We start from the raw sequence: 72,089 nt of genomic DNA, 5'->3' as shown, positions 1-72,089 counted from the left end.
TTTAAGAAATTGATCTATGCATGTGTTACAGCTCAATTACAGTAGAAGGTTCTATGTCTTTCACATAATATGTTCCAAGATGTATCCAGGGAGATGTTGGAAATCTGATGCACAAAGTCATGCAGGGACACAGATTTGGGGATCATATAATTTTGAATACATGGTTTTCAAAGTCAATAGTGGCATCCACATTAGAAAGAAAAAGAAAAAAAAAGTATAGAAAGTAGCATGTGGAATTATTTTTGTTTGTGTGTTTGTTTATTTTTGTCCAGAAGTTGGAGTTGTAGTGCTGCTCATTATTTTTGCTCACATGATATGTGTTAGAACTCAGTGACATGGCCACATCTAATTGAGAGAGAGGGTGAGTATGTAAACTAAGTTTTCAGGAAAAAGAAGTTGGTGAGAGTTAGCATTACCTATTATATCTATGTAATTAATTGTGAACATCTTGATAGGCATAAGATGCACAATGTACACACAATTATATCGTTGTGGTTCTCAGTGCATTCCCTTTAGTTGGTACACAAAGTTATCCTCCTACGATCACAACCATTATCTACTTCTCAAAACACCAAACAATCCATTCTTTTCATGAATAGTGATAGTTAAACCACATTTTGATTCGACTCTGAAAACTCATTGTTTCATTTGTATGAATGTTTCTCACTATTGTATCATGAACATGATGGTGAGGTCAAAACACCAAATAAATCAAGATTGGCTCTTCCATAGACCCATCCTTGAATTACCTGGCTGAGAAGTACAAAGCTATTTCATGATGTTTTCCAAGGCACATAGAATACAAATTACATTGTCTTTAATGGTATTACTGAAGTTAATGAATCAGTCTTATTATGGCTTTAATAATGTAACTATCTTATGGTCCTCACTTCATTATCTTAGAGTTTTTCCCCAAAGTCTTCCAAACTCCACTAGTTAAACTGAATGCACACTTTTAACAAGTAACTTTGATATTAATTAAAACTGATATGCTTAATACTTCTCATCACCACTGTAAAACATGCATACATAATACTTAAATTAAAACAAACTAAAATAACACTATTAGTATATAAACACTCTTTTTTTTAAATTTTTTTTTCAACGTTTATTTATTTTTGGGACAGAGAGAGACAGAGCATGAACGGGGGAGGGGCAGAGAGAGGGAGACACAGAATCGGAAACAGGCTCCAGGTTCTGAGCCATCAGCCCAGAGCCTGAGGCGGGGCTCGAACTCACGGACCTTGAGATCGTGACCTGGCTGAAGTCGGACGCTTAACCAACTGCGCCACCCAGGCGCCCCTAAACACTCTTTTCTAAACATTGTGCTATATCATTCAATCCTGGAAAATCTGAAGGAAAGATAAAATTATTATCAATATTTTACTTTATTTTATTTTTAAAATATTTATTTATTTTGAGAGAGGGGGAGAAAGAGAGAGAGAGAGAGAGAGAGAGAGAGAGAGAGAGAACGGCCAGGAGGAGAGGTAGAGAGAGAGAAGAGAGAGACTCTTTTTTTTTTAATTTTTGAGACAGAGAGAGACAGAGAATGAACAGGGGAGGGGCAGAGAGAGGGGAAGACACAGAATCTGAGGTGGGCTCCAGGCTCTGAGCTGTCAGCACAGAGCCGGATGCGGGGCTCGAACTCACGGAGCGTGAGATCATGACCTGAGCCGAAGTTGGACACTCAACCGAGTGAGCCACCCAGGCGCCCCAAAGAGAGACTCTTAAGAAGGCTCAATCTCACAAACCATGAGATCATAACCTGAGCCGAAATCTAGAGTTGGAAGCTTGACTGAGCCATCTAGGTGTCCCTATCAATATTTTAAATATAAGGATATGAAGGAGGGAGGTCAGTAACTTTGCCTCACATCATATATCCATCAAATTCAGAGCAAGGTTGCTTGACAACACATATGAACTTATACTACATATGGTAGCCAAATCAATGGCAGGCTATCTTGACTATTGTAATGTAGCCTCAAATACACGCCTGAGAAATTGTGCTGGACCACATGACATATTGTAAATAAGAGGGGCTCTATCTGAAATGATTTTCTTGATTAGTTTCTCTAACTACAATCGAGATGTAGCTTGCCAACATTTTCACTCTATTTCATGTGGGTTGGGGAGAAACTAACGTGGGAAATGAAGAGCTTATATCAGGACATAAAGGCAACAGATATGGTAACATAAGTAAGGCAGTAAGCTCATTTATTTAAGCAAAACAACTTCCTTTCTGATTTGTCTCCAACTTCTTTCTGCTACTTACTCTGCTAACTGCATGTCACCAGAATAGCACTTAGGTGGTTTGTGGGAAGGAAATTATTTCATGTAAGTGTTACATTCTAAGTTAATTATCCACTAATGTCTGAATAACCTTCATTTGTGAAATTATATTTAAAAATTATCTAGTGACTCTATTATTTTTCTTCTCCCTAGAATTTTCTTTCAACTAGTATGATACTTTTCCTTTGAAGTGAAGCCTGATGTATTAATGTTAAATGTCTTTAAAGACAATTTAACTCACCTTCCATATGTCATTGGGAAGCATGTAACCACCCAGGGGAAGGGGAAAATTATCAATTTCACTGATCTATTACAGAAATACATTGAAAGTTTTACTTTAACAATTATAAAACTTTGCTAAAAAAAAGAATTATGGAACAACAAGAGTCCTTTTCATCTGTAGATCCTTTTCATGGAAAATCTCAAGAGAAAGCTCATAACTGCTGTTTCTATATTCATCTGAAGGGGAGGAAGAGGACAAACAACTGAAGGTGATTTAGCAAGATTTCAAGCAGTAGCACTGGAATGAAATGTTGAAAGCAGAAGGGCTATAATGTCAGGGCACTTGTAAAGAAATATGAGTCTAACTATGTCTTCATTAAACTTCCAGCTTACACTCTTTAAAGGTTGAGTGAAATATTTTGCCGTTGTGTCTATCAGAAATCACGAATTAAATTACTGAACAATTTGGCGGTAGTCTACTTTGTAAAGATGGTATTTCCAAAATTCTACTTATCATACACATTTACATTAACAGTGGCAGATTTCGTGACCAACCCTAAGAGTAATCAAAACATCACATTAAATAGCTATGCTCTGTTACTGGTTACTGACGCTTACAGATTGGGATTCAAAGCAAACCACTAGCTATATGAAAAATTTCAAAGCACTATACAAAGACAGTCCTTTTAGAAATTTAGGGATCAATAAAGGCCAGGACAAAACATGCCCAGCTCTTTCTTGCTCTTCTTCCTATATTCCTTTAGAGTTGTACCTCCATTAACCTACTTACCAAAAAGCTGGGAGTCATTTTAGACTCCTTTGTCTTTCAATATCTGTAATCAATGACTTACTCACCTCTAGCAGATTTAACCTCCTTAACAGCTCTCAAAACCAACTTCATTTATTTATTTAGAACTTTGTTGAGATATAATTCACATACGTTATATGCCATCTCAGTGATGTGCACAACTCAATGGTTTTTAATATATTCAAAAAATTGTGTGGCCATGCCCACGATCGATTTTAGGTCACTTTCATTACACTCAAAAGAACTCCGGTACCCATTTGGCAATCACTCTGCATTTCATCTACACCCAGTCATTATCAATAGCTAATCTATTCTCTGTCTCCCTAGATTTGTATTTTTTGGGCATTTCATAGAAACAAAATTAAATCATAGGATATGTATTCTTTTGTGACTGCTTTCTTTCATTTAGAAAAACGTCTCCGGGTTCTTTTATAGTTTAAAATGTGTCAGTACTTCATTTCTATTCATGGCTAAAATAATATTCCACTGTTGGATATACCAGATTTTATTTACCCATTCATCAGCTAATGAACATTTGGGTATTTCCACTTTTGACTATTATGAATAATGCTGCTATAAATATCCATAGACAATTTTTTTGGTGTGGATATGTGTTTTCATTTCCCTTGAATACATAACTAGAAATTCTACATTTGACATTTGAGGAACTACCAGATTATTTTCCAAAGTGGTTCACCATTTTAATTCCCCACCAGAAATATAGGAGGATGCTAATTTTTCCATACCTTCACTGAAACTTTTTATTGCCTTTTTGACTGTAGCCATCTTATTTGTGAAGTGTTACATCATCACACTTTTGATTTGCATTTCCTCTGGTGATGAGCATCTTTTTTATGTGCTTATTGGCCATTTTCTCTAGAGATATGTCTATTCAGATCCTTGGCTCATTTTTTAACTGCCATGTTTGTCTTTTTATTAATAAGTTGTAAGAATTCTTTAAATATTTTAGATACAAGTCCCTTATTGGATAGATGATATGTACATAGTCCCCCATTTTGTAGGTTGCCTTTCTATTTTCTTGATGTTCTGCTTTGAAGCATAGCAATTTTAAACTAAAAAAAATAATTTTGATGAAGCAAACTTTCTATTGCTGAGCTATTTCAAGTTACTGTCTTAGTTCATGTCCCCATTTTGTCCCCAATACCACTGCACTAATCTTAACACTAATTTCTTTGTTTTCAGTCTCAGTTTCTTCAGATCACTACCGGGTCAATCCTTCCAAAATTCAGGTGGTTAATTATCCCGATTTCTACTGCAGTGCACCTTAAGGAAAAGTATATTTTCTCTCGCACAGAAAATAAAATTCCTGTGCGAAATTACTTCTGGCGGACTCTCTAGCATTTCTTTTTGCTGTGCTCCACCTTTCAACTACCATTCTAGACAGCCCACATCTTTCTGAGCTCAGCAGATGTGAGCCATGGTAGTTGACCGTGACCTCTTCTCCTCCCGCCAACATCCTGATATACATATGCTTGTACCTTCTATAACAGAGGACACAAGTTGGTGCTTTGTGGGCTGTCTCCGGATCACAGAAAATTTCTACAGTAGTATGTGAGACACATTATTTAATTTTAATTAATTTCCTATAATTAAACATACGGAAAGTTGATATAAAAACATAAATTTCTCTTTTCTCTTGAGAAATTAGAAGACCTGGTAAAGAAAGAAAGAAAGAAAGAAAGAAAGAAAGAAAGAGGAAAAAAAAAAAAAACAAGGCCTGCATTTCTGGATGTTTCCAACCAACTGCAGTTGGATGGCCCTTACCTTCTTTAAATAAAACATAGGTTCTTCAACTGCCAATGTCCAAACCATGACCTTTTGAATCCTCCACCATGAGGTCTAGGGCTATTGCAATTTACCAATTCATATCTAGCCATTTTATTCATTTAGATTACCTGACTGGTACCCTGATATAGTTTATGGTGATCTATTTTATATGCTTCTCATATGGAAAAACTAGTTCTTATTACACATTCCTCTTAACTCATAACAACATGGTATTGTGATTAAAAGTGTATGCGGTTTCTGAAACTCAACTATCTGGGTCAAATCCTGGTTCTACCCCGTAAAAGCTCGGTAAACTTTTTATATTATATAAATTTCTGTGCTCTCGCTTCCTCCACAATATAAAGAATACAGCAGTGATAACTATGTCAAAAACTGTGCCTACGTGTCTAGAAATTATGTAATTCATCATGTGTATGGCCCTTGAGCACTATGCAAGTACCTCACAAGTGTATATTTTTATTATACCTCAGCTTTGTCCAAATAGAGTACTTACTTATCTTTGTATTACAGTAAAACAGATAGGAGATCTTCAAAGCTTACTGAATCAGTGTGATAAATGTAAAACAAGTCAATGCTGAAGGAATTTCTTCCCTAATGTAAATTATGACATTAAGGAAAATTACATTAGGAAAATACTTTTTTTATGAGAACTTACACTTAAAGATCAGGAAACTGTTCCTACTTCACTCAGTCTAGTCCCCCCCGCAACCTGAAATTGTTAATTTGTTTGTTTTTACATTACCTGTCTTACAAGGCCAAGCGCATGACTCATTATTTCACTTTGTTTTGTGTTTTATAGGAGATGACCATATTTCTGTGTGTGTTTTCTGGTCCTGTTTGCAAAAAAAAAAAAAAAAAAAAAAAAAAATGGATGCTTTCATTCAACTACATTTGTTTGCCCCAAGTGCTTCATAAGAAGCTGTGACTTCTAGGGGCGCCTGGGTGGCGCAGTCGGTTAAGCGTCCGACTTCAGCCAGGTCACGATCTCGCGGTCCCTGAGTTCGAGCCCCGCGTCGGGCTCTGGGCTGATGGCTCAGAGCCTGGAGCCTGTTTCCGATTCTGTGTCTCCCTCTCTCTCTGCCCCTCCCCCGTTCATGCTCTGTCTCTCTCTGTCCCAAAAATAAATAAACATTGAAAGAAGCTGTGACTTCTTTTCTAGAAGTCAGTGCATAGTCTATTGTTTGATGCAATCCCTCACTCTTCTACCTATATAGTATGTGTTATTTAAAATTGTAACATCCATCCCATAAATTTTACTATATAGTACTATTTACTGATTCTTAGCTCATCACACATCTACATGTATTTACCTCACTAGTTCAAAGTATAGCACTCACAGATAGTCCCCTAAAAGTATAAAAGTAAAAATGGTTTGCAGTGCCAGGGTTTTGCATGGTCACGGATTATATGACTAGTTCAGCCAGCTCTTCCAAAAATGCTTTTGTCAGCATAGCTCTTAATACATACATTGAAAATGTGGATATATTCTAGAATGGATTCGTTAATTTCATTCTTTATAGCAAACATTTGTGGAACAAATTTTCTGCCCACCAAAACACTCCGGAATTCAAAAGATACAACAAGGTACATGAACTCAGCCAGATGAAGAGCTACATACATATAGAAACACAAAAATTACGCAAGTGTTCACTGGATTTATAAAATAAAGTCTATGAAAATACAGGTAGCAAGGATATGAAGAATTACTAGTGAGTTGCAAAGGTTTGATATGATCCATGATAAAAATGAAAGTCCAGGAAGCATATCCCAGGCAAAACACACACACACACACACACACACACACACACACACACACACAGTTTAGTGGTGGTCATTGCTAGTGTGAACAACCATCCTGGTTTGCCCAGGACTGTAAAGTTTCTCAACAATGAAAAGTAGAGTTTCAAAGAATGTGGGAAACATATTTTTACTAGCCTTGTATTATGTGGAACCCAGTTAAGTTGCTGGTTCTTCATACCTTCTGGTGAGTGGCAAAGCCAATACCAAAAAAACCCTTGCTTACAGAATACTTAAAACACTATGTTTAAACCATAATTGAGAGGAAAGCTTTATATTGAGAAATAATTATTTTATTTTGAATTTAAACTTTAGAATTTTAAAATAGAGTTTTTCTTTCTGTACTTCAGCTTTACTCACACACACACACACACACACACACAACACATGGTTACAAATTGGTCTCAACTTTAGTGATATGCAATCATGTAGAGGTATATTTGATGCATCAGAAACTTTTCATGTTTTAAAATATGACGAATTGAATTTATTTGTGATGGGTCTATGGACATTTTCTGCTGTATATTGTAGGATCACCACAAGTTTCATTTTTGTGTCGGACTTATTGGCCGGGAATTAAACTTCCTGTTTTATTCTGACATTGTGTATACTGCAGGTTTGATACTTCAGCATGCAGATTTCATTATCAGGAACTTCATGTTGACGTATAATGTAGCTTTCTAATTTCCTTTAAATGAAACACAATTTATATTCTTCATAATTTGACAAACATGCTGCAAATGAATTTGTTATAACTAGTTTTAAAAGATATAATCACTTCTCAAGGAATAAGTTTTCTTGTAGAGACAGCATTTCAAACTGACTGATTTTTTTCAAACCTCAGTTTTCAGTATCCTTTTTCCCATAATCCCCTTATTCCAAAAATTATAGCTGATACAGTGACATCCATATTTAAAAATAAAATTGTAATGCATACCCATACTGCAGCTTTTCCGTCATCTTCTGCCACCTGCTTTGTGTACTGATCACTCTAACACTCTCTCATCTAAAGACTAACATAAAAATTATATTCTTTTTGGTGCTCAGTCACAGAAGATGAGCCCCAGATTCCATCCAGAACTGTTGCGATGACCCCAACCACGGCGGGGCTGGGGGGGGGGGTAGGGAAGGAAGAGGTTTCCAGTTATCTGTTTAAGAAATGACTGTTTATAAAAAAGATGTGGAATATTAACAAGGCTCTGTCTCATGACGAGTCATATGACTTTTCCACACATATTTGAAAAAACAAAGAAACAAACAAAAAACACGAGGTGGCTTAAATAACTCCCATTAACTACAAAAATATGCCAGATCTGTCCTGGTGATGAATTCTTTTCTTGATAGGAAATGAAGTACAAGGAGAGATGCATTTTCCTCTGCACCATGGAAATGATAAGTATGCATATGTTTATCATCAACAAGTGCACAGAGAAATTACCCTCTTGGCAGAAACCTTAGGTACTTCCCCATCTACACATTTTCTTCTTTTAAACATTTTTGAAAGTTTATTTATTTGTTTTGAGAGAGAGAGAGAGAGCGCACATAGCAAGGGAGAGGCAGAGAGAGGTGGAGAGAGAAAGAAAGCAAGCAGGTTCTCCAGGGCCATTGCAGAGCCCTACGTGGGGCTGGAACCCACCAACCGTGAGATCATGACCGGAGCAAAAGTCAAGAGCCAGCTTAACCGACTGAGCCACCCAGGCTCCCCCTTCATATTTTCAATGAAACTATTGTGTCGTGTGTCATAACTAGTTATAAGGTCACTTACAAGTCATCTGTACCCAGAATTCATGAAAATTTTGGATTCTGTCTAATTTGCTTTCAATTGTACAACTGGAAACGATTCTAGATTGTTGCTAATACATTTCTTCGCTTAACCACTCACATCTCTGTATTTACTGGAATGAACAACAAAGGATGAAGTTACAGCTAAAATTGTGTAGAATTGTGCACAATCCCCGGCTAATCTTCCCTATGCCGAAGTGGGATAAATGACCAGTACTATGTTTACTTTTGTAATAGTAAAAAGGAGCCCAGATATAACGAAAGGAATGCCCAAGTCCCAGCTAAAACACGTACCTCTGACTAGGTGTTTTGTATTTGTTTTTATCCGCACTGCATGTCGCGGCTTTCGGACGTGAGAGGGACTATCAGGAACCATGGAGAGCTTGGTATTTTATCTTTTTTGAGAGCTGTTTAATTAACCTGCGACCTTTTCATAGATGGTGGCGGAAGACACGAGTATCCTGGATCTAGGACAGAGGACTCTATTTCTCATGAAGCAGCAGCAGAGTGTGTAAGCTTCCTGTTTGCAGTGGATCCTTCTGCACCCTTTTCCAAAGCCCCACAGAGATGGCGTGGAGGGAGGCCGGCACAGGTAGATGCTATATCTCCAATGGGGATGTTTCACAGCTGAGCTCAGAAACCCACTCCTGTTTAAAGAACTGCCACAAATCTGTCCAATCCTCATCTCAGAGAAAGAAATTATCTTAATCGTCCTGGTTGGGAACCAAAATCTATCCTCTGGCCCCAAAGAATGACCCAGTTTGTATTTTCCAAGGCTGCTTGTTATGCAAATGGTCTGCAGAAGCTAGTTCGAAGCAAAATCTCATATTGAACCCGCAGAAATGCCATGAGACATTGCCCCTCCTCTGGATGCCATTGCAGCATGATCTTCAAGAAAGCAGCAAACTGTGGATGGGGTTAGATCTTAATGGTGGGACCTGAGTAAAATATGCTGATCATGTAACTGCCATATCATGATAAAGCCCAACTCTCCCTAAATTGTCACAAAAATCGTAAGCTTATCATTTTGCCTTTCTTCCATATGACGAATGGTACCATCTATAGAAACTACCTGAGTTTATCTTGTGCTAAGATCCTCAGAGCCTGCCTAGCTTTGGCAGCAAGAGAGAAATTGTCAAAAGTCTCTTCCTGGCACATAAGAATGAACATGTTCTTTGGTCTTGTTATCTCTGCTTACATGAAAGTCTGTGCTTCCTTCCTGTAGTCAGACCAGGCAGGTTAGTTTGTCATAGAATGTCATTTGTCAGAATGCATTATCTACAATCAGCTGAATTATTTTCTTCGGTCTATTTGTGAGTGGCCCTGGGTAAAAACCTTCAGCACACAATTATGAGAGTGTTATCAGATTAACTCTTTCTTTTAAATATAAAATCAGTAAGTTATATTGCTTCAGGTACGTAGCCCTGGAAGAGAAGGAAGAGAGTATACGACAGTGTTTGAAATGAAGCTCACATGATGTGACTTCAGCAATCCTCTTTTCCCTGCCCAACATTTCCTAGGAAATAAGAGATTCTTTCTGAACACTCTCGTGAGGATGGTGGGATTTTTCCATTCATTTGCTCTGCAATGATAACTTTCTAACTAGGAAAACTTCCTCTTTGCAAGAACATATAACAGTAAGTGCATTAAATGACACAGGACTTAACTTTAAATCTGTTTTACATATTTATTTATTCAAAAGATATTTAATGAGAACTATAATTTAATGAGGGAAAGAGTAATACATGAAACCCACATGGTCTCTGCTCATGAAATTTATCATTTTGGGAAAAGGAGACCCACCCTGATAGACAATTAAGTATAAACTAAATAAACAAGATGTTTTCAGAGATTGATAAGCATAATGAAAAGACAGAGTAGTGTATAGAAAAGGAGAACTAAGGCCACTTCGATTACATGATGAGAGAAGTTCTTTTTGAAATATTTATGCAGAGACCTGAAGAGTAAGTATAAGGGGAGCCTTGGTGGCTCAGTCGATTGAGTGTCCAACTTCCACTCAGGTCATGATCTCACAGTTCATGGGTTTGGGTCCCATGTCAGGCCCTGTGCTGACAGCTCAAAGCCTGGATCCTACTTCAGATTCTGTCTCCTTCTCTCTCTGCCCTCCTCACTCCCCAACTTATACTCCATCTTTCTCTCTCTCTCTCTCTCTCTCTCTCTCTCTCTCTCTCTCTCTCTTTCTCAAAACTAAATAAACTTTTTTTAAAAAGAGTAGTATAAGCATACACTTTGAGCATTATGGTTAATTATAATAACAAAAACCCTAAGGTGGGAAGTTGTTGGTCATCGCAGAGGACAGAAAGCAAGTTAGTATGGCCAATATAGGATGGAAGTCAGTGGTTCACAAAATAAGCACCTCCTCTTTATTTTATCTCCAGATTCTGGTAAAAATAGCTGACCCTATTGTACAAAAGGCTAAAAATGTATCGTGACAGTAACTACTGAGAGGAACAAGGATTCTTGATGTCTAGGAGCTGGCCTGGCACTCACAGCTAGGTCTTTGTGTCCACCTGTTGAACACAGATAATTTCACACAACATCAACATCACACTAAGTCACTCTGTCACCATGGAGAATCAAGACACACACAAGGCCTTTTCATTATCATGTGTGAATACAGATAAGATGTCCAAACATTCCTCCATCCCAGCTACTTTCAGTGACTGCTCCTTCTCTTCATTTACAGCTTTAGCTTTTCCTCCTTGTAGGTAAGATGTTTTAAGATATCAAATTCCAGATTTTTGCTGCTTCCAAATACCAGCTAATCCAGAGCAAAGGTCTAATTCTGTACACTTTACCCCAAGTCATCTCACAAAGCCAAAATCTAATAAGTCCTTTTCAACTCCTTTTACAGAGATGTCCCACAAGTTCTTATGCAATTCATCACACTTGCAACATCATTTAGTCCAAGGGAGAGTCCCAGGATTCACAAAAGAACAAGTCCATCTCTTTCCAACACCCAAGACCAGAGCAAACTGAACACACAAACAGGTGAGTCCAGAATGAAGTCAGCCCCAGGCCCCAGCACACCCTGTCCCCCAACCCACAGGTGTCAAACCTTTTTTTTTTTTTTTCTTTTTGGGATGAGATTTGGGGGCCTAAGAAGATGTTCTCCTTTGGGGACTGGTGGTTGGTGAAGGAGGGATCTTTACATGATGGAAAAGCAAGTGCTGTCCATAACAATGATGATATCTCTTATGAATGCTTTTATCTATTGATCTTCCAATGTGTGAAGAACTTTAGATACTTTTACAGATGCAGAAACTGAGACTCTGATACAATAAAGGCCAAAGGTCACACAACTAGTGAAAGTCTCATTACACTGCCCCTCCATGTGACCTCCAATTCAGGGGGATATTTGATCTGAGTGGAGAGAGGTGGTACTTTCTGATTGGCAAAACTTAAGGCAAAGAAGCCTAGTATAAGGCTTTCCTCCAGGTATGCAGTGATTAATAAACCCAAATTTCAACTGCAGATGTATTCCCAGTGGTATTTGGTGGGAGGGCATCTATACTACTGCACCCATTTCTTATTTCTAATATAAACACAAGAGGATCACAGAGATTTTATTTTCTGGACTATCTCTTTGGTAAGAAATATTTTACACTATTTTTTGCAGCTTGATTTTAAGGACCTAGAAGAAAAGAGAACCATTAAAAGAGCAGTGACTCTTTATTATATTCACTTAATGTTACTATTACTAAGAATTTAACTTATTGTGTCCCAAGCACACTATTAAAGAGACCAAAACAGTCTTCCATATAATGTAAATGCATTACAAAATATCTAAGAGTAAAAAAAAAGTATTGAGAAAAATTAAAGATAATTCTTCCTCGAGGGTAAGTAACATTTCTGAGAACCCCAGTTTAGATATGATTATCAACTTAGCCTACAAGAACATATGAAGAATTGCCTCAAAATTATAGGGAATTGGAAGTTCAGGCTTATTATACAGGGTGCTTGTTAAAATATACTCAAGTAACATGACTTTTATTAGAATTTTGAGATTAAAGAATGATTAAAATGTATTACTTATTTGAAAAAAAGACACAAAGCTATTCAATGATGTAATGCTTGGAAAAACATTGACTTAGTTTCAAAAAAATTTCAACATTACTCTTTACTATTGAGAAAGATTGAACACCCGAAAGAGTCTTATTTGGGAAAGAAAAGCCAATTCAATGAAGATGGATCCAGAATATATAGGTTATAAAAATGATGTGCCCTCTCATATTAGATTTATTTCTCTGAGGAAAGAAAGGGTTCCATCCTCAGATGAGTGGCTGGCCAAAAATTAAGGATGTAAGATAAAATGCAAAAAGACTGTTTTTAGCAATTTCATAAAATGGCCCCAACCAAGGGTTAAGGTAAGATACCTGTAACTGTCAACATTTTTGTCCTATTCAACATGAATAAGAGCATACATAGTTTCAGTTGGCAGAATGTGCTATTTGTGACTTAAATACTATGAATCAAGAGATGCCTGTGTGGCTCAGTCAGTTAAGTGTCCAACTTTGGCTCAGGTCATGATCTCATGGCGTGTGAGTTAGAGCCCCACATCGGGCTCTGTCCTGACAGCTCAGAGCCTGGAGCCTGCTTCATATTCTGTGTCTCCCTCTCTCTCTGCCATTCCCCTGCTCTCTCTCTCTCTCTCTCTCTCTCTTAAAAATAAAATAAACATTATGAATAAGTAAATAAATAAATACTATGAATCAGGAAATTGTATAATTTGGACCAAAATATGATAGAAAAATATGATAGAAATTTTTACTTTAGAAGGAGGGTTTGGTTGAAAACTAATATCTTTGTTTCTTTTTTTTAGAAATAGTCGATTTTGAAAGCCCTAAGCAATGAATTAGGAGGCAGCCTGGAGTCATTTATTCTCATTCCTGAATGAAGGACCTAATAAACAAAATTATCTCCTGCTATATAATTTATCTTCCCAAAAACTGAATAGAAGAGAAAATGTATCAGGAAAAACTAAATATGTCTGATTAAAGACGAAGCTCACACTTGGGAATGTGCCCTCAAATGACCCAGCCAGACATATCATACTTTTTTTTTTTTATTTATTTACTTTTAACCATAATCCATAAGACTATATAAAACCACTCAGTTGTTAATTTCAACTAACTCTCCTCTTCCCTATGAGACTTTTCAGATAAATTTTTGTCAATACCTTTCATTTCTCCAAACTGACTTGTCTTGAAATCCTTGGTCCCTTTGCCCACTTGCGAAAATAAATTAATGAGTAATTAGTTACTGGAAGCACATCTGAGTTTGACTGGACATATACATAGAGAACAGGGTTTGGTTTAGCAGACTGTTGTGGTAATCAAACACAGAAGAAAGAATACATTAAGGTGTGCTTCCAACATACGTGCATATGTGCCAATGTGTGTGCATTTAAATTTTGAGCTGGTGGTGGGCTATTCAGGCAGGACTTCTAGTAAGAAATTGAAGATTTCAGCACTCTTTTCAGAAAATAGGTCAGCTCTCAAAATATGGCCTGATCAGTCACCAGCATGAATATGGAACTTTAATTTCACATCAGAGATGCAATGAAGGATTTTTTCTAAGTACACCTTCAATTCAAAGTTTTGAACATTCCCAAATTTTGAAACTTTGTCTTGTAACAAGACATTGGTTACTTTAGGGATCTAGCACCAAGAGAGTACCAATAAATAAATAAAGTATGATAATTTTATGTATCAATCAGTAGATGTTTATTAAACATCTATTATGTGCTAGGTATTACTTTATACAAAGGACACAGTGTTGGGGCTCCTGGGTGGCTCAGTCGGTTAAGCATCCGACTTCGGCTCAGGTCATGATCTCACGGTCTGTGAGTTTGAGCCCCGTGTCGGGCTCTGTGCTGACCGCTCAGAGCCTGGAGCCTGTTTCAGATTCTGTTTCTCCCTCTCTCTCTGACTGTCCCCCATTCATGTTCTGTCTCTCTCTCTGTCTCAAAAATAAATAAACGTTAAAAAATTTAAAAAAAAAAAAGGCACAATGCTGTGTGGCAAGCAATAATGCAATAGATATACAACAGCAACATGTATCATAAAAATGTGCAGTGAAATAAAGATGGTGAGAACAGAACTGTCTATCCAGAAGGTATGTGTTGTGTTTGGAGAGAGACAGACAGACAGTGAAAGAGAGCTATATCGTAGGAGTAAGGACAGGAGAGTGCATAAGTTAGATGAAGCAGAATGTAAGAAATCATCCCATATCCATATCACAATATTATTTATGCAGACTAAAACTACGTGACCTCAAACAACACTACACATTTTTTCAAGAAAATACATGTATTACATATAAGGTGAATCGACATAACCTTAGTTTCTGATACGGTCGTCGAAAATCTCCACCTCCGGAAAATTTGCATTCTTGTGTAAAGCACTCCCCTTGTACAGTCTGAATCCAGTGCTTGTAACAAACAGAATATGGCACAAGTGGTGAGATGTCCCTTTTGTGATTAGATTATAAAAGACTTCGGCTTCCATCAGGCTGGCATTCTTTATTGCCATGTCAGCTTGCACACTTTGATACAGCAAGCTTCTAGGTTGAAGACCATCCCCTCACCCCCACCCCCACCCCCACCCCAGGAAAGAAGCTGAGCATGGCCTCCAGCCAACAGCCCAGGAGGAACTGAGGCCTTTAGTCCAACAGTCCCTGAGGAGCTGAAATCTGTCACCCACAACATAGGTAACCTTAGGAGAAAATCCTTCCCCAGTCAAGATTTCAGTTGAGCCTGGAGGCCTCATCGGAAATTTTGATTATAAACTTGTAAGAGACTGTGAAACAGCGAACCCACTAATCCCTCGAATTCCTGACCGACAGAAACTCTGAGATAGTAACAATTGGCTGTTTGAAGCCGCTAAGTTTTAGAATAATGTGCTAGGCAGTGAGAGTTACGTAATACAACTTTTACATGTGTATACATACACAAATACACACACGCAAGCACACACATTGGAAGAGAGGCTGCAGGATGGGGGGGGGGAACAAGACTGCACATATGGAATAAAGGGGGGCTTTTTTTTTAAGGTATAAGAGAAGGGAATCAGGGCCAACACACAACAATGAAGTGAAACGCTTGATTAACTTACTACGTCTGCAACTTCCACAAACACAAATTCTGAACTCGTAATACGCTGGGGAGAGAATGCGCGCAATGGGTTGATTGCTCAGGCAGCCGAAACAGAATAGCACAGACTGGATGGCTTGAACAATAGAAATCCATTTTCTCACAACTTTAGAGGCTAGAATCCAAGATGAAATTGCCATCAAGGTTGTTTCTAGTGAGGCCTTTCTTTCTGGTTTGTAGCTCACTGTGTTTTCACTGGGTCCTCACATGTTTCCTCTATGATCTCTTGCAGAAAAAGCCCTCTGATTCTCTTTCACTCTAGACATACTGGATTAGGAACCCACTCTTATGACTTCATTTAACCATAATTCCCTCCTCAAAAGCCCCGTTTCCATTTAATGTCACATTAGGAATCAGAGATTAAACATGTGACTTTGAGGGGGGCCACAGTTCAGTCCCTAACAGTGGTTATTCTGTTTTCCCTTTTTTGAAAATATCCAGTATTACAGAACTTTAATAATGAGTGCTCCTCAGGTAACTAATATGAGTATATTCATAAATATATAATGAGCAAAACATTCAGAATGTAGCAATCTGCATTTGTAGCAACTTAAAAAAATATTATTATTTTATGGGTTTTTCTGGCCCTTGGACTAAGTCAGGTCTTTCATATTTAGCCATGACTCTCAACAACTTTCAAATCTTTTAGTGTGTGATTTTCCACTTTTGGCAACCCATCTCTATAGCCATTTTATTGACTGTTCTTTTTTTCTTTTCCTTTCCTTTCTTTTTTCTTTTTTTTTTTTAATTTTTCTTTTTCTTACCAAAACTGTAAGTGATCTAAAAAACTGTACTTATTTTCTGCTTACACATCAGCTGAAAATCTGAAGTGTTAAGAGCTTTTGTTACATCATAGATCTTGTATTCTTTAATTATGAAATAAATGTTTGGGGGATTTTCAATATTCCAAAAAAGGTAAAGTGTTTTTTGTTTGTTTGTTTGTTTTTACCAGTCTCTAAAAATGCACGTAGAGCATGTGAGTCTATGAATTCAACCTGTGAGTGCTAAATTAAACCTTAATCTGCCCAACACAGATTGTGGGAAAGAGTCTAAGGGGATCCACCCCATGGCCTATAACTGTTAGATGGCATTTTGAAGTTTTCTCACAAAAATGTCATTGAACTTATTTTCCTATCCTTCTTTGTGTGAGAACGTGCCGGTCCTACATTCTGTGCTGCAAAATGTGTGTGTTTTATGCAGTTGATAATATCTTCCTTAATACTTAGTAATATTTGTATTATAATTTATCATAGTTGAACATCCAAGAAAGAGTCCCAAGGCTCATGTTTTAGTTTAAATATGTTCTGATAAATAAAAGTCACTGGTATTGTTCCCTATGTTAACAGAAGCAATTATATTCATTTCTCCGTCCTCTTTTTATAGTCAGGATAGTTCTTAAAACAACAGACCTAACATCCTGAGAGATAACAGTGGCTTTAGACCTAAAAGGAAATAAAATTTTTAAAAATAAGAAAACTCTATTTCCAATTCTAAAATGGAAGTGCTTAGTCTCTTAAAAATAGGGCAATGCATATATGATGTTATTTTAAGGAAAAAGAATCCCGTTCTGAGTCCACACTGAAATGCACATATCCACAATATTCACTGAGTATTTCCAGAATATAAAACTGAAGGTCATATGTAGAAAGAAAGAGTTAGAAAGGCATTTTTACAAAAAAAGGAATGTGTTCGATAATTACTGCCTTGTGTAAGTAATAATCTATGAATTGACTATAAGGAGTGTATAAATATCAATTCAAAATACATTATAATTTAACACAAGCAGTATTATTTAGAACTCACACTGAAAAAAACACCAATAGGTGGTGCTGCTGTGATTGAATTTGATTCAACTTAATGCAAATCTGACCCTAGAGTCTACTATTTTTAGTTTCTTATATACCTCTAACTCGTCTACTTAGTATCTGTTCAATAGTGAACTGGTTATAAAATGTCACTGAGGATAAAATGTTTTTAAGTATTTGGGAGGCATTTTCTATCACCATCACTTAAAAAGATGAGAAATAGGTCAGAGATCATAGCTATAAAAAATAGACTGCTCACGGTGGTACTTATCTGAAAAATGAATATACAAGTGCTTGACTCAAATGGAAGTTATGAATTTTGCATAAAGCCCTTCATCAAGGTTGAATTACATAATGTCTCATTTAATGGCATATCTATGTGACATTCCTTGTCAAGCATTATTTTTCGTTGTCAGACCAAACATTTGATTTGTAAGATATAAAGCGAATTTCACTGACAGTAAAAAAAAAGCATGTTTACAATTTGCAATTAAACATGAATGAAAAGACCACTGAATGCATAATGTATAGCTATAAAGAAAAAAAACTGTGACTTTGGACATGTAATATTTATAGTAAAACACTAAAACTATTCAAGTTATTTTTATTTTATTTTTAAAACATTTAATTATAAAGATTTTAAAACTAAGGTAATGGATATCAGAATTGTTGTGATAAAATTTGATACATGCAATGATTTGTCAGAATAGAGATGACTTCTCGAAATTAAATGTTAGTAACTAACCTTTAATTTGACATTTATATGATAGTTTAAAAATGTATACATTTAAAACTATGCTAGCCCTTTAAAAAAAAATAGCTACCAAGCCAAATCGAGGTGAATATTCAAAAATAACTGTTTTAATTATTTATTCCCTTTTATTTTCTTCTTTGAATAGATTCATACACAGAAATTAAAAATTTCTTTAAGCAGTGAATAATGGGATTTTAAAAGTATAAGTCATCCATTTTTCTCAGCAGGATTTTATCTCCTAGATTTCTCAAATTTGCTTATTCTCTTTATCTTAATCATATTTTAGCTACTCTCTTTTATGATGTCATAGAGCATTGTCTCTTTATGCTGTTAAAAATAAAATTTGTTTAAGAGAACATATAACTTCTATAACAAATCCCCTTAATTAAATAAGTTATTAATGTGACTAACTGAATTGTGTTCCCACCATGTCCTAAACCCAGTACCCTCAGAATGTGGCCTGTTGTAGAGATGAGGTCTTTCTAGACCTATCAAGTTAAAATGAGGTCTTTAGAGTGAGCTCCAATCTCAGAATACTGGTGCTTTTATAAAAAGAGGAGATTTAGAGACAGACACACATACGGGGAGACTTATATGAAGAGATTAGAGAAGATAGCCGTCCAACCAAGGAGAAATGTGTGACACAGAGTCTTTACTCAAATACCATAAGGGACCAGCCCTACCTACTCCTTGATCTTGGACTTCCAGCCTCCAAAACTGTGAGATGATACATTTTTGTTGTTTAGGCCACTCCGTCATAGTACGTTTTCTGCACCTCTAGCAAACTAACACATTGAATTAGTTACCGTCTGTGATATTTACGAAAACTTTGAAACTATCTTGTGGTTCAAGCAAGTTTACAATGTTAGGGAGAATGTTATTTCAACAAGTGAAACTTTTCATCCACTCATATATATTGCAATAAAATATTTTCCTTCTCTTGCGTGTTCTTAATTTTTCTAATTTTATTCCACTGAAAAATAAATATATTAAAACATTACTTATATGTTAATAATATTAAATAGAAGATGATTTGCTAAGAAAATGAAGTATTCTTGGTCCTTAATCTTGCAGATAAATGATGCTTACTCTAAGGAATGTCATAAACAATTTGCAATAGAACATTTAACAACATAGGATATGTATTGAAATCCATACTGAACATTATATATCCTTTACTGATTATATAAGTTTTATCTAATCAACAAATGATTTTATTGAAAAGAAAACCAAATACGGAGGACAACTATTGAGGTATATAAACCTTTTTTTTTTTTTATTCCAATAAAAAGATGACAGGCTTCCACACTCTATTCTCCTGTTATTCTTTCAATATCAATATGTAACCTAAAGAAAACCCCATTTCTTCAAATTTTCTCTGGAACATATATTTCCCGTCAGAACTTTTCATGTATCTGCTTTTATAATAATTCTGGAAGAAAACAAATATATTAATCCCCATTAAGTTATTGATAATTATTTTTTAGTCACTCTTGTTTGGACAGGCAAGACATGAAATATGTGCAGAGGCAGTGAACTGAGAGGAAAGTCAAATGCTTGGGAAGGAAAAGGCAAAAGTTCTCCTAAAGTAGAATAACACTTTTTCTTCGGTATTTTATCTACTTTCAATTCTATCTGGTCCATAACTTTTCTTATAATTTTCTACAATAAAGACAATATCCCAAAACATTCTTTACATTTTTTTAATATCTATGCTTTGAACTAGTTTAGACCAGTTTTTTTCCTCCCACTGTTATCACACTTCACCAACAAAAATAACTGCCATCCCAGCCACACCATGAACACACACATCTGCGCATGCCCACGCATGCCCCATGTAAATAGAACAGAGGCACTTGCCCTTGTCCTAGAGACGGCTGCGAAACACCACTGGAGGTCATGTAAACACATACAAAGCTAGCATTTCAAGTACTATTTATTATAATAATAGCAGAAGCAGTAAGGTATACTAAATGAGCCTTCAGGAAAATGTTGGAAAAATGTAGATATCATCTTCTTTGTTTTATTTTATGAACATATGTTGAAAGGTCCTTATTAAGAAAAATCATAAGGGTGGTAGATAGAAGTCACCCATGGCACAATCTTCAGAATTCAAGCCTGAATACAGTTCTCAGCTGTGGTGATAAACCCTTTAGAGACTTCTAATTCTCACTCTGGAGAGCTCAGTACAAGTCTGGAATTTGTGGAGTCCCTAACGCAAAATCAATGTGAAAAATACTTAGGCGTATATTTCACAGGTTAGGAAAGGTTAGGAAAAATGACTTTTTTTTTTTTTCTGGTGACAGGTATAATTGTATTATAAAGACCATGTAGATAATTTCTTTCTTTAATTCTTGCTCCAATATTTCTTATTTTTAAAAGGTGTTGTTGGGATGCTATAAGAACTACTTTATTGCAATCATTCAATTATATGTTATAATTTAAAACAAAACATTTACAGAACCCATAACATTTACTTTTTATTGTTTAGTATGCAATGTGTCAGATATGAGACGTTGGGAATACTGGTTAAAAACAAAAGAAAACAAAACAACAAAAACCTGAACAACAAAGCCCCTTCCTCAAAGACAGAGTATGATCTATATGGGAATGGGATGAGGCATGGAATGAACAAATCCAAATTAAACATGAAATAGAAATGTCAGAAGCAAGAGTTTTAATGATATTGCCAATGGCAGTTTCAAGGCAAGTTTGTTTCTGAATTAGGATGTCAATATTTCTGGAAACTCCCTAACCAGAGCAGAAAGGAACATCCAAGTAGCATGCTAATTTAAACATTTAATCATGTCAATAACAGCTTAAACAATTTCTACGGTTTAAACGTACTCCCTCCAATGTAATAGTTTTGTTGCCTCTGTTATTTTTTAAATATTATTTCTTTAAGGTAATGTCTTTCACCTGGTTAAATGAAGAACTAAGTCAAATATCTATAGAGTCTTTGTCAAAACAACACAAAAAAAAGCAAACACACGCAACAACTATTCCTGATTTTGTGCTGTCTTGTCACGTTGAACTTGATTTGACCATATTGTCAAAGCTGATCTCCAAGTCAGTTTGTTTTGAAACAGTATCAGAGATTATAGATGGTGATTATTGTGCAGGATATTTATTAAAGGAGCACACTTTAGAGACAACTGTAAGAGTGTGAAGAAAGATAGGACAGGGAAAGAGGTAGGCAAAGCGGTTTTTTCAAGGGTTGTCTATCCTCTTATTGATCCCAGAGATAACCCTAGCCTGTGAATGTATCTTGATCTTTGTATTTCCCAAGGCATGGAGTTATAATTTTATGTCTCATATCAGTGTGTCACTAGCCATGGCTGGTATAAGTTCCCAGACATCTTTGGATTGAGCTGCCCCCATTGGTTAAAGGACAACCCTCCAGAAAAATGTGGAGATGGGGATCTTTTAGCAGAAATTATTCAGGTATGAGGTGATACTGACAGCAGAGATGAGGATAAACAAAGAAAATCAAGATATATTTTATGTGTACATATAATAGTTTTTGCAAATGTGTTACATATAGAGGATGAGGGGAAGTAAAGTATCAACACTGGAAACTATGAAGCTATTGGGGCAGTGGTATTTTTTGTTTTGCTTTGTTTTATTTTCTGTGTTTGTTTTTGTTTTTGTTGTTACTGAAATAAGTTGGGTTAGAACAGATTTGGAGCATAAAATCAAAGCTTCCTATTTAGACATAATAAGTTTTGAAATGTTTTCTAGGCATGCAAATGCAGACATCCAGTGAGGAGTCAGGTATACAATTCTTGAATTTAAGGGAGAAGCCAACTGCAGAGCTATGAGGTAGAAAGTCTTTAGCATATGGATGGATTATAAAACTATGGAAATAGAATAAACTACCTGGGGAAAAGTTCATTAGCAAATTGGACCAGTGCTGATTTCTGAGGCACTGCAATATTTGGAACTCAGGGGCAGGACGGAGGGCAAGGACAGAGACAATAAAATAACAGACCGTAGATCTAGAAAATGATTCTGATGAGTGTGGTGTTGCTGAAGCCAAAAAATTTTTCACAAAAGTTATGAAATGATGCTGAGAGACTGAGTAAACTAAGAACCTAGAAGTATACTTTGCATTTGTCAGATGGATGTTGCTGGAAACCTTGTAAAGAACAATAATCTGGTTAAAAATGGGCAGAAGACATGAACAGACATTTCTTCCAAGGTAACATGCAAATGGTGAACAGACACGTCAAAAGATGTTCAAAATCACTCATTATCAAAATATCAATAAGATAGCACCTCACACCTGTCAAAAAGGCAGGTATATGGTGTATATATGCACCATATGTATATATGATTATATACATGTATGTATGTACATATGTATATTTGTACATATGTATATATATACACATAATGGAATATTATTTAACCATAAAAAGAATGCAATCTTGCCATTTGCAACAACATAGATAGAGCTAGAGAGCATACTATTAAGCAAAAAAAGTTAGTAAAAAAAATGGCATATGATTTCACTCATATGTGGAATTTAAGAAACAAAACAAATGAGCAAAGGAAAAAGAGACAGAGAAAGACTAAAAAATAGACTTTTAACTATAGAGAACAAGCAGATGATTACCAGAGGGTAGGTGGGTGGGAGTATGAGTGAAATAAGGGATGGAGATTAGAGTACACATATTATGATGAAAAAAAAATGATTAAAAAAAAAGAGAGAGAGAACATTTTCAGTTCAGTGGCGTTAAGGAAACCTCACAGTAAATCATTAAGGCAAAGGAAGGGAATAAAGACCCAAAGTGAACACAACTGAAAAAACTTTTCTTTGGAGGGAAGAAGGATGAGGCTGTTTATAAAAGAAGAAAGAAAGGTCATGAAAGATGAGAGATGGTGAAAGTCAATGGAGTGCAGTTATTAGAACAGAAACTATGGGAATATAATTGTATACTGGTGGGCAAGAATGTGTAGATTGATCAAAACTGTCCTTTATTTGGGGGTTTCTTAATTTCAATTTATAATTAGGTATTCACCAAAGTTAAACTGAGTATAAAGTTTACTTATATTCAATTCTATTTTCATTATGTTTTTATGTGCATTTCTTTCTTACAATATTATTTTAATACTTCAGCTTTTTCCTCACTAGCTCAGAAGGCAACTTTAGCACATTTAAATGTTTAACTATACTTTTCTTCGTATTTCAGCTTTATATTAATTTATTATTTATCTCTCTCAATGCTGAAGTTCTATGCTACTGCAGTTTTATGAAACATTAATATCAAATAGTGCAAGTCCCTAGATACTTTCCTGTTTATAAAAATTACATCATTTTCATCTATTTTTTTTCCATGTGAACTTTGCACATTGTCTTTGAAACATACCAAAATCAACTCTGTTGTGGCACTGTTGAACAGTTAGGAGAAAAAGTGAGTCTTGTGTTTTGTTGCATATATACAGCCATACAAAATTTCTGTGGAGATTTTTTCAATTACCCTTCAAACTGTTAAGTGTTCAAAATTTTTATCATATATATATATATATATATATATATATATATATGATATGCAGACAGCCTAAAGATGTCTGTTGAAATATTGCTTGTAATAATAAAGTTTAAGAACCCCATTAGAAATGGTTAAATATATTATTATACATACATATTTACGATGCCATGCTAGCTTTGCATACCCATCTAGTTGCCTACCCGACTGCCAATAGAGTTACTCATTCTTCCCTACTATAGACCTACAATATTAGTGATGTTTTAAGCAACATGGCTGTTCCAGATAAAAGATTGTGATTTGTCAACACTAATTTTTGTGTGTGTGCGTTGTTTGAGTTAGCATTGGAAATTAACTATTGTATGTGTAATGAGACAGAAGAGGGAGTCTGAAAAAGATTTCTGGAAACATTTATTTTCCTTGTTAAAAGCAAAAACAAAAACAAAAACAAAAATAAACATGAGCAGAAACTCTTTGATGCTTGCCTTTGGATATTATTTTTGACGATACAGTGCTTGGATAAGTGGCAGTCCTAAGAAGAAAGTGGACACACATGTAAGAGAGTTTTGCAAGGCAAAAATTCCTGATATCCTGGAGTTCTTTAATTTGCCAACTTTGCAATTACTTCTGGATTTCAATTATATGAGTTAACACATATTCTTATTTTAAACTTGCCTATGGTTTCTCATTCTAGCACTTGAAACAGAAAACATCCCAACTGGGACAAGATTGATAATAAAAATATTTGTAACTTTTGGCATAGTGTGGAACTTAATCAATCAGAATGGATGCAGACAGATATACCCCATGGGGATTCAAAGGTCATGGAATAAAAGTACATAAAACAAGAAATGCATCTCTGTTCATTCTAGCCCTTCAAGCCTGAGAACAAAAAACAAAGGGGTGGCAGAAACCTCCATTGCCTCTAAAAGCTTATGCTAAGATATGGCAAATGTCAACCTTATTCACATTCCATTGGCCAAAGTAGATCAGGAGGCTAACCCTAAAGTCCATGAGGAAGAGAAGGCAGGGAAGAATAAAGACACCAATGGAGGAGAAGGAATGAATAGTTGCAAAATAATAATAATAATAATAATAATAATAATAATATATTCTACTAAATATTAGTAAGATAATGACTGAAATTAATGGAAACATATAAAATAAGTTAAAACCCATGATTTCATAATGCCAATTAAAAATTAAACTGGGGCACCTGGGTGGCTGAGTTGTTAAGCATTGGACTTTGGCTGAGGTCATGATCTCATGGGTAGTGAGTTTAAACCCCATATTGGCCTGCTACTGTCAGTACAAAGTCCACTTCAGATCCTCTGTCCCCTTCTCTCTAGCCCTCCCTTGTTCATTCTCTCTCTCAAAAATGCATAAACTTTTTTAAAAAGCACTTTGCCACCATTAAGGGGTCAACATCATCAAATCAGAATATAATCTTTTGAACCACTATAGAAATAATGGATATAGATGACAACCACAATGGCCACTAACATTACACAAAGAGACAACTGGACATTATGTGCCTCCTGATGGTGGGACAAAACATCACTGTGAAGTATTACATCCCTCCTCCAAATAAATCCAGCTGAATCAGATCAAGCTTTTCGATACAACTACTTACTATTTTAAAGAGAGATAGTAGCATGAGAACATATTAAATGACATTATAGGGGAAAATATCTGTGAAATCCAGAATATACTCAACTCTACAGGACAAATGATCTAGTTCCTTTAGTAACTAGAATGCAAGGAAAGCCAAAAAGATGCTATTAATCCATAGGTTAAGAGACTTCATAGATATACCAACAAAATTCAATGTATTTGTGTATCCAATGTATGCATTTATTCTGATTCAAACAGACCAACATTAAAAAAAAAAAAAGCATTTCGTACAATTAGAAGTTGACTACTGATTGCTTATTTGACTATATTAAACAACTTTTAACTACATTGAAGGTTTAATAATGGTATTTTCATTACATGTTTAAAACTAATGTATAGGTTGTAAACATGTGTCGTGCAATATTTATGGGTAAAGTGATACAATGGCTTAGAATTTTCTTTAAACAAGTTCGGTGAGGGTGGAAAAGAAACAAGGTTGGCCTTGAATTGATGAGTGATGAGTGATGAGTATATGGAGGCTCATTTATAATACTCTCTATTTATGCATATATTTGAATTTCTTACAGTAAAATATTTTTTAAAATAAGTGTCCATGAGACATAAATAAACAGGAAAAGTAGAAAGCAATAAATGACAACAAACCTGTAAGAATGGGAGAATAGAAAGTAAATAATGAAAAACAGACACATTAAGTTTTATATGTGCTGTTGTCAATTGAAATAATTAATTTTAAAACTATTTGTATACTGAAAATAATAAAACTTTCAGTGGTAGTAAAATTTTGGAATTTAAACTAATGAGGTTCAATATGACACTTCATTCTTTAAAAAATTTTTTTTTTCAACGTTTATTTATTTTTGGGACAGAGAGAGACAGAGCATGAACGGGCGAGGGGCAGAGAGAGAGGGAGACACAGAATCGGAAACAGGCTCCAGGCTCTGAGCCATCAGCCCAGAGCCCGATGCGGGGCTGGAACTCACGAACCGCGAGATCGTGACCTGGTTGAAGTCGGACGCTCAACCGACTGCGCCACCCAGGCGCCCCGACACTTCATTCTTTTAGCTAAAAAACTCATAATCATTCACCATACGTTATCTTGGATTTTGCTAACTTCTTCCTCTGGAAATCTAGCTGTCCTTCCAGAAAGACACAAATTACATGTTCTTTCCATGGGACACTGGAGTCACTCTCAACTACAAATATAGAACTAAAGAGAGGTAAAATTCTAGCACTAGCATATTATCCTTATTTAGCTTACCCACACATATATATCATACTAAAATTAGTTATAACACCCTTGATTCTGGGAAGGACTTAGAATGACACAAAGTTGAATTAAACATCACCATTTCCCAAAAATTGTTTCATGTGATTGGGTACTGAGATCTAGATATATTAGGATCTAAGAGTCAACCTCCCACACCATTTCCACACCAAAGTTGATGAAACCAGAAAATGTGGTCTCTAAGTGAAGGCAGTGTCTTCCAGTGTCTAGATGAGATTGAGAAAAATAACAAATTTAGCTTCAGCTACACAAGAGAAGCCAGGAGTATTTGGAATGCAAGCAGTTCTGTTTTGCTCTGAAAAGGAAATCTGAAGTCCAAATTCTTGCATCACACACGTGAAAGAGCAGCAGTTACCAGCATGTCTGGAGGGGTGAAGATGTCTGGAGGGATGAAGATCAATTTGCCAGAATAGAAAAGGGACCATGGAAGCTGCGGAAAAGAGTATGAAAAATAAAACAGTGGTTCCTCCTTTTATTAGTCAACAGGATTAATTTCTTCGAAAAGGAAAGTTAAAGGATGAGTGGAACAGATGTTCTCATAGACCTCTCCATGACAACTTCATGACCTACTTACCAGGTGCATTCATTCCCTGAGGACATTTGTATCTAGTCTTTATAAGTTCGTGAGTGTACTAATGACAATACATAAGAAATTTTCAGCAATAAGTAAAGACTGAAAGAAATTTGCTCGGAATGATTAGCAAAATGGTAGTAATAATAATAATAATAATAATAAAATAAGCTAACTAAAGCATCAAGTTGTTTCACTTACAGATTGGATGAACTCAGTGATATTTCCATTTTGAATAGAAACTATTTTTTTGCAATTTGATATCTTTCCTTAACATGACTTAGGTTACTAAATACTATACTGAGAACAGTTTGCTTAATAAATTATTTTCAGGAGAGATACAAGGGTATACTAATAGTAATAATTATGGAATTTGTATTCAGAATTTCATATAATCACAAAAACATGTTTAACTAAGATAACCTCAAACAAGTAGAAATTTTTTTTTAATTTTTTTAATGTTTATGTATTTTTGAGAGAGAGAGAGTGCGAGCGGCAGAGGAGCAGAGAGAGAGGGGGCCCGAGGATCTGAAGTGGGGCTCCACACTGACAGCAGCAAGCCTGAGGGGGAGCTAGAACTCACAAGCCATGAGATCATGACCTAGGCTAAAGTACACCGCTCAACCAACTGAGCCACCCAGGAGCCCCGAACAGGTAGAAATTCTTAAAGTTTCATAAATTTGGTTAAAGTTTTTGCCAACGTCTGACTTAATTCACAATTCTAACTGGATGTCCAAATATTTTCTTGCCACTCTTTCCGTGTTGGAAATGCATTGCTGTGTTCATAGTACCACAGTACAAATGGAGAGATTCTTGTTTAATGCTGAATTCCATCTTTACTTCCGATATTCTGACAACGGATTCATTTTAAAAAAATGATAAAATAGTAGATTCTGCCTTATATTTCTTGTGCTGCTAGATCATCAATTTCTCACATTTTACTTGTTGAGATGATACTCTTTGCAAGTTAGGAACATGCCAAATGATAATAGTTGAGAATGGCAATGTACTGATTGTGTTTAGAACATTTTTGAGAAAACTATGTAGGCCCAGTTGAGAGGTGGGAAAGTTTGTAAATGAAACCTAACCATTTGAAATAGTTTAGGTACACAATTAATCTTTTTATATCAACACAGTCATATTAAAAATTAGATTCAACAAGGGAAGGGGTCCCTGGGTGGCTCAGTCGATTAAGAAACCAACTTCAGCTCAGGTCATGATCTCACGGTTCATGAGTTCAAGCCCCACATTGGGCTCTGTGCTGAGAGCTCAGAGCCTGGAACCTGCTTTGGATTCTGTGTCTCCCTCTCTCTCTCTGCCCCTCCCCACTCACACTGTATCTCTCCTTGTCTCTCAAAAATAAACAAATGTTAAAAATTATTTTCTTAATTATATTGAACAAAAAGCCCCCAAAGCAAAAGCTAATTACCATGGCTATCTACCTTCTTCCCCCATAAAGAAACCAAATGCGCAACAGTTTGCAGACCAGAACACATCTGTGAGAACTCAAGAGACTAAGTTGAGAAGCTCCTGTACCCTGGCCATTATAAAACCAAGGAGGGAGTCTAGTGAAAGGGTAGGAATATTATCTGCATTTGGCGTATTCATTTCTGCCCCTTTTCTTATGCAGCACAGCAGAGTAACCTGGGGTAGAAACCCTCCATACTGGGCATCCTTCTTCAGGATGGAAACCAAAGAGTTGACTATGTATCTAATGTTCTGGCTTCTCTGGGGGATTGCTCTAGGAAGTGGTTTCTTCCTAGTCAGACACAGAGCATGGACAGAACCCGCGGCAGAGTTTGCAAGTTGTTGAAAACAGGCAAGCACCAGCACATATTAAAGCTATAGTTTTTCAGGCAGAAATTTGGAAAGGAGGGAGATTAGAAAAGGTTTGAGAGGTCCTAGGAGCCCCAGCTGAGCAAAGACTTTCCCTGTACAAAAGCAGGACTCAGAGACCTGAGAGGAGTGGTTATTTTTTGCAATGCCCAAATCCCAGCAAAGAATTGTAAGGTATTCAAAGAAACAGGGTAACATGACCTAATCAAAGGAACAAAATAAAGCCCCAGAAACCAACCCTAAAGAAACACAGATCTATGAGCTTCCTGTAAAAGAATTTAAAATAACTGTCATAAAAATTCCCACTGAGCTAAAAGAGAAAACAAACACACAGCTAAATGAGATCAATGAAACAATGTATGAATAAAATGAGAATATCCAACGAAGAGACGAAACTGTAAAAACAGAAATCACACATAGAAAAGAAGAAATTGCTGCTTTTTGTGACAACATGGATGAACCCTGAAAGCATTACACTAAGTGAAGTCAGGCAGGGAAAGAAAAATAGTCTATGATCTTATTCTATGTGGAATCTAAAAATCTCAAACTCCTAGAAACACAGTAGATTCGTTGTTGCCAGAGGATAGAGGCTGGAGTTGAGGAGCTGTTGAGTCAAAGAGCACAAAATTTCAGTTATAAGATGAGTAAGTTCAGGAAATCTAATGTACAGCATGATGAATATAGTCATCACGTACTATTGAATTTGTATACTTGAAATTTGCTAAGAAAGTATATCTTAAATGTTCACACTATACACACCCAGAAACACTATATGAAATGATGGATATGTTAACTAACCGTATGATTATGTATATACCAATAATATTTCAGATTTGTAAGTAGAAAATTTTCTGGAGATCTGTTCCACAACATTATAACATTGTGAATATACACATATTATATTTTAAAAAGTAGTTTGGGTTGACAAAATTAGATTGTGTCTTTTGCCAAAACAAAAAGAAAAAAATGTTTAAAAATTAAATTTGAGAGGCACCTGGGTAGCTCAGTCAATTAAGCATCTGACTTAGGCTCGGGTCATGATCTTGCGGTTTGTGGGTTCAAGCCCCCCTACACCTCCCCCCCCTCTCAAAATGAATAAAAACATTAAAAAGTTAAATTAAAAAATGTTTATTTTTTAAATCCAACAATTCATTCAATAGTGTGAATTCAGTGAAAAATATAACTGTCATTTATCATAAAGCTACCCACATTCAAATATTGGTTCCACTCCTCACATGTGATCTAGCTCAAATTCCTGAATCTATGAAATCTTCAGTTTGCTTATCTGCAAATCTGTCACGATAAGACCCTCCTGACAGGTTGGTTGAATTGCTGTGTTACCTCCTTTTACTTCCGCTTGACAAATAGTCAGAATTACCATCAGAAACATTCAGTGCTCAACAAATGTTATTGGACTTAGGGAGATTAGTTATTCTGTTGCTCTAGCCTTGTCTTACAATCTCATTATTGGAAGGGGAAGAGATTAGAACTTCCATTTTAAGTGGCTCCTTATTGAAAAATTATCAGGAAGGAACTTTAAAAAGTTCATTACTGAAAAATGAGAAACTCATAAATCAGCATACAAATATGATAGTAGCAAATATTACACGAGAGAGAATTTGGAAGCACTCATTTTGAACTTAAAATATCACAGACTTTCTATTGCCATGAGTTTCAAGATACTGTGCATTTTTATCAGTGTTGAATAATATATACTTGTCAGAAGAAACAATTAATGTCCCCCACCTCCCACCAAGAAGAGTAAATACTTTGATTACTCAATTTCATTTGTTAGAAAAATAAAGCAGTGGAAATATTTTCTCCTACTGAGTCATAGTTCAGCAATTAAGGCATTGTTATTCTTCAAAATAAAATGTAACTTACCACAGTTAGAGAAGTATTATATTCTTAAAGCAATAGAAATGATCTGTCTTGTAAACTCAAGCAAATTTATTTATGTTTATAGAAAATACTTGCTTTGGGAATACTGAGAAAATATAAAAACAAAATAAATTATTGAATGGGAAATTGGTGATATGAATCAACCCTCTACTTTTAAGGATTTGCTAAATAATTTGATCAACACAAAAAGTCCACGGTTTAATGCTTTTATTTAATGTATCAATTTAATTTGTAACAGTATAAAATATATTTTGCAAAAGGTATTTTAAGCACTGAAAATAAAATTAAGTTTCTCAGATAAAAATAATTACTATATTTTAAGCATTCTGTTTTCCTTTTACGTATCATTTAAATAACAAAACTGGAAAACATATCAGAAACTGTCACATGAACAGAAGCCACAAGAGTGGATACTGAGCTAAAAGACATCCAAATTGAAGACACATTTTACAAGTGTTAATGCGTTAAATTCTTCAACAATGAAAGGAATACTTATCATTACAGAGAAAATATAAAACCTGAATATAACTCTGGAATGGAAAATCAATTATAAAACTAAAACCTCTATTTTTGTCGCAGGGTTTGCTAACTCATTTGATTAAAATGTGCGGGTCACAGGTAGAAACCTGTGATGTGCTGGTCATCACCGCCACAGTATCTTTCAAAATCAGAAGACCACAACTCAGAAGAACACATGATAGGAACCAGCGTTTGCCAATAGGGCAACATCAAATATTCTCTGAAAGTTCCTTGAAGTATAAGAAGATGTAGTATGTCTCAGAGCCATCTTCTCTACAGGCCATGGCTGAGTACAAGTTAAAAATCCACTGGTGGGTATGAAAGCCAATGTGACTTAAACGTCCCATGCACCTGAAAGGATACTATGTCATAGAACTACGTTATAGACATAGCTTCCAAAGTTCTATGAGGGATATACCCATTTGCAGGGGTCACCACTCTCAGAAAAATGTAAAACAAGATGCCTCAGCGGGTTTATACTTTTCCAGTTGCAAATGTGGTTTTTAACTTAAGCGACAGTATGGAGTTACATAATTGGCACACATCTTTATCTGTTTCCAGGATTTAGACAGTTAACCAAAGTACAAATGCCCATGCAGCACAAAGGTTTTTGTTAACACTTTATTCTCAGCTATTAAAACCAAGGATGGTCTCTCAATCTTGACTGACACATTTCTGATACAAAGGATGCTTCTAAGTCATTAGAAACAAAAACAGAAACTAAGAGGTTCTAATTACCTATGAGAACATTCAAAAGAAGACAAAAACTGGAAAAATAATCCTTCAATTATAAAGTAATTAGGCATTTATACTATAAATATAGGAAATTATAATATTCACACTCTGTATTCAAAAGGAAGAACTACAGGGGCACCTGGGTGGCTCAGTTAAGCGTTCTACTTCAGCTCTGGGCATGATCTCATGGTTCATGAGTTCGAGCCCCACATCCAGGTCTGTGCTGACAGCTTGGAACCTGAAGCCCCTTTCAGATTCTGTGTCTCCCTCTCTCTGCCCCTGCTCCACGCACACTTGTTTCTCTCTCTCTCAAAAAATAAACATTAAAAAATTTTAAAAAAAAGATAAGAACTAGATTTTCACCATTAAACACAGAAAATCCAAAAACAAACTTTATTAAATATTTCCTATTTTTTATACATTTTTCTATTGATGTTTCATTATAAAAGAATTACAGTTGACCCTTGAAAAATGCAGAGGTTAAGGGTATCGACAACATGTGCAGTTGAACATACATATATAACTTTTAACTCCCCCCAATCTGAACTACTAATAGCCTACTGTTAACAGGAATCTTTACCAATAACATAACAAGTAGATTATTTCATATTGTGTATGTTATATGTATTTTATACTGCATTTTTATAATAAAGTAGGTTAGAGTAAAGAAAATGCTGTTAAGAAAATCGTAAGAGAATATTCATTTACAGTACTCTACTGTATCTATCGAAAAAAGTCCATACATAAGTGGCCCATCCAGTTCAAATACACATTTTTCATGCATCAAGTCTATTGAAAGACTGTAGAATCTAAGATCCACACAAATTATGAGTAATCAATTGCTTTAATTAATCAGTTTATTCTCGATAACTTAATTATTGAGTGAGCACAAAAAGATAGTTTTGTTTCTTAGTATAAAAGATGTTTCTTGGGGCGCCTGGGTGGCGCAGTCGGTTAAGCGTCCGACTTCAGCCAGGTCACGATCTCGCGGTCCGTGAGTTCGAGCCCCGCGTCAGGCTCTGGGCTGATGGCTCAGAGCCTGGAGCCTGTTTCCGATTCTGTGTCTCCCTCTCTCTCTGCCCCTCCCCCGTTCATGCTCTGTCTCTCTGTCCCAAAAATGAATAAACGTTGAAAAAAAAAATGTTTCTTAGTATAAAACATGTAATGATAAAAAAAATTGAAATCTCATTCCTAGGTTTTAAAATTCACATTATAACTGAGATTAGGGACTAAAAATAAACTAATTTTAAAATACCATAAATAGTATATTAATCAAGGTATTTTTAAATGCCATGAGAATAATTCAAAGGAAAGATTACTCACATTCACATCACTCAAAAAAGATTTCATTGACTAGCTGGCATTTGATATCGGCATTGGGAAAAAATGTTACTAATTAGCAAAGACTATTTTTCCCAAAAAAGAAAGCAGAGTAACTTAGGAGACATTAAAGCATTTGGCATGTTCTTGAAACTGTGGTTAGTTATTTGTTAGAAGGTAGAGCAAGAGCATTGGAGACCAGGAGTTGAAACTAAACTAAACTGGGGCATCTGGGTGGCTCAGTTGGTTGAGCGTCCGACTTAAGCTCAGGTCATGATCTCACAGCTCATACGTTCGAGCCCCGCATCGGGCTCTGTGCTGGCAGCTCGGAGCCTGGAGCCTGTGTCAGATTTTATGTCTCCCTCTCTCTCTGACCCTCCCCTGTTCATGCTCTGACTCTCTGTCTCAAAAATAAATAAACGTTAAAAAAAAATTAAAAAAAAAAGAAACTAAACAACTAAAAAATCAGGGAGTGGGCCTGTAGTGGTAACGAAAAGTGAACAATTTTAAGGGGCGCCCAAGGTGTGTGAGATGTGCTCTCTACAAGAATACTGTGCAGAGGCTTCTGCACTCTGTACTACATATAAGGAACCTGGGACCCAAACACGTTAAGGTACTTTTTCAAAGTCAATTTTCATTAAATATTATCACTAAATTTAGACCTTAGCCTGTCTTAGAGATTCAAGCTCTTTCCACCAACCCATTCAATCCACTGAGATGAGTATCCTTGTGAATCATTTCAGTTGCTCAGATTTTTCACGTAAGATTTATGGAGTCACTTATATTTTTTTAAAACTTATTAAAAGTATGATCATGTGATAGGGTACCTTGGTGGCTCAGTCGGTTAAGTGTCCAACTCGGTTTCAGCGCAGGGCATGATCTCATGGTTCATGAGTTCGAGTCCCACATTGGGTTCTGCGCTGAGCATGCAGAGCCTGCTTGGGAGTCTTCTCTCCCTCTCTTGCTGCCCCTGCCGTGCCCCTGTTCTTTCTTTCTCTCAAAATAAATAAACTTTAAAAATAACATTATTAAAAAAATAACAAAATAAAAGTATGATCACTGTGAAAAAGAGCCAAAACTATATAATGATCCTGGAAAGAAGTAACATAATGCTAATGATGTAGCAAAATGTTTACAAAAACTCACTTTAAAATATACTTGTACTGATTTATTGGCATTTCCCTTGTTGGGTGATGGTAATTCCCAAGAAATCTATCTACCCATTCACGTTCATGTTCAATACTTTGTTTATCTTTTTTCTGTGGGGGTGGGGAGTTCATTGATCTTTGTCAGCTCAAGTTAACAAAGTGTGAAATGGACAAAAATATAAATCTACTAGTTTGGAAGTGTCGCTTTTTTTCGTTCTAGTTTCACGTTATTTTCCTTTCTTTTGGGTACATGTGCCCCCAGCATCTCGCAGAGTGTTTTCACATTGAGCATTGAGACGACTGAGATGGCAAAGAAAGTCAGGGCAATTTATTTAATCATTCTCTGGGCACACATGGTAATTTAGAGAGTGTGGAATGTCTGGGGTGCAATACTTTAAGAAAGTGTCCTAACTCAATCAGACTAGCTAAATCTTTCTCCATGAGTTGTTTTTAAATCCCTTCAGGAAACAGTCTCAGTGTGTAGTGTGTTTGAAGCATGCTGTGAGAGGTAAAGTTCCTTTGGCAAAAATTTCTTCTCTCTCTTCTCATTGCCATGTCTCATCAGCATGGGTGAATCTTTATCATGAACAGGGAAAAGGATGAATAATATCCTATTTTAAGACTGCAGGAGCCAGAGAGCATCACTGACATCAGAGAAATATTATTTTTTTCACAACAGCAAACATCGTGGTGCCTTGTACGAGGACCCACATTTCCTATTCAGACAGGTAACAGGTGGACCCGGGATTTAGATTTAAAAATGAGGAAGCCAATCGCAATTTTAATTCACTTTTAGGTACTGATCCTGTTCCGTTCCGGGGACAAATAACTCCAAAAAGATCATGAGGATGGATAGGACATAAACTTGTATCATAGATAAACACTTAGTTTTATCTTTCCAGGTTTTGATCCTGAAATAATTGGTAAGCAAGTGAAATGACTTCAGTTCAACTAAATCGACCTGCCCTATGTGCCATGTGCAGTGTTTATATCTATGGCAAACTATAGCAGCTCTAGGAATTTGAATCAAAAAATCTACTTTGGAAAGGACTTGCATTCAGAGTAACCAAAAACTTCTGAAATGAGTCCCTCTTCATTTTCAGGCTATTTGCTGCTGCACCTGTTCAGATACTGTTCCAACTGGCTTGTGGTTTAACCACTCCCTCAACACTCTTGATTAAGAACATGGCTTTATCAAACAGGTTGGGAAAGTCTCACACCTGTATTTCAGGCTAGATTTTCTTCTTTCAGAGAATCATCTTAAATTTTGTACAGAAAATTTTACTCTCAGTCATTTCTCTGCATCTGTCCCAGAGACAGCTCTATCCTAGGAAATGGTGATATATTCTACCCACCCCAACCTCCATAAAATAAAAAGGCATAAATTACTTTCACCAGACATTTAACCTCCTGTATTTGTCCAAAACTGTGGGAAAGCAATCAATGAATAGGGGTATTTTTGTGAGCTTTATGGTCAGGATCATCTGGAACCCAAAGTCCAACTCTGTCACTTATTGGTTAGGAGACCTTGGTTAAGCTACGGTAGCTTTTTATACCTCGATTTACTTATCTATAAAATGGGTAAAATCATTCACTGTTTACATGGCTTTATGGATTTATGTGAGATTATGTAAACATTCTAACAGAATTCCTAAGTCATAAGAAGCTCTTAATAAATTGAGGTACAAAGCATTCTTTAATTTTAAACTCAGGGAGATTTAATTCTATCCACACCAAACTCAATATTGATCGATAATAAGTGTCTCTTTCTCTTACTATGTTGGGACTTCACAGCAGTAAAACTGTCTTTCTCTCTCTCCCTCCTTAAGTCCTGGTAGTTTATAAATTTTCTAAAATTTTTCATGAATGGTAATTTTATAAATATGCTATATAATATTTAATGTTTTAGGAAATCACATAGCCATATAAAATAAAGTGGGAAAGTGAAATTCTTTTATTTCTGATTGTAACTCTAAAAGTATGAATAATGGTTTACGGAGCCATATAGTAATGTAGAAATAAATGAATGGATGTTTATTAGTACAGCTAATCAAGTTAATGGGCATTTTTCACTCCTGGATGTAAAACTCTCTGACTTGAACTTTTATCCAGATAGACAAGATTATTATATAGGTAATTAGCTATTAGAACTTTTCTATTCCTGTTTAACGGTTATCAGTAGACGTGAAATACACCTTTTCACTATCATCCTATTTCTATCCATTAAGACATCCATGTATTTTCGTACTCAGAAATTTTCCATTGCAATATGTCTTTATAAATTTAGTCAGATATAAAATATATAGAGTATTTGGAGGCAAAATATAATTTCATAACTATATTTGTATATTAATTTTATAAATTGAAAGACCATACTGTATTTTATTCCAAATCTACTAGACCTTCCTAACTAGACCTGATACCAGTACATCAAAGTTTGGAATAAATCAGTGCTATTAGATTCACAATATCTGTGCATATATGCTTTGGCCCATAAGCAGTGACATACATAAGAATATCCCATTTCATACACAATTGCCCTGAAATAACTCAATGTTTCACATCACAACTATACTTTCCGATTTATTTCCATAAATGCAATATGAGGTCTGAATTCAAGCTAGAAACTCATGCCTTAAAGCAACAACAAAAACATATACCAACAAGAGTCATTCATTTTTAGGATTTGTGTGTTTTTAGTTCTTCAGGGTCTGTGCTACATTGAGGGTGGGAGATAAGAATTTAGAGCTAACCAAGAACATCATGCCATTATTTGGGGGAATGGTTAGCATACATATATTTGACTTTTTAACAAAAATAATTTCGTAGGTACGGTATATTTTCTTCTCTAAAAAACTGACAAAACACTTCATCTTCCTGACCATAACAATGGGTAAAAATATACACACATGCCATTCTTGGCTTTTTAGATATTTTTGTATATTGTTTTCTAAGATTATTTCAGGTAGAAAACATATTTCATAATGATAATAATCAACAGTTTAGCAAATTTTTGATAATTTTCTTCCATATACACATTTGTGCCACAAAACCATGAGATATTATTTCTATAAACTTGGGTTTATCCTTTTCAATCTGCTCTTCATGGTGGTTTTTCATTTTTCAGTTTATTTAATTGTAAAATTTTGGCATAATGATACGTATCGTTCTTCTGGGTGAAGTCACCACATTTTTTTATCTATTTTTTCATGTTTTTAATATGAAATTTATTGTCAAATTGGTTTCCATACAACACCCATTGCTCATCCCAACAGGTGCCCTCCTCAATGCCCATCACCCACTTTCCTCTCCCTCCCACCCCCCATCAACCCTCACTTTATTCTTAGTTTTTAAGAGTCTCTTATGGTTTGGCTCCCTCCCTCTCTAACTTTTTTTTTTCTTCCCCTTCCCCACGGTTTTCTGTTAAGTTTCTCAGGATCCACCTAAGAGTGAAAACATATGGTATCTGTCTTTCTCTGCCTAATTTATTTCACTTAGCATAACACTCTTCAGTTCCATCCACGTTGCTACAAAAAGCCATATTTCATTCTTTCTAATTGCCAAGTAGTATTCCATTGTGTATATAAACCACAATTTCTTTATCCATTCATCAGTTGATGGACATTTAGGCTCTTTCCACAATTTGGCTATTGTTGAAAGTGTTGCTATAAACATTGGGGTACAAGTGCCCCTATGAATCAGCACTCCTGTATCCCTTGGGTAAATTCCTAGCAGTGCTATTGCTGGGTCATAGGGTAGATATATTTTTAATTTTTTGAGGAACCTCCACACTGTTTTCCAGAGTGACTGCACCAGTTTGCATTCCCACCAAAAGTGCAAGAAGGTTCCCATTTCTCCACATCCTCGCCAGCATCTATAGTCTCCTGATTTGTTCATTTTTAGCTACTCTGACTGGCGTGAGGTGGTATCTCAGTGTGGTTTTGATTTGTATTTCCCTGATGAAGAGTGACATTGATATAATGTCACTCTTGTCTCCTGTCTCACATTCAGGTCCTTCTTCCATTTTGAGTTTATATTTGTGAATGGTGTAAGAAAGTGATCTAGTTTCATTCTTCTGCATGTTGCTGTCCAGTTCTCCCAGCACCATTTATTAAAGAGACTGTCTTTTTTTCCATCGGATATTCTTTCCTTGTTTTGTCAAAGATTAGTTGGCCATACTTTTGTGGGTCCAATTCTGGAGTCTCTATTCTATTCTATTGGTCTATGTGTCTGTTTTTGTGCCAATACCATGCTGTCTTGATGATTACAGCTTTGTAGTAGAGGCTAAAATCTGGGATTGTGATGCCTCTTGCTTTGGTCTTCTTCAAAATTACTTTGGCTATTCGGGGCCTTTTGTCATTTCATACAAATTTTAGGGTTGCTTGTTCTAGCTTTGAGAAGAATGCTGGTGCAATTTTGATTGGGATTGCTTTTAATGTGTAGATAGCTTTGGGTAGTATTGACATCTTAACAATATTTATTCTTCCAATCCATGAGCACGAAATGTTTTTCCATTTCTTTGTATCTTCTTCAATTTCCTTCATAAGCTTTCTATAGTTTTCAGCATACAGATCTTTTATATCTTTGTTTAGGTTTATTCCTAGGTATTTTAGGATTCTTGGTGCAGTTGTGAATGGGATCAGTTTCTTTATTTGTCTTCCTGTTGCTTCATTATTAGTGTGTAAGAATGCAACTGATTCCTGTACATTGATTTTGTATTCTGTGACTTTGCTGAATTCACGTATCAATTCTAGCAGACTTTTGGTGCAGTCTATCGGGTTTTCAAAGCATAACATCATGTCATCTGCAAAAAGTGAAAACTTGACTTCATCTTTGCCAATTTTGATGCCTTTGAATTCCTTTTGTTGTCTGATTGCTGGTGCTAGAACTTCCAACACTATGTTAAACAACAGCGGTGTGAGTGGATGTCCCTGTCGTGTTCCTGATCTCAGGGGGAAAGCTCTGTCTTTCTCCATTGAGGATGATATTATCTGTGGGTTTTTCATAAACGGCTTTTATGATGTTTAAGTATGTTCCTTCTATCCCGACTTTCTCAAAGGTTTTTATTAAGAAAGGATGCTGAAATTTGTCAAATGTTTTTTCTGCACCAATTGACATGATCATATGGTTCTTATCTTTTCTTGTATTAATGTGATGTATCACACTGATTGATTTTCGAATGTTGAACCAGCCCTGCAGCCCCAGAATGAATCCCACTTGATCACGGCAAATAATTCTTTTTATATGCTGTTGAATTTGATTTTCTAGTATCTTGTTGAGAATTTTTGCATCCATATTCATCATGGATATTGGCCGGTAGTTCTCTTTTTTTGCTGGGTCTCTGTCTGGTTTGGGAATCAAAGTAATGCTGGCTTCATAAAATGAGTCTGGAAGTTTTCCTTCCCTTTCTATTTTTTGGAACAGTTTGAAAAGGATAGGTATTATCTCTGCTTTAAATGTCTGGTAGAATTCCCCAGGGAAGCCATCTGGTCCTGGACTCTTATTTGTTGGGAGATTTTTTTTTTAATTTGTTTTTTAATGTTTCTATTTATTTCTGAGACAGAGAGAGACAGAGCATGAGTGGGGGAGGGGCAGAGGGAGAGGGAGACACAGAATCAGAAGCAGGATCCAGGCTCTGAGCTGTTGTAACAGAGCCCAACACGGGGCTCAAACTCACAAACTGCAAGATAATGACCTGAGCCGAAGTCAGTCATTCAATCAACTAAGCCACCCAGGCGCCCCTTGTTGGGAGACTTTTGATAAATGATTCAATTACTTCACTAGTTATGGGTCTGTTCAAGTTTTCTATTTCTTCCTGTTTGAGTTTTGGAAGTGTGTGGGTGCTTAGGAATTTGTCCATTTCTTCCAGGTTGTCCAGTTTGTGGCATATAATTTTTTGTAGTATTCCCTGATAATTGCTTGTGTTTCTGAGGGATTGGTTGTAATAATCCCGTTTTCATCCATGGTTTTATCTATTTGGTCCTTTCCCTTTTCTTTTTGAGAAGCCTGGCTAGAGGTTTATCAATTTTGTTTAAGTTTTCAAAAAACCAACTCTTGGTTTCATTGATCGGCTCTACAGTTATCTATTTATCTATTTTTAGATTCTGTATTGTTTATTTCTGCTCTGATCTTTATAATTTCTCTTCTTCTGCTGGGTTTGGGGTGTCTTTGCTGTTCTGACTCTATTTCCTTTAGGTGTGCTGTTAGATTTTGTATTTGGGATTTTTCTTGTTTCTTGAGATAGGCCTGGATTGCAATGTATTTTCCTCTCAGGACTGCCTTCGCTGCGTCCCAAAGCGTTTGGATTGTTGTATTTTCATTTTCGTTTGTTTCCATATATTTTTAAATTTCTTCTCTAATTGCCTGGTTGACCCACTCATTCGTTAGTAGGGTGTTCTTTAACCTCCATGCTTTTGGAGGTTTTCCAGACTTTTTCTGTGGTTCATTTCAAGTTTCATAGCATTGTGGTCTGAAAGTGAGCATGGTATGATCTCAATTCTTTTATACTTATGAAGGGCTTTGTTCTGACCGAGTATGTGATCTATCTTGGAGAATGTTCCATATGCACTTGAAAAGAAAGTATGCACTGTTGCTTTGGGATGCAGATTTAGATATATCTGTCAAGTCCATCTGATCCAATGTATCATTTGGGGCCCTTGTGTGTTTGTTGATTCTGTGTCTAGATGATCCATCCACTGTTGTAAGTGGGGTATTAAAGTCCCTTGCAATTACCACATTCTTATCAATAAGGTTGCTTATGTTTGTGATTGTTTTATACATTTGGAGCCTCCCGTATTCGGCGCATAGACATTTATAATTGTTAGCTCTTCCTGATGGATAGACCCTGTAATTATTATATAATGCCCTTCTTCATCTCTTATTACAACCTTTAATTTAAAGTCTAGTTTATCTGATATAAGTATGGCTACTCCAGCTTTCTTTTGACTTCCAATAGCATGATAGATAGTTCTCCATCCCCTCACTTTCAATTTGAAGGTGTCCTCAGGTCTAAAATGAGTCTCTTGTAGACAGCAAATAGATGGGTCTTATTTTTTTATTCATTCAGATACCCTATGTCTTTTGGTTGAAGTACTTAGTCCTTTTACATTCAGTGTTATTATTGAAAGTTATGGGTTTAGAGTCAATGTGATATCTGTAGGTTTCATGCTTGTAGTGATGTCTCTGGTACTTTGTGGTCCTTGCAACATTTCACTCACAGAATCCCCCTTAGGATCTCTTGTAGGGCTGGTTTAGTGGTGATGAATTCCTTCAGCTTTTGTTTGTTTGGGGAGACCTTTATCTCTCCTTCTATTCTGAATGACAAACTTGCTGGATAAAGGATTCTCAGCTGCATATTTTTTTCTGTTCATCACACTGAAGATTTCCTGCCATTCCTTTCTGGCCTGCCAAGTTTCAGTAGATAGATCTGCTACTATTCTTATGTGTCTACCTTTGTAAGTTAGAGTGTGTTTATCCCTAGCTGCTTTCAGAATTTTCTCTTTATCCTTGTATTTTGCCAGTTTCACTATGATATGTCATGCAGAAGATCGATTCAAGTTATGCCTGAAGGGAGTTCTCTGTGCCTCTTGGATTTCAATGTCTTTTTCCTTCCCCAGATCAGGGAAGTTCTCAGCTATGATTTGCTCAAGTACACCTTCAGCCCCTTTCTCTCTCTCTTCCTCTTCTGGAGTTCCTGTGATACAGATATTGTTTCATTTGATTGCATCACTTAGCTCTCTAATTCTCCCCTCATACTCCTGGACTTTTTTATCTCTCTTTTTCTCAACTTCTTCTTTTTACATAATTTTATCTTCTAATTCACCTATTCTCTCCTCTGCCTCTTCAATCCGTGCTATGGCTGCCTCCATTTTATTTTGCACCTCATTTGTAGCCTTTTTTAGCTCCTCATGACTATTTCTTAGTTCCTTGATCTCTGTAGCAATAGATTCTCTGAGGTCTTCCATGCGTTTTTCAAGCCCAGTGGTTAATTTTATGACTATTATCTAAATTTTTGTTCCGTTATATTGTTTAAATCATTTTTTATCAATTCGTTAGCTGTCGCTAATTCCTGGAGTCTTTTGAGGAAAATTATTTCATTTTGTCATTTTGGGTAGTCCCTGTGGTAGCTCCAAACTGCAGGGCCCTTCCCCTGTCCTGTCTGGAGAAACTTGTGTTGGTGGACGCGGCACCAGTCAGACCCGATATCTGCCTCTGGCCCACCTCTGGGGCCACAATCAGACTGGTGTGTACCTTATCTTGCCCTCTCCCAGGGGCAGGACTCACTGTGGAGTGGTGTGGCCCCTGTCTGGGCTACTAGCACACTGCCAGGCTTGCGGTGCTGCCTCGATGGGATCTGGTGTGTTAGCCGGGGTGGATCCACAAGGTGCACAGGGGCAGGAGGGGCAAGCTTAGCTCTCTTTGCTGTCGTTGGTCCCCCGAGGGAAGGGCCCTGCAGCACCAGGAGGGAGGCAGGCCCATCAGAGGGATGGATCCACAGAAGCACAGTGCTTGGGCGTTTGTGTGGTGCAAGCAAGTTTGGTGGCAGGACCTAGTTCCCTTTGGAATTTCATCTGGGGGATGGGAGAGGGAGATGTGGCTGGCCAGCACCTTTGTTCCCCCGCCAAGATGAACTCTGTCCTTCCAGGGCTCAACTACTCTCCCTCCCAGTGTCCTCTCACCCTCCCCACTCTGCGAGAGTAGAGCTGTTGACTTTTAACCTTCCAGATGTTATGTCCTGCTGGCTGTCAGAACTCACTCCCTCCGGCCCCTCCGCTTTTGCAAGTCAGACTTGGGGGTTCTGCCTTGCAGGGCGGGCTGCCCCTCCACCACCCTGGCTCCCTCCTGCCAATCCGTGTAGCTTGCACTGCCTCTCTGCCTTTCCTACCCTCTTCCGTGGGCCTCTTGTCTACACTTGGCTCCAGAGAGTCCGTTTTGCTAGTCTTCTGGTGTTTTTTTTTTTTTTTTTTGAGTTATTTAGGCAGATGTGGTTGGAATCTAAGCGATCAGCAGGACGCAGTGAGCCCAGCGTCCTCCTACACCACCATCTTCCCCACTCAATCCCCACTCAAGATTCTTTTTGTTTTTTTGTTTTATCTATTTTTATATGAAGCCAACTACATCGTGATTTTCATTTCAAAATAATATCTTTCTGGGGCACATGCATGGCTCAATAGGTTAAGCATCTGACTTCTGCTCCAGTCATGATCTCCAAGTTCGTGAGTTTGAGCTCCAGGTAGTGCCCAGGCTCCAGCTCAGAGCCTGAGACCTGATTCAGATTCTGTGTTTTCCTCTCTCTCTCTCCCTCCTAAGCTCATACTGTTTTTGTTTTTGTTTTTTTTTTTCTTCTCTCTCTTTCTATCTCAAAAATAAATAAAACATTTTTAAAAATGTAAATAAATAAATAACTAAATAAATAATGTCTTTCTAATATGGACACATCAGAAATAATATATATATTTTTTTACGATAACACTTTTAAGATCTATAAAATAAAGGTGAATGTTGCTTTCATTGCAAAAGCTGAAAAAAAGGAGAGAGAGAGAAAAGAAATATACTGAAGGGTCCATGGATATCATCATAGTTGGATAATAATTTGAGTTAAGACTATCACTTCTACTTGTGTCCTTTACTTGATGTTGAGTTTCTTGAGGGCAACAACTAGGGCACGTTGCCAAAGACATAGATCACTCCATGAAATGTTGATGGACATCAATGAGAGACTTGGATCCTGAAGAGTTACTGGATTTTCACAAGATTCCACAGAGGGAGAGACAAGGGAGAGGACATTTTTATGATTCTCAGTGCAGTACTTTTCCCCGATGCCACTTCCTCAATGAGATTTTGATACAACATGGAGTTTTGAAAGAAGCAATATTATTTCTGGCCTGGAAATAATATTATCCCCTCCTTCAAGACTCATGCTAGGTAATCAGAAGCAACTCTGTCTGTCCTGAAATGAATCTTTATTCAATTATCACTATATAAAAACAAAACTTAGCAGTCAAAAGCTTTTTACTGTCTGTTGAAAGAAGAGGGAGCATGGGCACTCAATAAGACATATATTAATAGTGTTCTCTCCTGAATCACATTAATCAAAAACCTAACCCCTTCAGCAATTTATTCTCTTTGGGTTTTTATCTTAGTGACTTTCAATCTCAGATTAATGCAGAGTAACTAGATGACAAGCAGAGATTTACAACTTTAAATGCTAAGCTAATTACTTACTGTTGATTCCCTGTTCAACCTATCTTCTATTCATTGGGCTGACTTGACTTCCCTGATAGCAACAATAGGCAGTGAAAACAATAAGGTAGCAAGCTTCTACTATTGCTAATGTTTCGAGAAGCTAATTTACAAAAGCCACCAAACTGAGAGAATGAGCCATTCCTGGATACTTTCTCTGATGTAGTAATGTTACCATGTGGAACAGCTTAGGTAAAGTGAATGCACTAATACCCAGTTTAAACTGGCCATATGAGGACCATTCCAGTAGTGGACCCAACAGGTCCGCCAGAGATATTCATAAATTTAAATGCTGAGTTCAAGGTCTTTTATTTACAACTTGGCATCTTTTTATGATATGCTGTTTCCACTCCAATAACCCCTTCAAACAAATCCACAAAGCTTCCCTGCAGTAGAATTTGTTGAACCACGCATGTCTCTGTCTTTAATTAATGCTTTCTTCATTTGCCTGAAGCTTTCCTCACTATATTAGTATTAACATGTGTAAAAGGTTTTGTAATTAGGACAAGGAGGATTGAGGCTGGAAGAAAGTATTCTCAACTGGACTCTGCTTCACTGTATAGGATGCCATAAGTGTTATTTGATTACCTCCGTCCTAGGATCTTGATAGAGTAATTGCTACATTTCCTACAATTGCTCATTTTCTTTTCCATTTTTCAGAAGATCTTGTGAACAATAAAATTTTTCCCTAAACTACTGAAACAACAAAACCTATTTCCACCAATTAAACCTCATATATTTATTTGAACCTTAGGATCAGTCATATTTTATCACCCATACATTGTACCTGACAATTATAATTCCATAATATTTAAAAAAAATGTCTAAAGCAAGGATTGGCAAATTATGGCCATAAGCCAAATCCAAATTCAACTTAATGCTAGTTTTTAAAAATAAATTTTCATTGAAACATAGCAAAACACATTCATTTATATATTTTTTCTGGCTGCTTTGCAGTGCAATGGCATTATTGAGTAGTCATGACAGAGACATGATATACGAAATCTAAAATATTTCCTATCTTGTCTTTCAGAAAAAAGATTTGCTGACCTCTGGTCTAGATCGGTTGACTACGAATTTATTCTATGTTTAATCCACATACATGATTATGTTATAAACATGACACACCAAAGCCCTATGAAGACAACTTGCCCTGATTAAAAAAAAAACAAAAAACCAAAAACCAAAACAAAAAAAACAAAAAACAAAAAACAAACAAACAAAAAAACATAGCAGTGTATTGTTAAGAAGGTATTGCATTTGAGTGCTCTCAAGGAGTTTTATCAACTGAAAAGCAGCAGTGGTGTTCAGGATTTACTACACGTACATAACTGAAAGTAAGCACACACAATAATTGTGTTTCCTCTGTTGACAAGCTTGAAAATCAGTGAACACCAGCACCTCTTCTGTGTTTCTATGCCATAATATGAGCTTATTGGACTGCTTATACTTAAGCTCTTCTTGCCTTTAAGATTGTTAGCAGCAGAAAGATAAGATTCTAAGGTAGACAGGGGCCATAAAAATAGTTGTTGAAATGAAGAATGAATTCATTGGGTCTCCATGAAGAGTGCACACCTTGAGCCCCATCTCCCTTCTGTCAACATAAAGAAGAATGCTAGTAACGTTTCCAAAAGATCCAATAATTAGGATGCATAAAATGTTAAGGAATATATACAGATAAAGGGAAATAACTAGAAAGGTAACCAAAATAGATCTGTGATTTACTTATTTCTTTATTCACACATCCATTCACTTAATCAAAACATTTATTGAACTACTAGGGGCCAGATACTATGCTTAAGGATAAAAGAGGTAAATAAAAAATTTTCTACTTTGAAGTGTGTTTAATTTTCTGGATTAGCAAGATGTGTGGTAGGGGATGGAAAGGTGGATTATAGCCAGAGGAAGATAAAAGCAAGTGAAAAAAGTGACTTGTTCTCATTCCAAAGTGTATTAAAGATCTTTTCAGGATTTAAATTTAAGAGCTTTTCACACCCCAAAAATATTAGTTTGTATTCCTGGCATGAATATTCATAGTTATATACATGTATATACATAACTATAAACAAGAGGAATTACTGGATGATGTATCTTGACCTTAACCTTAATCGGTAAGCTTCTTTATTTTCTATGATGTAATTTACTGAACTGCTCCACATTATCACTCAGATACTCAAGAAACTATTTCTCTGCCATCTCAAACTTGTGACTTCTAAGAATATCTTCATCATTAAACTTTTGTCAACAGCAATGAGGAATGAGACAGTGAAGGACCAGACAGTGATTTTATAAGTTCCACCTTGAATTACGGAACAATTCTATTCATACTCCTTTGGCCAAAACCCAGAAACGTGGCCCCACGTGGCACAAGCAAGTTTGAAAATGCAATCTCTGGCTTAGCCAGCCACTTTTCAACAGTCACTTTTTAATATGGAACAGGTCCATTTGATAGAGTTATTTCTATACCACAGTGTTTAACAAGCTGTTGTCTATTAAACAGCTAAAGAATAATCCCACGGATGGTCAGAGCCAATTTTGCTTTTTTGCATCTATTGGAAGCCCTCTTAGATTGGCCATAACTGTCTACCTGATAGAATAATTGCCTACAAGTATATCTCACATTCTCTAATATAATGTGTACCCTTGAAGATAAGAATTCTGTTATTTTTAAATCTTCTTGAGAGCCAGACCCTACTCAGAGCTGTGCAAAGCTATGGGATGACTATTGTTTCTTTTTAAAATCTTTTTCATGTTTATTTATTTATTTTGAGCTAGAGACGGACAGACAGAGCACGAGCAGAGAAAGGGTAGACAAAGAGGGAGAAAGAGAATCCCAAGCAGGCTCTGTGGCTGACAGTTCCTCAAACCCATGAACTGTGAGATCATGACCTGAGCCAAAACCATGAGTCAGGTGCTTAACTGACTGAGATACTCAGGTGCCCCTAGGATGACTACTATTTCAATTTCAACTGCTATTTCAATGGAAAAAAAAAATGGTAAACATTTATTGACATTGGGTTAAGTTCATTGGGCTCATTCGATGACATCACTCTTCCACATTCTTATATTTATAGAAGGTGGAGAGAGACGGTTGCATATTATTGCATCAGCTAACTTTTGTAAGCCTAATAACAGCACTTCTGGAGAGTCACTTTTGAAGGCTGTGCCCATGACACTCTACTATGGTAAAATGATCAAGTATGTCTTGCAAAATACAGAGATGGCATCATCAAGCTATTACCGCTTTGATCTGCATGAGATCATAGTTTCCTTTCATTCAGTTTTTGATATTCAGAAGCATTCCTTTTCTGGCCATGTACTTATTCCCGACAGGCCTTTTATCAATGAATTGTTGTTGTTGTTGTTGTTGTTGTTGTTGTTTTAATAAAGTAGTTTCAAGCTAAGTATTCATAGACTAGAATCTATTCTAGATCAGTATACCGTTGGTATCAAGGTTTCGAAAAGGGCAGATATTGCTAGAAACACGAGTGTTGTTTCTAGTGGGATTTAATACACTCTGAGAGCAAAAATATAAAAGAATATAATATAGTTAAATTAAGAAACCAAGCATTTATGAGATCTCTATCGTTTATTTATTGAGGAAAATAATGAAATGTCAGTGACTGTGGAAAATTTTTCTTCCTTAGTAGAGCAATGGTAAGTCAATGGTAACAGAATGGTTAACATGATGCATTTTACAAAACAGAGAATGAAGATAGGAGCAACTCTGGCATGAAATCAAACATTAAGGATATTCAACTTTGTCTTTAAAGAGATCAAACTAGAGTAAGACATGAGACATCATATAAATAAAATTCCATCCAAAACAGAACATTTGGGTTTTGGAAATGTAAGCCATCAGTTCTGAGCAAAAACTCAAGATAAAAATTGTCGTTTAGTTAAGCACAAATTAGCAATTTGAGTCATTTCAACATTCCATCAACGTTTGGAATTGAGAACCGTAAATTTCACTAAAGTAGATTCCTTGTGCCTATCTGTCTCCATCTTCTCTAACCAAGACTGTCACCACAATCTTCTAACAGACACTGTTGCCCTCTATAATCCATTATCCAAATACCATGCAGATTATTTTCCCCTCAGCAGACTCCTAGAGTTTTGGATGCAAGGTGTTCATTAGAGATCAGTACCTCTGAAAAGAAGCAGGATGACACTGAGGAAGAAGTCGAATTACGATAGAGGACCACAAACACCCCACAGGATCAGAAGTTCTAGAGGGAATATTGCACATGTTGATTCTCCTTTGTTGGCTGAAATATCTAGGCCTTTCTGCCCCTCAGCTATGGACTGCCCTGGGAAGAGTATAACCTCAAAGGAGGCAAGCTTCTACTCCTTGAGGCTGAACCTGAAGGAACTGACTGGTGGAGGCTGTTTGCTTACTCATCTCCACAGCTGGGATTCTTTCCTGAAAGTTAATCTGGGCAGTGCATCCCATGGCTACCATAAAACAGCAGGCAAAATAAAGTTTTGGAGATACAAACCATTTTACGTCTTTGTGAGCACACAACTCTTCAACGGCTTCTTCTGCAGTTAGTACAAATGTCTCATGAATTACAAGATGGAATTAGCTAATCTCTTTTCAATTCCATCTCATTTCTTTTTCCCTCAGTCATTAATTAATATTTCATCTTAAAAATATTTAGTCTCAGATTTCTTCAAAGGAAATCCACTCTTCTCATTTAATGACTTGTTGTTCCCTGGGTATAATGGTCCTTAATCTGACTTCACATGTATAATTTTTAGCTTCTAGGTCTTGGATTAAATGTCTATATGCATATAGTACTTTTGGACTATCCTGTAAAACAGTCATTCTCATATCTGCACCTGTTTGTTCATTGTCTCTACCTAATGCAGTATGTTCTATCAGGGTGGTGATTATATAAATATTGCTGAATGTCATAAGGCAATAAAATTAGAAATTAATGACAATAACTACAAAACCACACTAGAGTTAGAAATGAAAACTATAAAGATTGAGAACTGAATGAGAATATAAATGTTGTCAAAATCTGTGGTTCATGGTTAGTATAACATTTTAAGTAAGCATGAAAGAATACAAATGTTAAAGAAAATAAAATAGATACCTAAGAATGCCATTCAAAAATTTCATATATATATATATGGTTTTAAGAGTTATATTTATCAAACCTTAAAGGGATAGTTAATGTGTTTTTTAATCAAGTTATACTAGAAATCTTTTAAAAGTTTGTCTCATCTAGAGGCGCCCGGGTGGCTCAGTCAGTTGGACAAACTACTTCAGCTCCGGGCATGGTTTCACAGTTCGTGGGTTTGAGCCCTGCATTGGGCTCTGTGCTGACAGCTCAGAACCTGGAGACTGCTTTGGATTCTGTGTCTCCCTCTCTCCCTGTCCCTCCCTGCTTGCATTCTGTCTCTCTCTCTCTCTCTCTCTCTCTCTCTCTCTCAAGAATAAACATTAATTTTTTAAGTTTAAAAATCAATTAATTTATTAAAGTTATCAATTAATTTATTAAAGCTCTTATAATCATGTTTCCAAAACCACATCCAGACAAAAGAGACAAACAAATAAACAAACAAACAAAAAAATTACAGGTCAGTTTCACTGAGAAATGTAGACGTGAAAATTCAAAGCAAAATATTAAATAAGCAATTCTAATAATGCATTTAAAAAATACTTTCTGGTTAAAGAAGCTTAGTTCCAGAATTGTGAAAATATGTAATGGGAAAAAAATGTAATGGGAAAAAATAATTAATTAATTAATTAATATTAATATTACCATATTACCATCTCAACAGATGAAGTGAGAAAATCCATATTGTTTCATAAGTTGTTTCAGAAAAATAAAACAACACAAATAGGTCCATTACATATTTGTGATAAAAATGAAAAGTAGAAGAATAGATACTTCTTAAATATATAAAAGCTGAGTTTATATACCAAACTCTATAGCAAATACTGCACTTAATAAAAACACTATACATTCCGTTTGACCTCAGGAATAAGAAAATAATGTCCAATATTTCTTCTCCTGCTACATTGTAATCAAGGCCCTGCCTAATCTTATTCATAAAGAAAAAAAATAGAAGTTTAATTTAATTTAAACATGATAGAATAATTTACCTAGAAAATCCAAAAGAATCAATGAGCTATTAGAACTAATTAAGTTTAAGTAAGATTACGGAAATGAAATGAGAAGTTAACATGCCCAACTGAGTGTCGTTTCTCTACAGAAGTAATAATAAACAGGGAAATACAAATGACTTTAAAGTAAGATACAGAACAGAAGCTAAAAATATAAAATATCTACAAATTATGTTACCGAGAATTAATTGGCACTCCCTAGAAAAAAACTTTACAACTCTAACAAAGGGGAGGTAAAATATCTAAATCTGGATTTCCCCATCTCAGCATTATTGACATTTGACATTTTGGAACAGAGAATTCTTTATCGTGGAGGTCAGTCCTGTGCATTGGAGAAGATTTTTCATCCTTGCCTGGATGTCAGTAGCATCTCCCCAATTGTTAACAACCAAAATATTAAATAACTAATATGACCAGATATTGCAAAATATCTCCCAATAGACAAAATTGCCAGTGATCTAAATCAACAGAGAGATAATCTGTATTGTTACAGAGGTCAATTTATTTATGCGAAGTAATCGGTTATTTCAATATAATCACAATAACAATTTCATTTTTATGACTCTTCATGAGCTCACTCTTACCCACATAGAAATACAGGACAATGAGTAGCTAAGTCAACTTTGTAAAATAGAAAGAGTAAAGAGTGAGACTTGCCTAGAGAGACAAAAAAAGTTTCATACCTCAAAGTCATAATCATGGTAAGATTATTAACAGCAGCAACCACAGTAAAAACTGTATTTTCTGAAAAAGAGAAATAAACCATTGAAAGAAGTAGAGAACAGGCAGAGTTACATGTGGAAATTCATAATATCAAGTGGGCACCAATACTCTATATCAAGGAAATTTCAGAAAGTTTAATATATTGTGATAGAACACTGGATTAGCATACAGAGGAGAGTAATATTGGATTCCTTTCTAAGAGCACACATAAACATGGATTCTAGTTAGATCAAAGACTTAATACATTATTAGGCATGCAAAATACCTTTTGTCCTGGAGTAGGGAAGAGATTTTTAAATGATACTTTGAAAAACGCAAAAATAAAGCCAAAATGATTAATAGATTATATCAAATTTTTATTGTCTATCCATTGAACTGGAGCATAGTAAAAACTAAAAGGTGTATGACAGAATATGAAACTACAGTTTAGATGTCTAGAAATGACAAGAGATTCACATCTACAGTAGGAAGAGAACTCTTGCAAGTCAACAAAGACAAAATGAAAACAGAATACATTTGTAATGAAATAAAAACTCAGTTTGTGGAAGAAGCCGCCAGAGATAATGAATGTATGAAAAATGTTCATCATCATTACGAAGCAAGGAAGGGAAATTAGAGTAACAATAAGATATGGCTTTGCCTATTGGACTGGCAAAATCAAACAGCTAGAAAATGCCAAGTGTTAGTGGGCATGTGAGTCTCACTACTGGTAAGATTGTAGGGATTGGCAGTCATTCTAAAAAGCTCCATATGGGGACATGTGCAAGGTTATTCATTGCAGCAGTGTTTTAGCCAGGGAAAGGAGTTGGAAATAAATTGACTGTCCATCATTTGGAGTGTGGATAGATAAAATGTGGCAGATGACAGCATAGAGTGTTATAAAGTTAGAAGTTATGACTTAGATGTATGCATGGCATAATGGCTAGATTGCAGACATATAGTGCTTGGTGAGAAACGCAGAGAAAAAAGTCGGAGACATAACCCAATAACATTTAATTGTTAAGCAGAAACTCGCATCCCATAATTTAAGTATTTTAAATGTCTTTCTGATAGGAAGTTTTGTTCTGTGACTTTTGTAAATGTCACGTATTTATGTGGCCAGGCCATAACTCTCTAGCAGAGTCTATCTACCCGTTGCCTATGCTACTTGTCTGATCTTCAAGTTACATTTTCATGACTAGAGTAAACTGGGGTGTGCATTGCTCGCGTTCAAATTGTGTACTGTCATTTCTTCCTTCTTATATTTCTACTTCCTTGCTCTGCGGTACCATAAAAAGTATGATTAACAGAAAATACAATATTGTGGTCACATGTCACAGAAAGCTTTACACAACTCAGAATGTACAACCTCTCCCACAATATACATACTTTTTCTCATCATTTTCTTTTATTATCTTTTATTTAAAAGAATAATGTTTATTTATTTTGAGAGACAGAGAGAGAGCTTGAGCAGGAGAAGGGCAGATAGAGGGAGAGAGAGAACACCAAGCAGCTTCATAATGTCAGCACAGAGCCCGACGCAGGGCTTTAACTCACAAGCCAGGAAATCATAACTTGAGCCGAAATCAAGAGTCAAATGCTTAACCGACTGAGCCACCCAGGAACCCGTCATAATTTTCTTACAAAATATCTTTTAAAAGGTAGAAAACAGGGGCGCCTGGGTGGCTCAGTCGGTTAAGCACCCGACTTCAGCTCAGGTCACGATCTCGTGGTCTGTGAGTTCGAGCCCCGCGTCGGGCTCTGGGCTGATGGCTCAGAGCCTGGAGCCTGCTTCTGATTCTGTGTCTCCCTCTCTCTCTGCCCCTCCCCCTTTCATGCTCTGTCTCTCTCTGTCTCAAAAATAAATAAAACGTTAAAAAAAAATAAAAGAAAAGAAAAAAATAAAGTTGTTAAAAAAAAAAGTAGAAACAGAGGACTTTGTGCCTACATTCTTAATCTCATGGGATATGAGAGGAAATAGTACTTGCTTACTGAAAAAACCTTGGATGAAAAAGAAAAAAGGATGTCATCTCACATATCAGTCCTAATACAAATGACTTGAGTCAGGGTGCATATAGCAGTGGAAAAATAAGGCTTCTCCCCATATTTCCAAGTTTTCAATTTCATATAATGAATTCAAGGTACAGTGTTAACATTCATTAAAGCCAGAATATGCTTTCCCACAAACCAGCTAAATTTGTCTCCTAAACAGTTTCCTATCAGTTCAAATATTCTTTCCCTCCCATTATCTTTCCCCTTGTGAATAAAAGAACGTTATATTAGATACATATTAATTTGAATTATATATAATCTATTATAATAATGTATATGATATATTATAACCTATAATGAATATAAAATAAGAAATAAATACACTTAAATTAGATGGAAATTATATAGAAGTTTAAATTGCATACATATAACTGCCCCCAAATTTGCCAGCTTCTGCATTAGGGCTTCAAACATAAAGCCAGCTGTGTCCCTTTTCCTGTTTCGTGCCATTTCGTTATTTTCAGTTCCTCACTGTACCTATTCGGAGATTTTTGGATGCACAATTCCCAAAGTCGGCATCACTTTCAACTCTGTTTCAACCAATGATACAAGCGATGTGAGGATTATGTATTGTTCCACATAATCAGAAAAAAAAAAAAAAATCTCTAGCCAAGAGTAAAGGACTTTAGGATTCTAAAGCTCTCACTTGAATTTGTCGTTAATCTAAATCTGGGTGAGTAAAAAAGGTCAAGATGAATCCATCCAACTTCACTCTCAGGTCAATTTCTGATGCTTCATCAATACTTACTGACAGTTCTGTCATTAAACAAAATCATTCAGTCAGGGTGAGGCATTGTTCTAGGAACTGAAAACAGAAGAAAATAGAACAGGTGAGGCGTCTGTTCTCAAGGATCTTTTATGTTAATAGACCAATCAACAAAATACTACGATGATTTCATAAATTGTAAAAGGCTACGAAGAAAAATTAAGCAGTCATATGACAGGTTTTGAGAAAAGGCTCTGTAAGAATGTAACATTGAAGCGGAGACCAGTGGAAAAGAAGAAACTAGTCACAGGAAGATCAGGGGACTGAGGACTCGGTGTCAATTCCAATGTAGTTTCTATTACAGTGCACTGTCTCCAAGAAGGTGGGCTATTTCTGTCTTTAAAAGAAGCCACCTATTAAGTTCCTCATTTAGCTTAATGTATCTAACTTAAGGTATTTGGAACTGATTGATTTTGTCATTTTGTATTTTCCCTCACACTATTGTAAAACCTAGAGTTGAAACTGGTGGGACAATAATATTGTGTTGCCATATGCATTATTTCAGTCATTAATCTTTTAATAAATGTGATAGGGTACAAACTCTCTAAAGAAAATAAATGAATTGTTCATTTGAAAGACATATTGAATACTTACATGTGGGGCACTAAGTGGGCAAGAAAACATTTTATTACCCTTCCTCTTTTTATGTATTTATACCGAATTGTTCAGTTTTTTGGGGGGACAAGGGGTTGGTACGACGTCAAAGCAACCAGAATGTCCTGATCCTAATGTCCTGGCCTAATGGAGAGAATATGTTTTAAGATGCTTCAAGGGCAATGCTAGAAATCAAATTGATTTTCTTTACTATGATCATGCCAACTCAATGTCAACTGCATAGAAAGTCACAACGCTTCTTTCCCGTGTACATTTTTCCTCAAAGGACAATGAGAGAAAGGTTTTTTATTCCTTCAGAAATCATAAGCCTCCTACTTCATTCTCCCCCGTTCCTTTTCAACGGGTAATGTAGGCACCTGCCAATATATGAACAGTGAATTTTTAAAGGGGAATTTCTAAATATTTTGGAAACGATGTTGGCCCGAGTTGACAAGGGTGGCAAATTCAAAGTGCTGGAAAAGTATGTTAGAAATCCAAATGTAAAACATTACAATAGAGACAGCAGTTGTACAATAATTAGGTTCAAAGCAAAATATGTGAAAGCAGAAAATAATCATATGTTAACCTGGTCTGATGCTCAGAGAACTGTCTCAGGTTTACTTGAAAATTAGCAACTGTTCATAAGTGTTTTAGATTGCTTTCATGCTTAGTTCATCAGTTTGAAAAAAGTGGGGCACATATTGTAAAATTCTTGTGCATATGTCACCAGCTCTTCTTTTGCTGTTTATATCACCACTAATTAACATTTTTAATTAAGACAAAAAACACTGTTAGCATGATACATAAAAAAAAAAAATTGGAGCAGGTGCTTAGGGTAATAATTTGTATAAATAGCTATTGCCCTACACTGGCATCTAAATAATTATCATTAACTAGCTTTTTAGTGAATCAAAGTGAAATTCTGCCTTTTATTTAATTTAAGGAGAAAACAGGAAAGAACACACTACCAATATAAATGCAGACACTACAAAATTCTATTATCCTCATTATAATCCTGGTTTATACTCCATTTCAATCTTGGTCTCTTGAAGCTCGTCTGGTCTTCTTCCCCTCTACCTCCTCTGATCTTATCCTTTCCAACTATTCTTGAAGGCATAGTTCTGAAAAGGAAATTTCTCACTGATTTTCTCTGCTCTCCAACTTTTCCCATCAGAAGAAGGATGGATTTTTACAGCACTTGGTACTATATTCCATTAAAATAGGAACTCTCTGAATTAAAATTAGTTAATAAATATATCCAGTTTGTCTAGTAAAACATCAAACTACCAGAGGACTTATCACCAGCATATTGCTAAATTAAGTTAATTTAACTCCTCAAAGTGAAATAAATTAAATGAGCTATTTAAAGGCAGCTACTTACAGTAAATGCATCACATGTGATGTGCCAATTTATGTGGCTTCAAACTTACCTAAAACTCAATAGCCTCACTTCTTCTTCCTTTTGCAGACCTCTTCCCCTGTCTACGTTCATAATCTAAGTTATGGCATCATTTGCTTCCTAGATACCCAGAAAGAAACTACAGTCCTAGATATAGTCTTTTTCCTCTCTCATGTCTGATCAGATAGTCACTTCTCAGAACCCACTATGACAACTAAAATTGAACATGAATTATGCACTCTTCTCCAGGGCTGAGGATGCAAAAAATTATAATAACTACATTTTAGGGGACCCTGGGTGGCTCAGTCAGTTAAGTGTATGACTTCGGCTCAGGTCATGATCTTGCAGTCTGTGTGTTTGAGCCCTATGTCGAGCTTCGTGTTGACAGCTCGGAACCTGGAACCTGCTTCAGATTCCGTGTCTCCACCTCTCTTTCTCTCCCCAGTTTGTGCTTTTTCTCTCTCTCTCAAAAATAATTAAACATTAAAAATTTAAAAAAAATTAATGTTAAAAACAAGAGTAAAACCCAGTGATTCATCTCTTACATATGAAACCCAGGCTCATCCTGAAAAGTACTTTCCTTAATGTCCATCACCTATTTATTTATTTATTTATTTATTTTGAGAGAGAGAGAGAGAGAGAGAGAATGTGTGTGTGTGCAAGGTTACCCAAAGATATAGAGCCAATAGGCTCTCTACAGACATATAAGAGAGGCCCATATGGTTGAGGAAGCCAAGAAGTCCCACAGTCTTCTTCCACAAGCTGAAAGTGCTGGAAAGCTGGTGGGGTAATCCAACCCCAGTCTGAAAGCCTGAGAACTACTAGAGCCCAAGGTTTCACACATAGTCCACATGCAAGGCTTGAGAAGGGAGTGAAAGAAGACAGTGGGGCAGCTGTTCTAAGTCCCAGAATCTAAAAGCAGGAGCTTCTATGTGCATCGGAGAAGGTGGACAACCAACCCAACTCAAGAAGAGATAAAGAATTTGCTATTTTTCTGCCTTTCTGTTCGGTTTGGGCCTCAAGGACTAGATGATGCCCACCCACATTGGTGAGGGTGGGTCTTCTTTACCCAGTTTACTGATGTAAAGGCTAATCTTTTCCAGAAACACCCTCACATACACACCCCAAAATATCATCTTCCTAGTTATCTGGGCATGAATTAGCTCATTCATGTTGACACATAAAATTAACCATCATTATCATTAAAACATATGTAGCATTTACTATACATCATATACTATCCTGAGTACTTTAGAAATATTAACTCATTCAGGGGTGCCTAGGTGGCTCAGTTGGTTAAGTGTCCAACTCTTGATTTTGGCTCAGATCATGATCTCACAGTGTGTGAACTCAAGCTGCCCATCAGGCTCTGCTTGGGATTCTCTCTCTCTGCCCCTCTCCTGTGCTCTCTCTCTCTCTCTCTGTCTCTCCTGTCCCGATCAAAATATATAAACTTAAAAACAAAGAAAAAAAGAAATATTAAGTCATTAAATAACTTGTGAAGTAGATATTAGCATTTTATTCCTATTATACATGAGAGAACTGAAGTATGATAAAATTGGCTCAAACTTATTCTAGAATGTAATGACAGAGTCAGGATTCGAGATAAGGAAGTTAGCCCCCCAAATCCATGCTCAAAACCACCAAGATGGACTGGTCCTTTCTCTGAGTTCCCATGAAGAGTTGTGTGGTGAAATATGCATCTTATTTTAAAGGCAAAAATAGGGGCACGTGGGTGATTCATTGGTTTAGAGTCTGCCTGTTAAGTTTGGCTTAGGTCGTGATCTTAGGATGATCCTGCATTGAGCCCAGTTCATGCTGAGCATGGAGCCTTCTTAAGATTCTCTCTCTCCCCCCTCTGCCCCTCTCCCACTCACACACATACACTTGCTCTCCCATTAACAAATAAAAAATAAAGCCAAAAATAAAAATTCCTCTACAATATGTTGTTAGTCAATCCATTTTCCTTACAAAAGCATGAGGCAGTGCCATCCATAAACTTGTGGAAAGAGAATATATTTTGTATTATTAAAATGAGGTATTTTTAGCAGGGTGTCTTTTGTGATATCAAATAAGTCATGCAGTCCTTTACAATAAATTCAAAGATAGGGTTATATAGAAGACTGTTATAAATCTATGTGAAACTATTTGCCTAATGAAAAGCGAGGAAGTAGTAAAACATCACAAACTGTATAGTAGGTAATTCAATGTGGGTCAGCTCCAAATTGTGAGAGACACATTAATGGTTCACAGTGTTCAATTGTAGCATTTCATGATATTTGCAAGTTAATGATATATAAAATAGTTTTTGAGGTTCCCCCCCATATTCATTCCATAGGCATTTAAATGTATAATCTTTAAATCTGTTTATCTCTTTATGTCTCCAATCATCAATTTTGGTATAAACAAAGGTAGAACATAACTGATAAATAAACTTCTATAAGTTAAAACAATATTTTAAAACTTTAGAATACTTTTTGACAGTAATAATATCACTTTTTAATGTAAAACCATTACTTTATGTGATTTTAGGCTATTAATTCTGAGATCAAAAAAGAACCATTCCATACGTCTTACAATTTTATTTATTGTAGTACTTATTACTAACTCAACTTCTAGTGTTTAATTACTTGTTCATTTCCCTTATTATCTGTCCCATAAATAGAATGGAAGCTTCCTAAGGCAAGCATTTTGCCTGCCTTATTATTGAGTAACCAGAACCTGAAATCGTTTTTGGCCCATAGCAGACATTCAGGGAACATCTGTATAATTCCATATTCTTCAGTTTCTATGCCTCGGGCAAGTGAACTTGACTCATGGTCTACTATGAAATGAATGTTTGTGTTCCCCTCAAATTCGTATGTTGAAATTCTTCTTTTCTTTTTATTGAAAACTATTTTTTAATGTTTATTTTTTTTTGAGAGAGAGAGATAGAGTGTGAGTGGGGGAGGTGCACAGAGAGGGAGACACAGAATCTGAAGCAGGCTCCAGGCTCTGAGCTGTCAGCACAAAGCCCAAATGCAGGGCTGTGAGATCATGACCTGAGCCGAAGTCAGACACTTAACCTACTGAGCCACTCAGGTGCCCCATATGTTGAAATTCTAATCCCAAGGTGATGGTACTAGAAGGTGGGGTATTTTGGACAATATTAGTGTATGAAGGTAGAGCACCAAAAATGGAATTAGTGCCTTTATGAAAGAGACTCCAGAAAGCTCCAGCAACCCTTCTATCATGTGAGGAAGACAATGAAAAAATGGCATTCTCTGAACCAGGAACCAGGCCTTCATCAGATACCAAATCTGCTGGTGACTTTAACAGCCTCCAGAACTGTGAAAAATTGATGTTTGTTCTTTAAATCACCAAGTGTATGCTATTTTTGTTATAATAGCTCTAACGGACTAACTTGGGATCTATGGAGAGCCACAAAAATTCATGGACACAGTCCAGACACATAAGCAAGTTTTATATATATAATTGCACACATTCCATTTTCTTTTTATGTGAATATGTGATGTTTTTCCATGACAAAAAGATTTAGAAATTCTACTGTGGTATTTATTTTATTACCAAATCTATTTATACTATTTTCTGTTACCAAACAGTTTGAAAAGTTAAAAAAAAACAACCCGGAAACATAGTTTTGAATTTAATCAAATGTGAAATGAACAAATATGATGGTTACAGAAAAGCATGAATTTTTTAAGAACATGTAGTATGAATAAACTACCACAGATGATGTTTTATAGTTAATGCATTTCATGACTAAATGCAATGGTTAAGATTTGGTTGATTATGCTATATGTTTGCTATTATTTTATATGTTTTTGATGATAAACTTTTTTTAATTAATGTCTCATTTGATCATTATTTTTTTAATTTTTAAAAAAATAATAATAAAATTCATTGTCAGGTTGGCTAACATACAGTGTGTAAAGTGTGATCTTGGTTTTTGGGGTAGATTCCTGTGGCTCATTGCTTACACACAACACCCAGTGCTCATCCCAACACGTGCCCTCCTCAATGCCCATCACCCATTTTCCCCTCTCCCCCACACCCCCGTCAACCCTCAGTTTGGTCTCTGTATTTAAGACTCTATTATAGTTTGCCTCCCTCCCTCTCTGTTTGTAACTATTTTTTTTCCCCTTCCCTTCCCCCATGGTCTTCTGTTAAGTTTCTCAAGATCCACATATGAGTGAAAACATATGATGTCTGTCTTTCTCTGACTGACTTATTTCACTCAGCATAATACCTCCCAGTTCCACCCACATTGCTGCAAAAGGCATGATTTCATTCTTTCTCATTACCGAGCAGTATCCCATTGTATATGTAAGGGTTAAATTGTAATGTAGGGCTAACCTGTGACCTTAAGAAATAACAGCTTTGTTTTAACACTGTAGATTAAGAGATAACAGCCTTGTCCTATCAATCAAGGGAAGGAAAGTTCAAGGGAAATCAACTGGATTAGTGTTTGATTGGATTGGGGCAAGGGCATGTCTGAACTGTTTCCACCCCCATCTGGGAACTATTTCTTTGTTCTGTTCCTAGGTGATGATAAGACAATGTGGTCGGCTATAAAAATTCTGTACCCTGGCTTTTCGAGCCCACGCTCCGGTCAAGAGTGTCTGTCCCGATTGGTTGGCCTTGCCTCTCATTGCAATAAACTTTGTTGTGACTGTCACTGGTGCCCGTAGAATTCTGTTTCAGGAGTCGTGTGGATGCAACAGTATATATAATCACATTTTCTTTATCTATTCATCAGTAAATGAACTTTAGAGTCAATGATTACCTTGTGCACATTACGTGTTAAATTTGCTTAATAAATGTTTCTCTAAAATGATATAGCCAAATTACACCACTAATTGTTTCATCCAAATGCATAAACAGCATTATACCAGTAGAAATTATTTTTTTAAAAGATCAATTACAATAGAACTCTAATAAACCAACTATTCACTTTTTCCAGTATTCCATTACAAATTTCACTATTCACACATGGGTTTGTGCCTGTATGCATGAGTTTATATTTTTATGTATAAGCTATCACAGTAGAGATATTTTTTGGATTGTTGCATTTTCTTCATAGATACCATTTAAGGAGACACATCAAATGCATTTAATTGATGTGACATAATTTTCTTTCACTGATGCAACATGTATTATTCACCAATAAGTTACTTCCAAATGTTTACCATTGGAGATAAAGTTGTCATCAATATCTTCAGGTATTAAGCTTTTCCTCTAATTTGATTAATTCCCTTGGGATAATTTACTAATAGTCAAAATATATAAAAGTGTCAAGACTCTACAATTAATGTCAAATCACTTTGCATACAATTATTGTCAAATCACTTTCCAAAAATGTTACACTTTTCGTGCTTTATGTTGCCGTCACTGGTAAAGTTAATGTCAGAAATTGTGTGCACTGCTTCCTGGGAAAAACCAGTGATCAGAAAATACTGCTTTCTGGAGTAGGACCTATTTATAAACCAAGGATATTTCTTGGAAACCTAGCCTACTAGCAGATACTGAGATCCCAAGGAGAGGGGGCGATGTCCATTATAATCTGAGTATATAGGACAAGAGATTGTATAAATACATCAAGGTTGTAAACATCAGTAAAAGCAGACATCAATAAAATTCCAAGATGAAAGAAAGGGAGGGAGAGAATCATTATTTAGACAACATGGTTTACAAGAATGCATTACAAAAGAAGAAACCTGCTGGGGCTCAGGAAAATCTCCAAGGACAAGGTTTCCCTCCATGAAATCAGAAAGTCTGTACAACAGGACAAGCAAGCCAGCATTTGATAGTCTGTCTTTTCCTTGGGTATATTTTGGTTTGTTGCTTTTAGTTGACCTGCAAGTAAATGACTACTTAAACTGTTTTATTTTAAAAGTTGAAGATGTTGGGGTGCCTGGGTGGCTTAGTGGGTTAAACATCCAACTTGGGCTCAGGTCATAATCTCACGGTTCGTGAGTTCAAGCCCCATGTAGGGCTCCGTGCTGACAGCTCAGAGCCTGGAACCTGCTTCGGATTCTGTGTCCCTCTGTCTCTCTGCCCCTCCCCCACTCGTGCTTTGTCTCTCTCTCTCTCTCAAAATAAACATTAAAAATTTTAAAAATAAATAAAAATAAAAGTTGAAGATATTCACTGTGCTCTCTGTCAGGGGGATCACCAGCTCCTGAGAGCGTGTGTGGCTCTTCTACAAAATATCTGGAAGAATGCAACATCAGGGTCCTCCACAAAAATGTGTAATGGCTTTTTAAAAATCCATTTGAATAAATGAATGATAGCATCTTAATTGTCGTTCCTGGCAATTATCTTATAATTAGTCTCAATGCCTTATTTAAAATGTAATATATAGTTTTCCTGTTAATGTGAATGGCAAACCATTAATGTACCTTATATCTCCCCAAAGGTGCTTTCATTCACCATATAAAAATTAATTCTCAGCAAACTGAGTGTGTGTATATGAGGAAAAGGAGAGAGAAAGGGAGGGACGGGAGAGGGAGGTAGAGAGAGAGAGGAAGGGAATCAATCTTTTTAAAAAATGGGCAAAGTCTATAAGATTTTTTGAGGCAGGTATTCACTATCCCCCCAAACTCTATTTATAACTGCTATAAAATAATAATCCCCTTTTCTTGTTCACTTTTATGGGCCTGTCTACAAACCTTAGAAATATTGTGTTTGGATGAAGAGGTAGAAATCTTAAAAAGAGTAAAATCAGGATTTGTGCTTTTTTAGCTTTGGCAGAGAAGGAACCTGCCAGCATAGGCTGGAGTTTGTATTTAGCTTACAAAACAAGATCCATTATTAAATATTTGTGGCTTTTGAACAAATGTAAATGAAATCTGGTCTGCCACACCCAAACAAATGTAATAAGAATTTCAAACAGTGTCCCATAATTTATTTTTGTTATTGTACTCTAACTTAAATATTGATTAAATTAAACTAAATTTGCCAGGTTGTTTTGAGACTTAATGGCTTCCAGTTTGTGACTTAAGGCAGCTTAATTTGTCTAATCTAGTCTTCTTGTTAAAAAATAATGTTCTAGGAGAGAATCGATTGAGAGTTAAAATCAGATAATAAATAGAAAGTATAATCTCCCCAAAATAATAGACAATGCATTGTTTCTGTTTACTTTTTTATCCCCTCCCTAGAATTCAGTGAACCCACATGAAAGCATCAGCTTTAAAATTAATGGAAACTTGTGTCTCATAGCTTATTGCTTTAACAAGAATAAAGAAGAGTTTCCCTTGAATTTGTCACAGAGTACACACCTTTTGTAAACTACTAAGTTTCACTCCCTTTGATATCTACTCCTGACATTAAAATAATTCATTACTTTAAATAAGTGCCATGAGACTCACTTTGCTTCCTGAACACAAGGAATTTATACATAGCTACGATAGCAGATTCTGGAAGTTTGCCTCTGTAAATTATAGCCCAATTCATTAGCTCGATCAATTACTTCAGTATCAGTTGTAGATATCTTAAAGATGTAGCTGTGAGAACTATGAATTAGCTTACGTGGAAAAAAAAAAGTTTCAATGGTGTTTCAATAGTATTTCAGAAACAGCTGATAAAGCAGTTCCCCAGTTAATACCTGTCAAGTAATCTGAAAGAAATCCCATAATGGCAAGGCTACCTAGTCAAGTTCCCGGTAACAGAAGTCCATTTAATTGTGGTAGGTAGTTTCAGAAAATGTGAAGAGGTAGCAAATACGTTTACAATTATTGGGAACCATAGGATCTTTGGGTCTGCGAATCTGTGTGGTGAAAATAAAAAGCAATAAAGTATAGATAGTGTTTAACATTCTGGGGTTTGAAGTCAGACACATCCGGAACGGGCCCTGGCTCTGCTCGTATAGACATGTGACTTTAATCCTTCTGAGCATCTTCAATTTTATCTTCCGTAGAATGAAGAAAATATCTATTTTATAAAGTTGCCATGAGGCATACAACACAATGTAAATAGAGAATGCTGTCTGCAGCCTGGGGTAGTTGCTAAATAAATCGTGGTGTTAGTAGTGACTTAGAATACAGAGATTAAGGGGCGCCTGGGTGGCCCAGTCAGTTAAGCAGGGATGGCTCCAGTCAGCTAAACATCTGATTTCTGCTCAGGTTATGATCTCACTCATGATTCCACTTGAACCCTGCCACCTGCCTCTCCGCTCCCAGCGCAGAAGCGCTTTTGATCCTGTTCCCCTCTTTCTCTGCCCCTCCCCTGATTTCTCTCTCTCTTTCAAAAATGAATAAAGCATTAAAACAAAAAAATACACGGATTATTTCTCGGCTCACCATATTTAGAGGACTAGATTATATACAATATTAAAATACGTAATATATAATAGTATATTTACACTATATATGTTTTTATATAATAACTTGGTTTGAGAGACCTTTGTTTGACTGTCCCACTAACTCTTAATTTGTGAATGTATCTAAGAAACCATTTATATATTGGCTTATCCTTCACATTCTGTCTGATGTTCTCCCTTATCTGCCTTATACTAGGTTACTGGCTAGTATATAGTAGTCTCCCAGAATACTGTGTGTCTTTTTTTAATTAATTTTTACATTTAATTGCAGTAACTGTTCAGTTTTATATGATTCCCCCCCCAAAAGCTCTGAAAAGGTATAAACTGTGTGTGTGTGTGTGTGTGTGTGTGTGTGCGTGCGTGTGTGTGTGTGTGTGTTATTGTTGTTCCAGATTAGTACAGTGTCTGGTCCAGAGAAGGAACTTTATAAAAGACATTTTCTTTCTTTTTTGATAAGAAACTTGTATTTTTGTATTTATTTTTGAATGAGAGAGAGAGAGAGAGAGACAGAGTGTGAGCAGGGGAAGGGAGAGGGAGACAGAGAGAGGGAGACAACGAATTTGAAACAGGTTCAAGGCTCTGAGCTGTCAGCACAGAGCCCGATGCAGGACTCAAACTCATGAATCACGAGATCATGTCCTGATCCCAAGTCGGCCTCTTAACTGACTGAGCCACTGAGGTGCCCCTATTAAAGACATTTTCTGAACTGAGATGTGTTATGCTATTCAACCACATTAGTAATGATAGAACCCAAAGATTTCAACCCCACTAAAAACTGAACAAGAATGAGAAACTTACTTTGGTTTCATGGATAAAATATTTGTATTAGCAGGTTGAGTGCTGCTGAAATATAAGTGTTTACATCTTCTCAAACCGTTGAAACAAACAAGAATGAATAATATTGGTACTATCAGAAAGAAAGAAAAAAATCAACCATAAAACAAATACTCACAAAGTTTCTTTCATTTTCAATTACTATTCCCTCTATTCTCAAGAGTTAAAATAATTAAGTTACAGTTTTTAAAAGGAAGATTAATAAGGTGTTTAAAGAGACCTATAACAGGGGCGCCTTGGGTGGCTCTGTCGGTTAAGCATCCAACTCTCAATTTCTGTTGCGGTCATGACCTCATGGTTCGTGAGATCGAGCCCTGACGTGTGCTGTCACCACAGAGCCTGCTTAGGATTCTCTCTCTCCTACTCTCTCCCTCTCTCTCTGCCTCTCTGCTCTCTCTCTCTCAAAATAAATAAATAAACATGAAAAAAGAGACCTACCACATGTGTACCTTATTTTATACAATGTTGTATGTGAACTAGATCTCCATGAAGCTGGAAAGAAAAAAAAAAGAAACATAATAAATTGTATATACTCCAAGGAAATATTTGAGTTTCTTTCATAAATAAATATTAAAGCTTTTATCTGTGGCGAGATACTCTTGTGACTTCCTCCCTAGGTATTTGAAAAATAAGATTCCTCCGTAAATTCTCAGTATCACAGAGAAATAATAGAAGACCCCCTCCCGTACCTACCCACCCAATGAGATGGAAACATTTCAGACAATTTGAGAAAATGCCGTGCTTATTTGTTTTTATATTTAAAAGCTGTCATCAGATGGATATCTGCTAGACAGTTGGTTTTGCTTCATATCATAAATCTGTCATGGCCAGCTTTATTATTTGCTGTCTGACACTTTCCAGTACTAATAATCTCTGTGAAGAATAAGAAGTTGGAGTGGAAAACTCTTTGTAAACCCCCTCTGTAGTACATTTGTCAGTTTCATGTTTTAAAGTCCTTGCTGCTACTGTGGGGACATTTCTAATTCATTCTCATTTGAGAGTCCTCATTTTATCTACTCTTCAGAGTGCAGTGTTATCTGATGTTATTTCATGCTGCGATGAAACACTGACGGTATCAGTAGGGATAACTGCTGAGAAGAAAGAACAAAAGAATTGCATCTATCTAACAGTCCAGAATTTTCACTGGGGTTGTGCTGAGCTAGAGGATTTACTTCTATCCCAAAAGGATTGTTTCATAATATATCGGCTCCTATAAACTTTGAGACATGCAAAGGAAGTAAGAACTCAAACACAAGTTACACATATGGGTGAAATCTTCAAAGTGTTCTTCTCTTTGTCACTTTCTTTTTTTGTTTCCCATAAGAAAACAGTTCTGCATATGCAACAAGATTGTCCTTGGGAACTTTGATCTAAAGGATAAAACGTAAGAGTTTAATCTCTGCAAAAACTTTACATTTGTTTATCTGATCACTTTGCAAATGTGCTCACCCAAGTACAGTTGGGAGAAGTGTTTCAAAAACCACGACACAAAAAAAATGATTGAAGAAATTATGTGATCTACAGTTTTAAAAAATTAAAACTCAATTTAACTTTATTTTGTAGGTTACAGTCATATTCTCATGCCTAGAATACATTACAAAATCAGTTTCAGAGAGTCGGGGTGGCTTAGTCGATTGAACATCTGCCTCTTGATTTCAGCTCAGCTCATGATCCCAGGGTCATGAGATCTAGCCCTGCATGGGGCTCTGCCTGTGCTGAGTGTGGACCCTGCTTAAGATTCTCTGTCTCTCTCTCTGTCTTCCTCTCTCCCCAGCTCACTTTCTCTCATTCTCCCTCTCTCAAAATGAAAAAAAAAAGAAAAGAAAAGAAAATGAAAAAGAAAACAGGTTCAATTTGGGTTTTCATATGAAAACATTAAAAAAATCTAAGCAATCTGAATATATCTTGAAAATCTTTTTTAAAAATCATGTGATAAAACTCTTAGCAGATTTTAGTTTTAGCCCTATTTGGATTATATGTAACTTTTTCAAACATGATATATCACTCCGGTTTGCAGGCGTATTAAATGATATTTATAAAACTCTTTGCATCAGTCTTGGAACATAATATAATAGAGCAGTTAGTGAAAAATGGAAGTCAGGGTGCTAGCAGTAAAATAGTAGTAATAATAATATTTTTAGTAATTTCCCTTTAAAAGTCATTTTATTTTTTTTTTAATGTTATTTTTGAGAGAGAGAGCATGTGCAAGTGGGGGAGGGGCAGAGAGCGAAGGGGACAAGGGGAATCTGAAGCGGGTTCTGTGCTGACAGCAGGGAGCCCTTGGCCTGGTTTATACCCACAAACCATGAGATCATGCCCTGAGCCAAAGTCAAACGCTTAACCAACTGAGCCCTCTTCCTTTGAAAAGTTATTTTAAATGATACTAATAATATTTGACATCAGCGATTATCAGTCACTAATGGATAGATTAGATTTGTAGTTACCATTCCATAATTCATGTTTGTATGCAAATTACGTTGTTTTAATTATAGTCCATTGCCTATTAAGGCAAAGCTATTTGTGTGCTAGGTTAATGTTTAATTGATATGCATAGAATTATAACTAAATGCAAAATAAGTGCGATGTAATGGTGTGCTTCATCTTAATTACATTCATATTTGTAAGGATTTTCTCTTCGTTTCCTCTCCTAAAGAAAAAAAGAAAATATTTCATAAAAGCCTTTGTAATAAGAAGTACCATATGGTTCATTATTTAATCAATTAGAGAAAATTGAAAAGAACAGATTGTTCTTTTGTCATGCAGTAGATCTTTACGTTACCTTTCATTACAGTAAAATTCTGACCTCAGAATTTCAGGTTTGATCACAGATCTTTGATCCTGGCCACCAATTTATTAACCCTAAACAATGCATTTGTTGTACTTCTGTTTATATGATCGAAAGCTAGTCTTGACTATCAAAATAATCACTGAATCTTCAATATCAGACATATCCATATTTTCTTACAGGAAAGTGTCAAAAAATAAGAAGGTATAATCCAAGGTTACATTTAAAATTAAGACTAGACGGGGCGCCTGGGTGGCGCAGTCGGTTAAGCGTCGGACTTCAGCCAGGTCACGATCTCGCGGTCCGTGAGTTCGAGCCCCGCGTCGGGCTCTGGGCTGATGGCTCAGAGCCTGGAGCCTGTTTCCGATTCTGTGTCTCCCTCTCTCTCTGCCCCTCCCCCATTCATGCTCTGTCTCTCTCTGTCCCAAAAATAAAATAAAAACGTGGAAAAAAATTAAAAAAAAATAAAATAAAATAAAATTAAGACTAGAACAAAAGCGTTGTTGTGGTTGATACAGAAACCTTCACTTATGAAGCAGCCATTTGGGGTGGGAGAAGAATGGAGAGAAGTTAAGGTATTTTGTCAAATCAGTTGTATGTCAGTGCTTGGGCAATTACAAGAAAAAGTGAAAGATTTTACACTGAAACATTGCAAGGCATAGAAAATCATAAGCTGTGATATAAATGCAGATTAAAAGCATAAATAGGACAGGATGCGGATCACTTAGTATAAGTTGAGGAAAGTGTCAGTTGATTATGTAGTGAAAGGGAAAAGTAGAGATAGAGTTAGAATATGACACACACTTGCTTCCCTATTCTTAGGGTTGCAAATTTAATGGCCTACAGATGTCATACAGATTCCTTAAGAGAAGTAGGTGGATTGAATGGCACTTGATGTCTAGTCTCAATGTCAGGGGTAATTGGGAATGTTGCAATTAGGTGAACTGGACAGCAAGGTGCCCGTCCAAAAGGCACAGACACGGCCCCTTCTCTGATGACTGTTATGACAATCTATTATTGCCAGATTTCACAACAGAAGTCCAAATAGCTGTGTGAAATCTATGCATTTTTTAATTGAAAAAAAAAATCATTCTGGGGGGGCTTCTGGGTGGCTCAGTCGGTTGAGCATCTGACTTCGGCTCAGGTCATGATTTCATGGTTTGTGAGTTCAAGCCTCGCATCGGGTTCTGTGTTGTCAGCGCAAAGCCTGCTTCAGATCCCCTGTCCCCCTCTTTCTCTGCCTCTCCCCCACTCACACTCCGCCTCTCTCAAAAGTAAATAAATATTTTTAAAAATTAAGAAAAAATATTTTTAAAAAAAATTTTGTGTTAATTTTTAAAAATAGACTTTAAGTTTTAAAGCAGCATAGGTTTATGGCAAAATTGAGCAGAAGGTACACACATTTTACCTATATCCTCTGCCAGGACACAGGCATGCTTTCTCCACTATCACCATCCCACACCAGAGGGGTACATTTGTTACAACTGATGAGCCTGCGTGGACACATCATTACCAAGAATTCATAGTTTGCATTAGGGTTCACTCTTTGTGTGAATATATTTACACACATGTGTAATGACATATATCCACGATTATAGTATCATCCAGAATCTTTTTACTGCCCTAAAAATATCTGCCTCTTCATCCCTTCCTTCCACTTAATCCTGGCAATGACTGACCTTACACAGTAATACACTGTAATAAGTAATACACAGTAACACTTCCTTCATGTTTTTAATGACTTGATAAGTCATTTCTCTTTAGCAGCATCCCATTATATGAATATTACAGTTTGTTTAGTCATTCACCTCCTGAAGAACATCTTGGTTCTTTCAAGTTTTGGAAATTATATTTAAAAAAAAAAACTGCAATAAACATCTGTGTGCAGGTGTTTGTGTAGACATACGTTTTCAACTTCTTTGTGGAATATCAAAGACTACAGTTGCTGGATTGTGTGGGAAAATATGTTCGCTTTTGTAAGAAACCACCAAACTTTCTTCCAGAGTGGCTGTATCATTTCACATTCCACCAGTAATAAATGAAGGAGACTTCCTGTTCTCATCCTTGCTATCATTTGGTTTTGTCAGTGTACGGGATTTTGGTCATTCTAATTGATGTGTAGTGACATCTCACTGCTTTTTGAATGTACAATTCCTAAGAGTATGCTATGTTGAAAATCATTTCCAATGCTTATTTGTCATCTGTATATCTATATGTCTATTTAGGTCTTTTGCTCACTTTTTAATTAGGTTATTGAATTTGGAGAGTTCATTCTATACTTTGGATAATAGTCTTTTATCAGAGAGGTCTTTTGCAAATATTTACTCCCCACGGATGGCTAGTCTTCTAATCCTCATGATATTGTCTTTTACAAAAAAGAAGTTTTTAATTTCAAAAAAGTTCAGCTTATCAATTTTTCTGTCACGATTTATGCCTTTAGTTTCATATGTAAATAATCCTAGCCATACCCAAGGCCATTTAGATTTTCTCCTATATTGTCTTCTAGGAGATTTGTATTCGTGTGTTTAACATGAGGTCTCTGATCCATTTTTGAATTAATTATTGTGAAGGGTGTATGGTCTGTGTATAGATTCATTTTATTTATTTATTTTTTACTTGCGGATGTCCAGCTGTTCCAGCATCATATGTTGAAAAGACTCTCCTTGCTCCATAGCATTTCCATTGCTCCCTTGTCAAAGATCAGCTTTTATGTGGATCCATTTCTAGGCTTTGTAGTCTTCCTTTAAGCCATTTGTCTACTTTTTTTTTGCAGATACCATTTTGTCTTGATTATTGTAGCTTTATAGGTAAGTCTTGAAGTTGTGTTCCAGTTTTATTCTTCTCTTTCCATTTTATATTGGCTTTTCTGGGTTTTTGCCAAATCTATCCATTTTTAAATATTAGAAAAATAATCTCATTTTTAAGTAGTGTGTGCGCCAACACTGTGTAGACCAAATTAAACATCTTCGCACCCTGTTTTTAGCCCATGGATTGCAAATGTGTGAAGCCTACTGCAATATATCAATATAGTTCTTTGAAAGGATTTCTAGCTTATTTCTGATGAGTATTGTGGTGGGAGAGTAGGGGAAATTTAGATTACCTTCCAAACTACTCTTTAGAAAGATTAGAACAGAACTGATCACTTAAGAGTTAGTCTGCCCCTAGCAGATCTGATGTCAAATGATAAAATCCTATATTAACTGAAAGGATAAGCAGGGACTGTGGCCACCTAGAGTTAATGTGAATAAGCCAACAAGGAAACTACATCCACAAGAAGCAGATATCAAGAAGGATTGACTGTTGGTTGCTTAGGATTGGAATCACTGCCTACACCACACAAGGAGTTGTCATGAAATGTGTTAATTAGACAGAA

The sequence above is a fragment of the Herpailurus yagouaroundi genome, unplaced genomic scaffold (assembly GCF_014898765.1).
Source record: "Herpailurus yagouaroundi ecotype Mexico unplaced genomic scaffold, PumYag 28, whole genome shotgun sequence".
NCBI classification, from domain to species: Eukaryota; Metazoa; Chordata; class Mammalia; order Carnivora; family Felidae; genus Herpailurus; species Herpailurus yagouaroundi.
Note: the sequence above shows the minus strand (reverse complement) of the source record.